The 72,089-nt window shown below is 31.6% G+C and overlaps 6 protein-coding genes, 1 long non-coding RNA gene and 1 pseudogene across 10 annotated transcripts; 5 read left to right on the forward strand and 3 right to left on the reverse strand.

The window, feature by feature from the left end:
- Window positions 1–13,082: 13,082 nt before the first annotated feature.
- LOC107931656 (pectinesterase inhibitor 10-like) lies at window positions 13,083–13,628 on the reverse strand. Its single transcript, XM_016863592.1, has 2 exons — window positions 13,398–13,628; window positions 13,083–13,331 (listed from the first exon to the last, which is right to left on the reverse strand). Exons 1-2 carry the CDS (start codon window positions 13,626–13,628, stop codon window positions 13,083–13,085), a joined length of 480 nt encoding a protein of 159 aa, XP_016719081.1.
- A 1,561-nt stretch (window positions 13,629–15,189) lies between these two features.
- LOC107931625 (exosome complex component RRP43) lies at window positions 15,190–20,782 on the forward strand. Its single transcript, XM_016863565.2, has 9 exons — window positions 15,190–15,426; window positions 16,907–17,080; window positions 17,168–17,217; window positions 17,311–17,380; window positions 17,481–17,586; window positions 18,044–18,110; window positions 18,287–18,362; window positions 19,300–19,589; window positions 20,472–20,782. The coding sequence occupies exons 2-9, from the start codon at window positions 16,921–16,923 to the stop codon at window positions 20,553–20,555; spliced, it is 903 nt and encodes a 300-aa protein (XP_016719054.1). The 5' UTR covers window positions 15,190–15,426; window positions 16,907–16,920; the 3' UTR covers window positions 20,556–20,782.
- A 3,344-nt stretch (window positions 20,783–24,126) lies between these two features.
- Window positions 24,127–24,852, reverse strand: LOC121209602 (uncharacterized). The gene is made up of 2 exons (XR_005904732.1): window positions 24,468–24,852; window positions 24,127–24,280 (listed from the first exon to the last, which is right to left on the reverse strand). It is a non-coding gene; the product is annotated as an uncharacterized lncRNA (long non-coding RNA).
- Window positions 24,853–29,764: 4,912 nt separating this feature from the next.
- On the forward strand, window positions 29,765–30,769 carry LOC107931641 (ethylene-responsive transcription factor ERF109). The gene has a single exon (XM_016863581.2). It carries the CDS (start codon window positions 29,828–29,830, stop codon window positions 30,392–30,394), a length of 567 nt encoding a protein of 188 aa, XP_016719070.1. The 5' UTR covers window positions 29,765–29,827; the 3' UTR covers window positions 30,395–30,769.
- Window positions 30,770–33,406: 2,637 nt separating this feature from the next.
- Window positions 33,407–33,993, forward strand: LOC107931664 (calmodulin-like protein 30; annotated as a pseudogene).
- A 69-nt stretch (window positions 33,994–34,062) lies between these two features.
- LOC107931665 (cell number regulator 1) lies at window positions 34,063–36,618 on the reverse strand. Its single transcript, XM_016863596.2, has 3 exons — window positions 36,255–36,618; window positions 35,952–36,161; window positions 34,063–34,243 (listed from the first exon to the last, which is right to left on the reverse strand). The coding sequence occupies exons 1-3, from the start codon at window positions 36,490–36,492 to the stop codon at window positions 34,170–34,172; spliced, it is 522 nt and encodes a 173-aa protein (XP_016719085.1). The 5' UTR covers window positions 36,493–36,618; the 3' UTR covers window positions 34,063–34,169.
- Window positions 36,619–44,622: 8,004 nt separating this feature from the next.
- Window positions 44,623–49,352, forward strand: LOC107931623 (uncharacterized). 2 transcript variants are annotated; one of them, XM_016863563.2, is made up of 12 exons: window positions 44,623–45,071; window positions 45,200–45,301; window positions 46,202–46,282; window positions 46,361–46,470; window positions 46,581–46,716; window positions 46,873–46,971; window positions 47,355–47,442; window positions 47,535–47,917; window positions 47,997–48,155; window positions 48,272–48,469; window positions 48,566–48,892; window positions 49,053–49,352. In XM_016863563.2, exons 1-12 carry the CDS (start codon window positions 44,817–44,819, stop codon window positions 49,143–49,145), a joined length of 2,031 nt encoding a protein of 676 aa, XP_016719052.1. In that variant the 5' UTR covers window positions 44,623–44,816; the 3' UTR covers window positions 49,146–49,352. The 2 variants fall into 2 exon arrangements, with proteins under 2 accessions (XP_016719052.1, XP_016719053.1); XM_016863564.2 differs by having other exon boundaries at window positions 47,535–47,896.
- Window positions 49,353–53,461: 4,109 nt separating this feature from the next.
- Window positions 53,462–57,148, forward strand: LOC107931626 (nodulation protein H). Of its 3 annotated transcripts, XR_001693277.2 has the most exons (7): window positions 53,469–53,628; window positions 54,029–54,267; window positions 54,376–54,634; window positions 55,349–55,528; window positions 55,647–55,802; window positions 55,930–56,221; window positions 56,843–57,148. XR_001693277.2 is itself a non-coding variant. In XM_016863566.2 (6 exons), exons 1-6 carry the CDS (start codon window positions 53,599–53,601, stop codon window positions 56,095–56,097), a joined length of 1,032 nt encoding a protein of 343 aa, XP_016719055.1. In that variant the 5' UTR covers window positions 53,462–53,598; the 3' UTR covers window positions 56,098–56,522. The 3 variants fall into 3 exon arrangements, 2 of the variants coding, with proteins under 2 accessions (XP_016719055.1, XP_040936517.1); XM_016863566.2 differs by lacking the exon at window positions 56,843–57,148 and having other exon boundaries at window positions 53,462–53,628; window positions 55,930–56,522; XM_041080583.1 differs by lacking the exon at window positions 56,843–57,148 and having other exon boundaries at window positions 55,940–56,355.
- Window positions 57,149–72,089: the final 14,941 nt, after the last annotated feature.

Raw genomic sequence — 72,089 nt, forward strand, 5'->3', positions numbered from 1 at the left:
CCCCACAGTGTTATAAAGGTGATTTTATCCATGTCCCCAGGATGCATCTTTATCTAATTGTACCCTGAAAAGCCATCCATAAAGGAGAACAACGAATATCCCGCTGTATTGTCCACCAAAGTGTCGATGTGCAGTAAGGGAAAGTTGTCTTTTAGGCTAGCTTTATTCAGATCTCTATAGTCAACACACATTCGTACCTTCCCATCCTTCTTAGGGACAGGCACAATGTTGGCCACCCATTTTGAATACTTAACCTCTTGTAGGAATCCAGCATCAAACTGCTTTTTGACTTCATCTTTTATTTTCAGCACAATATCAGGCCTCATCCTTCGCAATTTTTGTTGGACTGGCTTGCAATCTTGTCTTATGGGGAGGCGATGTACTACGATATCAGTATTCAAACCCGGCATATCCTCATATGACCATGCAAAGATATCTTTGAATTCCCGTAGTAGCTCAACAAGGCCTTGTCTCGTTTCCTTAGAAATATTTGTACCAATTTTCACCTCTTTCCCTTCCCCCAAGGCTACATTCTCTATTGCCTCTTTCTCACGGGGTAGGATTTGTTTCTCCTCTTGTTTCACCATTTTCAATAGATTTGGAGACATATCGCAATCCTTATCATCTTCAAAATCCTGAAGTTCTTCTAAACACATGTCTTACTCAAAAGAGAATCTAGGATTTGTAATATCAGTGCTCATGTCATTGATATCTAGGGACCTACGGGGTACGAAAGAATGTACAAAGAATAAATAAATTTTTGAAACGTTTTTTTTATGTTATGAATGAAATGAAAGAATATAAAGGTTAAAAGAATATTGAATGGTATAGAATATTCATTTGAATTGATAACAAAAGTTACATTTTATTAAAATGTAAATATCTGAACATGACCCTATTTTACAAATGAAATCTTACTACTCCTAGGCTTTAGAGCAATAAGAGTGTTCTGGAAATTACTCTGAAGAATTTTTAAAAACTATAGGAAGTTCCTCTGAAACCCAATTATTCAAAGAGCTTCCCAGTTCGTAAGGGCGAATGCCCTCAAGGTTTCCTCGTTCAAACTCTTCATTATACACAGCATTGATGTAACAACCTCCTTCTTCAAGCAACCCTCCTTTAGGGTGAATTATCCCTCCGAATACAAAGGTTTGGGTTATATGGGGGAATGTCATCAATTCCCACTCTACTTCTTTTTAACTTAAACGCGCCCTTCTCCTTTCTTGACGCTTCTCCATTTCCCTCCTCCTTTGCTTTTGATCTGGCCTGAAACCCAAACCAAAATGGTCTCTCTTCTCCTTTAACTCTGGAATTTGAATCCCTCCTTGAAGATATCTTCCCAATCCTTTTCCTGGCAAGGCTCCTCTTCCCATTATCATTTGCAAACCCATCCTTGTAGTTCTGGATATCTTGGGCACCGGCACCTCATTCCCCTCTGAAATGAATGTTGCGTTGACGAATTCTAATGAATGGAAAGAGTATTCAATTGCCTCCTCGTTTGCTTCTGCATAGGGTGTACTACTGGTAACTGTCGCTATAATGTCCTCCTCCGCATTTATAGTGACCAACTGTCCATCAGCTACTAACTTCAATTTTTGGTGTAGAGATGAGGGCACCGCTCCTGCTGAATGTATCCAAGGCCTCCCCAACAGGAAATTGTAAGAGGGCTTGATGTCCATCATTAAAAAGTCCACCTCATACATGTTTGGCCCAATCATCAAAGGAATGTCGATTCTTCCCATAACCTTCCTTTTCGTGCCATCAAATGCTCTCACTACATTATGACATGTTTTTCATGTGAGAACTATCTACGGGCAATCTGTTCAATGTCGATAATGGCAAGACATATAAAGCTGATCCATTATCAATAAGCACACTTGGCAGTGTATACCCCTTACAACGAGTGGTGATGTGTAAAGCTTTAGCTGATCCCATGCCACCAGGTGGGATTTCATCATCATTGAAATAGATGAAATTGTCAGCACTTATGTTACTAACAAATTGATCCAACTTGTTGACGGATATATCATTAGTAACATAAGTCTCATTGAGCACCTTCATTAATGCTTCTCGATGTGCCTCTGAACTTAGAAGCAAAGCCAACACTGATATACGAGCTGGTTGTTTGCGCAATTGTTCAACCACGCTGTACTCACTGTGTTTTAAGAATTTTAAAAATTATCTGGCTTCTTCTTCCTTCACTGGCTCATTAACCAGTGTCTCGGTCCCTTTTCCTTTGTCTAAAGCTTTTACTTTTGCAGGCTCAACTTTGATGCCTTCTGCATCGTAGCGCTTCCCACTACGTGTGTAAGAACCCTCACATTGATCTTCCTTAGAAGCACTAGCTACATCCTCCTTCTCCGACATTGACACATGGCAGTTATAATTCAAAGGTACCCTCTTGTTATCCTTATAAGGAAAGGAAATAGGTTTATGAATGATGACTTTCGGTACCGTTGGTGTTTCAACTTTATTACTTCCTGGTAAAGAAATAATAATCCTCGGCCGATTTTGATTCTTCGGTGCACCTTCTAATGTGTATATATGTCCCTCATTTGAGCTAGCTTCATAAAATTCTAGCTCTTTGTTGTCCATAAGGCTTTGTACCAAGGCCTTAAACTCGTCGCATTCCTGGATCTCGTGCCCCTCTTCAGCATGGAACTCACAGTAGTCTCTTGCTCTTTTATTCCTCTCTTTAGAGATTATCATCTCTCTTTTCACCATTTCTTCCCAAATCATTTTCATCGGCGTTCTCATCTCAGAAACGCCCTCTTTAATCCTTCTCATACTCGTATCCCCAACTACATTTACCCCTTGATCACCATGATTTGGCAACTGGTTCTCTATACTAGGGGTGTCGTCAAATTTTACGACCCCCATCTTTTTTAGTCTTTCCACTGCCTTCTTAAAACCAGTGCAATTTTCAATTGAATGCCCCGATATCCCCACATTGTACTCACATTTGGCGTTTGCATCATACCATTTGGGATATGGGGATTGTAACGGTTTTAAATGAAAAGGGGCTATTGCATGCGCATTGAATAAACTTTGATAAAGCTCCCGATACGTCACTGGATAGGCGTAAATGAAACCTTTTTAGAATTTTGTCTCAAACTAGATCCCTGCTTTTGAGAATCTTGTTGCCCAACTGTAGTTACTCTGGGCTGACTAACCGTAACCACTTTTGAATTATAGCTACTCGTATTATTCACCTCATTATCCTTCCTTCTTGAGGCTGATCTTTTAGTAGCTTCCCCCTCTATCTTGCTGCCTCTTATGGAGTTCTCAATCATTTCTCCCGCTATAACTATATCGGCAAAACTCTTGGTGGTACTTCCAATCATGTGGGTAATGAATGGGGCCTTTAAAGTGTTTATGAACAGCATGGTAGTTTCTTTCTCCAAGAGCGGTGGTTGAACTTGCATGGCAACCTCCCTCCACCTCTGTGCATATTGCCTAAAGCTCTCATTAGGCTTCTTTTCCATATTTTCTAAAGTGATTCTATCAGGAGTCATGTCAGTCACATGATTATATTGCCGCATAAAGGCTTGCGCTAAGTCTCTCCAAGAACCGATCCTTGCGCGACTCAATTGATTCACCTAGCCGCTGCCCCAACCAAACTATCCTGAAAACAATGGATCAATAATTGATCATTGTTTACATAACCAGTCATCTCTCTGCAGAACATGGTGATATAGGTTTCTGGGTAAGTAGTACCATTGTATTTCTTGAATTCCGGCATTTTGAACTTATGGGGAAACACCAAATCTGGGACCAAACTCAAGTCTTTAGCATCAATTCCCTGACGATTATCAGCGTTTTCTAGTACCTTAAATTTCTTCTCTAACCATCTGCAACGTTCCTCTAATTGCCTGGATGATTCGAGTCTCATCTCTTCCCTCTCAACTACATCTAGATCAGGTATAACTGGATTGGCAGGGTTGTCTCCAAGGTTGAATCTCGAACCAGTTTGAAAGTTCATGGGTATTCCAGCATCGACTTGTCTCTGTTAAGGCCTTATTGTGACGGACGGCCCTCGGGGATATGCCTCAAGTTGAGTCTGCACATGAGGCGGAGTAAAACCAGGAGGATAACCCTCGTTATCCTCCTCAGGGGTAATCATAGGGGCCTTTCCTTTATCCGTTGTCCCCCTCAACAGCTGAGCTATCTCAGCCATCATATTCCTTTGAGCTTCCAACATTTAATCCTTCATCTCCTGTTGGATATTTGCTAATTGCTCCTGCAATTGCTCCTGCATTTCTTTCTGAATCTGCTCAAGTCTTTGATCTATATTCTTTGACTTAGCGCGTGTACAGTAAGGATGTGTTGCTTCTAGATTTTCTTTCTCTTACTCTCTTTCTCTCTATTAATTTTAGCTAATTAGGGTCTTTCTATAAATTTGGATGCATATGATGAGATGAGATGCAAACGCATGAATGTAAAAAGATGTCAATTCTGATTCAATTTCTTTTAGAAAATGCTATTTAAGAAACAAAAATCTTTACACAAAACAGATTACAAGTACACATTTTCCCTCAGGCCCAAAGTTTTAACCCTATTCAATAACAAAGCTAACTCTAGACCTCTATCTGACACTAACTAATACTTTGTACTTAACACATTAGCTTGCGCCGCCAGGTCTTGCAAATGATCAGCAACCTCTCAAATCTGTGCTATAGCTTCTACCATAAGGTAGTCCCTATCTCTGACTTGATCTTGAAAATGGTGAAGCTCTCCCTTCCAATGTTCTTTTCTTGCCTCGAGCTGCTCAATCTGTAGCTCACAGTCCTGTAGTGCTGCTTCCAACCCTCTAATATTGTGTTTCATTTCCTCGATCTTATCCATGCTTGCCTTTAACTCGACCACAGAGTTACGACTTCGGTGATGATGAAGGGATCGTCCCAGCTCAGTTACCTTAGTTTTTAATCCTTGATTCTCCTTTTCTAGGGCCTGATTACGCGACTGCATCTCTTGGAACTTCTTCTCCTAATACTCGAATTTGGCTCTTTCTTCTTGAACCTCTTGTTGCCACTGCTCTGAAGACTTCCCCAATCCAGCTCTCTTTAATGATTGTTGTGTCTTCTTATATTGTGTCTTCAAATCATCTCAGTCTTCCTCAATCTTCCTCTTTTCTTTCCTTACTTTTTCGACCTCGATTTTCTGAACATCGACGTCTAAACTTAGGTACATCTTCTCCTCCTCGAGCCTCTCTATCTTTCTTCCAAGCTCCAAACTCTTCCTTTCGAACTCTTACTTTATGACCTCTAACTCTAATGGAATCACTCGTAAATTCTCCTCCATTGATCGAGCAGCCTCCAAACTCGGTCTAAGGATGTTATCATTGACTCTCTTACTAAACCACCCTTTGTATTCAAAAGTTGTCGTCGGTCCTTTAGTCAGAATCTTCACACAGCAAACCTTCTTCCAAGCCTCGGAGATTTCTCGCATCTTCTTCTTATAATGATCCCCTTTATATGAGAAGTCACTCTGAGCTAACCCTTGTGTTGCTGGTATAAACTGCTCTGTCTTATATTGCCTTAGGACAAGTAATGGTGCATAACCAACAACCCTCCAAATTCCAGGAAGAGATACCCAGTCAAAGTTCCCACAACGATAAAGAATTTCGCTAGGAGTCATCCAAGGGGCTTTCCACATAACATCTTCTTCTCAGAGGTTCTGAAACATTTCTATCCATCTTTCCTCTGTAATGTCATCCCTCCTCGGTGTAGCTGCTGCTTCCTTTAGTGTAGAATAATCCTTAAAGAACACTCGGCAAGAAACCTTATCAACCCTCCAAAAATGACTATGGAACCAAACTAACATCAACTGTGCACATCTAATGAATCTACCTTCCCCAGCTCTCCGACATGCACTCAAGGATCTAAACGTCTCGGCTAGGATTACAGGCACAGGTGTGTTCTGTTTACTAGTTCGATCGAATAAATCTGCAACTGCCTCATCTATGTGCCCCATAGCTTTTGGGAAAATCATCAATCCATACATACTTAAGGCCAAGACATCAACCCTCTTCTTCACATCTGGGTGTGCCAATATCAAATCCCTCAAACCTGCCCACGGAATGCATTTGCTATCACCCTTTTGTTGGATTCGAGCTGCGGCCCACTGTTCACTCACCCCCTGTAATCATCATTAATTTCTTCACAAAAGTCGGGGGATTAGCAACCCTAACATAAGCTTTCTTACCTTGAATTTTTGGGCAGCGAAGCAAGGTCATATACTCCTCCAAAGTAGGGACTAAGTCTACCTCTCCAAATGTGAAATAACTATAGGCAGGGTTCCAAAACTGTACCATAGCTCGGAAGTTTATCTACCTTGATGTCTAGCAAATAGGAAAGATCTCCATAATTCTGATAAAAACGCTGTTTAGCCTCGTCATCCCATTGGGCCCAAATGTCTCTCAACTCCTGAAACTCATTCTGTGTCAAATTAATACGAGTGAAGTCCCATAACTCTGAGGTATACCCCTCGGTAATTATATCTCCTTTCTCTAACTGGGTTTTCTCTGACCAGGTACAAACAGAGGCATTATCCTTCACTTTATCAAGATATTTGTTCCTCATTACAAAACTTTCTAATCTAGAAATCGAACCGTGAATCGACACCTTTAAATGTTAAGTGACATGCAATGATAGCAAAATAAAGTAAGTCAGTATCATATGAAAGTATAACACACAAGCACTTATAAGGATAGCTTACTAAAGGTTATCACTCTACTCCCTTGGGTAAGCACTTAAAGCTCACTATATGCGTTTTAGTTCTAAAGCAAGGGTACTTGAACCAGCAGATTCCTCGGTCCTCACCCGTTATGGGCTCATATAGACCAAGTTCAATTTAGGGGAACACATTTCCCTATGGCCATGCGGAGATGAAAATCTCACGAAGACATAGGTACAGTATCCTGGAAGCAATCCACTAGCTCATATGGAGGTGAAAACCTCACGAAAGCGTAGCTTCTCACTCCCACTTGGGGGTACGACCACAGCGGTCATGCAAATGCAATGTGTGGAAACAAGATAACAAACATATGCAGCAAACATATGTAAAAAGATCAATATATGTAAAATTTTCCAAACTTCCGACATTAAGACAGAAAATAATCAATTTCTTGGCTTGACTCTCTTATTGGTCCCCATTGGAGTCGCCAAGCTATTGAAACCTCCTTTTAAATGGGTATTTTGAAAACGGGAGTCGCCACAAACCTTTTAAAGTGTGATTGGATCACCTTATAAAACATTTTGGTTTACAAAATTATGAGAAAACGAGCTCGGGAGTCAGTTACGTACGAGGAAGGGTTAGCACCCTCGTAACGCCCAAAATTGGTACCAAATTGAATAGTTTTGTCTTAATGTCAAAAGCTTGAAAGAATTTAGCAATAAGATCTCTTTTAAAATCGTAACAATTTGAGTTGAAAATTGAAATTCTTTTGTCCCAAAAGAATGCGAACATCACATCCAGCATGATTGGACGCGATGTTCTTAAACTTTCGTAACTAAAAATCATCTCGTAATTTGCAAAGTCTATTAAAAAGGATACTTTAGATATTTAGACAAACGGAAAATTGCAACCCAGCATGTTAGGGCACTATTTCCCGAATTCCTAAATACAAAAGACATTGCCTTGTTTTTAAGATTCCTTTGGATTAGATGAAATAGAATTTTTTTTTTAAATGTTGATGCATTTAACCTATTACAAAAGATCAATATTGGATTAATTAAACTACATACTTTAACATTTCATACAAATATAATGTGGAAAATGGTAAATACGACATAAATCACAATATGCTTTAACATTTCATGCATACATAATCATAAATGACATGAATAATACACATTATCATTTCATACAAAAGTACAAAGCAGCAAGAATAATGAATATTAAACATATATAATAATATTTCATGCGAATATATTCTTAAAATAATAACATAAAATGATCAATTTGTACGTGAATACATAATAATAAATAAATAACATGATAAATAACAAATAATTTATAAGATGAAATTAGCGTGTTAAAACAATACCTAATAAAAGAAGGATAAAAAAAACAAAATGAAAACAATAAAAAAATATTAAGCAATATATAAGTAATAAAAAATTTTAAAAATATATATTATTTAATAGTAGCTTGATATATTTATAAAAAAAAGATGTTAAATTAGAACAAAATTTTGTAGTAAATTTTAAATATAGACATTAAATATATATATAATAACAATATATGTATTAGTTTATAATAAGTTACAAATTTAAATTTTTGATACTAATAAAAAATAAATAATGAAATAATATATAATAAAAGGAAGATAATATAGGTAATAATATATAATAATATATGATATGTAATAAAAAATATAAATAAAATATAATGAAATATAATAATATGATAACTGTCATATAAATAAGGATAATATATATATACTATTATTTAATAATAATTAAAAAAATTAAAATTTTACACAATTAATGAATAATAAAATAATACATAATTTATAATAAAATAAAAATAAAAATGCAAGGAATAATATATATAGTAAAACATATAATGTATAATAAAATTTATAAATAATATATATATATTAAAATAATATAATGAATAATATATAAATAAAAAGTAATATATATATATTATTTTATATAACTAATATTTATAAAAATAAATAATATATAAGGTATTTAATAAATAAATTATGCAAAAATATTTAAAAGGATTAAAATTAAATAAAACTAGGGTTCTAGGGCTAATTTTAAAATAAAAAAAATTAGGCCTAATTGGAATGCATTCAAAACTACAAGGGACTCACTGGGCAATTTGCCCTAATCCCATAAAACGACTTCCTTCCCAGAATAGGCTTTAATAGCCATTAGGACTAGATTGAATTAATCGTAGAAGACTGGGGTCAATTTAAAATAAAAACAAAATGAAATTGTAAAGATTAAAAATACGGAAGGACTAATTGGGCAATTAGCCCATTTAAACGAAAACACGCGAATCTCATCCGGTTCTCAGGTCAACACGCGGATCCTGGGTTTAAACGGTGCCGTTTTGGTACTTATCAGATTAAGCAAAAACGACACCATTTCTATTATGCTATTTAAGTCAGTTTTTTGGGCTAAAATTCATTTTAGAAACTGTTTTTTTTTTAAAACTTTGAAACTCTCTGAAATGAGAGAGGAAAGGGCAGTCCGGGCTCCGGTCTCCAATTGTTGGGCAGCACACCCACGCGCCACACGCGCCACCGTATGCGGTGGTCAGAAGGTTAAAAACCTTCGTCTTTCCAGGCGAAACACAGGTAACCTCTTCCCTCTTTTAAATACTGATGTTTTTTTTTAAAGAAACAATTCATACATGTAGAACAACAGGAAGTAAATAAAAAATGTAATTGAATCACCTTTTCCACAATGAAACTGTTCGTCTCCCTTGTGTATATGTGTATATCTGTTTATATATATAAAATCTGTGTTCTTTTTATTGAATCTGTGTGTATATTCAAAAAAAACCGTAGTATTATAAAAGATCAAAAAAAGGGGTTTTTATAACCCTCTGTTACATTTTAGGAAAGAATCATTTGATTTCTTTCCTTGTTTGTTTCTTTGGTTATGTGGTTTCTTCTCCTTTTGCAGGTACCAGCGAGGAAGCTAGTAATAAACGGGCACTGACGACGGCACACCAGAGTTGATTCAGGCGTCGATCATGGAGTGATACGGAGCCTGGAATCACGGCACTTATGGTGGGTCACTGCGAGACGAACGGGCGCGTCTGTTGGGGTGCTTGCAGCGCCTAGGGTTTCTGAAACCCTAGGCCTTTCTGTCTCCTATTAACGAATTGGGCCACTTGGGCCCTATGTATTTTGGGCAGCACTTGGGTACTTGGGCTTGAGCGTAACCGGGTACTGGGTAATGTAGGCTGATTGGGTCTTGGGTCATTAGTTGGGCTATTGGGTTTTGGGTTTTGTTAATGGACTGTAAATGGACTTTATTTTAATAAATTTTTGTTTTTTTATTTTTATTATATTTATTTATTTTTACGGGCCCGGGTAAATTTGGGCTATTACAAAATATGCATATTTTGAAAGTTAAATTTACATGAGTTTGACTAGTATGATAATGTTGTATAATTTTGATATGAATTGTGGTATAAAATTCTTAAGAGGTATTGAATGAATGAATGAATATTTGCTAAGTTTGAATGGCATAATGAATGATATTTGATTTAAGAACTATTAGTAAATGTTTGGGCATGAAATAGATATGTTTGGCATGTGAAAATAGCTTAAAAATGGTCAAAAAATCATGTTTTCACGCGGCCAAGTCACATGGGCGTGTGCCCAGGCCGTGTGAAAAAGTCAGAATTTGCCCATGGCCTGGCCACACAGCCATGTTTCAGGCCACACGGGCGTATGCCCCTATTTCCAAGGAAAAATTTCTAAAGTTGCCAGTTTAGTCCCGAATCACTTCTAAAACATATATTGGGCCCCGTAGGCCCATATTAGGGACTTTATGATGAAATTTGATGAATATTGATTTGGAATGTAAAGTGTATGATTGGGTTTTGTATAAATGTTAGTGTATAAGTCCAGTAATATCTCGTAGCCCTATTCCGGTGACGGCGTGGGGTTAGAGGGTGTTACAAATATATTATATTAAATTATTATAATATAAAATTCTAAATTTAAATTTAAATTTTTAAAAGAAATTTGAGTTATTAGGTTTACTTTGTATTATTTTGCATCTGCAACATTTGTTCTAATATGTGCCATATATTATATGCTTCAATGGTGCTATTGAAATATATGAAGTTGTAATGTGCAAAAAGAAGTGCATACTTCCTTCACCATTGCGACACAATAACAACTTGTCATATTCAGAAGATTAACATTTTATTGAACCAAATATTTGGGTCATATTGATATTGTTGAACGATTTAAGTTCATAAATGGAGATCAATTCATTTAGAGGAACATATTTAGAAGATCAAGTTGGATCATATCATGTGTATTGAATACATTGGATCAAGGAAGTTGGAATGACTCAAAGCATTGAATACATACCAGTAACAGGTCCATTTTACTTGGTCGCTAATATTATATTATATTTAACTATTTTAGCTACTGAATAGAAGGGATTGTGATTATGTTAGAAAATTTCAAAAACCTTATATAATTGGGATAAATATAGCCTTTGAGATGCAGAAGTAATGATCCTTCATTGGGGTGTGTTAGAATTAGAACCGTTTTTTGTATTTTCTTCAAGGATAGTGGATTCATCTGGTTGAGCTATGCTCCGCACACGTAGGAAAATCAAACTATGTAAAAAAAATTGTCTCTTGTTTACATTGTATCAATCGCAGTTTTTTAGAAGTGTTCACTTCTGCAGCAAGCTCTTCTCATACTTTGTTTCTTGTAGATTTAGCAACTTGTAGACGTAGCAATTGTTTCAGATCAACAGGTACCATGAAATGGAAAGAATGTGGAATTATAAGTTCAAATTATAAAAATTTATGAAACGTCAAAAAAGTTCAAGAACAATGCTAAAAATATAACGTCAAAACTTCGTTAGCGACTATTGGTGAAGGATGGGATAAGACCTCTTCAAGTGACTCAACATCAAAAGGGGATTCTTTCTTAGTCTCAAAGCTTTCTCATTTGCTAGGTCTAGGAGAAGAAGATCTTGAAGAACTCTTTGAGGCTCCAATAGAAGATGATTTGGGTCCTCCTCCGTCAGATTTCGATTGTGATGGAGAGGGATTGTTGGAAGATGGTGTCGACAACTTGTTGGAAGAGGACTTGGGGGAGGAAGCCGAGGAAGAAGATGGCGACTTTGTGGGGGAAGAAGCCTTGGAATGGGAAGCAAATGCGCCAACAATATCTATGAAAACAAGTGCAACAACAGGAAGATCTTGGCGGGCCATCTTTCTCTCTTTTTTTCTTGATAGTTTCTTATATCTGTTTTAACTTTTATTTGACGAAGTATTGATGTATGTCAATAGAAACGGAATTAAGATAAGTGAGAAATAAGAAAAGGTTATAGATATGAAGAACGAAAATATCTTTGCTTTTATTGGAACTCCAAAAGTGTTGATTTGCATCCACAAGAGTGAGATTCCAAAGTGATTAACAACAGCCGAAAATAAAATTGAAGCTAAAGAAAACTAAAGAGTAAAATATTCTAACGTACAACTAATTAACCTAACATGGTCGCAATGAAAAGAAAGAAACAAAGATGCAATACTAAATCTTGAAAACAAATTTACCCAGGCAACTAAATTTTAGTAGCTTAATATTAATTTTGTTTTTTATTTTATGCATTAATACTCTTTTCCGATGCTAATTGTTAATAAATATTTTTATTCACATTCAAAAATTTTAATTACTTATATACATTTTGAGGGATTTCATTCACTATGAGTAAATAAATCTTTTATTTTGGGCTCAAGAGTAATAATAAATCAATTAGCCTATAAATAAAGTTGTAAATGAACTGATCTTGAATAAAAAAAGCTCTGTTTATATTCATTTGTTTAATTTTAAGCTTATTCATGTTTAGTTTGTGTTCGTTAAGGATTTCAAATTTTTGTTCATATTTGTTTATTTAAAATTATATGTGTTCATGTTTGTTTGTCTAATATTCACGAATATATTCATCTAATTTAATCGAACATGTTCACGAACAATGTTAATAAATAATAAACAAATAATAAATACATACACATATATTGTTTAGATATAAAATAGTCAAATATAAATATAAATAATTATATTATAAATAAAAAATACAAACCAAGATAATTTTATTAATGTATACTAATGGAACAATAAATGAGTTTTAAGATAATTTTTTAATATATATACTAATGAAATTTTTATAAAAAAATATCATTAATAAACAAACGAGTCATAAACTAGTCAATAACACACCTATGTTCATATTCGTTTGTTTATTAAATGAACATAAAAAATTTAGTTATACTTGTTTATTTAGCTTAATAAACAAACATAAATACGTTGTATAAACGATACACGAATAGTTCATCGAAAGTTGAACTTATGCATGTGATGCTTAGAAGAAGAAGAATTCGGTAACAACTACAACACCGGCGATGCCAGTGAAGGCTTTGATTTTTATAGAATTAGAAGGTTCTGGTGCAGGACTATCGTTACTAAATTTTGGGCTTTCATTATCAACGAACTCATCGTTGCTTTTAGGGCTAGAAGTAGGGGAGTCAGAAACTTCACCATCGGTAGTCGGTGAAGGAGGGGATAACACATCTTCTGGGGACTCAGCATCAGAAGAGGATCCTTTCTTAGCCTTGGGGTATTCGTTTTAGTTGGGGCTAGGAGAAGAGGAGCTTAAGGAACTCTTTGGGGCTCTAACAGGAGATGACTTGGGTGCTCCTCCACTAGATTTAGATGGTGATGAAGAGGGGCTCCTAGAGGATGATGTCGGTGAGTTGGCAGGAGAGGAAGCTGAGGAAGAAAAAGAAGAAGATGGTGACTTTGCAGGTGAAGAAGCCTTGGAAGGGGATAACGAAGGTGATGAATCGGCGACAAACGCCCCAACAATAGCCATGAAAATAAGTGCAGCAACAATATCTTGGCGGGCCATCTTTCTCTTTTGCTTCTCGATAGTTTATGATATATGTATTAACTTTTTTATTAAAATATTGAGATATAATAATATATATATATATGGTAGTGATTGTAGTGGTTTTCTTGTGGACGGGATTAAACCTTTAAAATCTCAAAAAAAAAGAAAAAAATAATTAAGTTAACTTTTATTTTTAGGGAAATTTTTTAGAAATAAAAAGCTAATTTAGTAGTTAATGTTTTGTACATACTAATATTTTTTCCTTTTAAAAAGTCCACTAAACCAAATATACTAGTAACCATATTGTAACTTATAACAAAGCCTTTCAATGGTTAGAGTTCAACATTTTGTGTTCAAGAGTTATGAGATATAAATTCTAAGCTATTCTTCAATTAAGTAATACTACATATAATGTATTGCTTTCAACGACACATTTGAAATTATAATATGATAATAAAGGTATAATTAAATCATATTATATTATATTAGGGTTAAAATTTGGTACATTGGTGGTGTATTTTTTTTATTCGGTAAGTAACCCTAAAAATTTGTCATGGATCTCATTTTTAAAATTATTTATTTTTCTATTATATTACTATGTCCCTTCCCTATATGATACTTGTCAATCCCTAACTTTACTTGTAGAGTCTAAACATTATACTGGTAGTGTATCAAATATTTTCCAACCATATTTCATTATATTATAAATTTTTAAATTTAACTTTAAAATATATATATAAATTAAAAACAAAAGTTAATATTATGTTAAAAGAAAATTTAGCTATTGGATTGACATTGTAGTATTTTGTATCTGCCATGTCTGGTCTAATATTTGCCATAGGTACGATTAAATGGAAAGAAGCAGGAATTCCAAGGTCATATTATGATAAATTGTGAAGTTGCAATTCTGATTTCATGAGCCAAGTAGTTTGTGCGGCCGATCATCTCTTTGATTATGTGCAAATAGGTCACTTGAAGATTGTGTTAAGGGTTGGGTTGCCTTTTGAAGCCCAATGTTCCGGGGTTGGGTTGCCTTTTGAAGCCCAATGTTCCGCCTATTATTTGGAATGAAAAATTAATGTGCTTGGCTCACATATTAATGTTGCAATTATGATCTGGCTCGTTTTTTCTAATTCTTTTATATATTATGTAATTTATGCTATATAATAAGTAAAATATTATAATATTAGTTATAAATGTTTTTTTAACAAAAAATTTTATAAAAATTTAAAATAATTTTGAAAGTCTAAAAGGGTTTATGCTTTAGATTTTTATAAAATTGTGCTTGTTTAGGTAAAATTTGATATGCATATTTTGAGTTAAGCCAATCCTAAATAACTTTATATAATTTTGATATCATGCATAAATTTAACTTGACTTTTAAATGCTTTTACACTCGTAATTCTGTCTCGTGTAGCTATAAAAAACTCCTCATTACCTTATTAAAAATAAACTTATGAACAACACTAAAAATATGAAGAAAAAAAAACACACTAAAATTGCAACATGTTAAATTCCAAAAATAAAATATAAAATTAGAATAGAACACTTAAAAACACATAGAAACAAAGTGTAAGGATATCGAGGCCTAAAATGAGCCTATGATAGAGGACTCATCATACATAAACTTGGGGAGTGATAGTAGTGATATTTAAGAACAACAATTTTCTAAATAGAAAAATTTCCACTATTATCATCTGCATGGTGTAGTTGATACATAAACAATCACTATATCATTTGTTACTACTTAACGCTTAAAGGCATCTCCTTTACCCTTCTTCATCTCCAGCCTTCGTCTGCTTCTCCTTGACCCGAGGTACGTATGCCCGACCCGTTAATTTAACGGATAGAAAATCCTATTCTCTTTCTATTGCTTTAGATTAATGGGTTTCGTTTCATGATCTTGATGGTGCTCCAGGTTTTTTTTTTTTGTGCGTTAGTTCATTTTGCGTTTGTTATGAAGGAGAGATAGGAATTGTGTGTGTTTTTTCCGGTTTTATTTATTTTTTGGGATTAATATTTTTTTCATTTCACGATTTGAGTTTGAATGGATTTGGTCAAATATTGAATTGAATAAGATCAGACGATTGATTGTTTCATGGGTCGAATTTGGTTGTTGATTTGAATATTTTATTTTGAAAGATAGGGTTTTTTTGGGGGGTTTTCCTTAAAGGAAAAAGGGAAACAGAAATGGGATGGTGTAGCATTCGCTAGGGAATTAGGATTTTCTGGGCTGTTTTTAATTCATAAGGTAGCAAAGGAAATTGATTTTCCCCCCTTTTTTTTATAAGCTGTAACACTCCTAGTTCCATGAGGACTTCCATGGATCCCATCATTGGGCTTATACCTTTAGAACCGGCTTTTTTTATTGGCCAAAGAAAAAAAATGAAAACTAGCTCAATTAACAAGAACTGGATTGAAGGGTTTGTAGTTTACCATATATCATAGAATCCTCCCTGAATTTGGGAATGGAAGATTGTTATTCAGTGTGTTTAAGAGAGGTCTATTCTTCCGTTCTTTAGGATTGATCCCATTGGCTCTTTTTGTTCTAATCATGTTATGATAATTTTTTTTTTTTGAAGTAAGATGGTTCTATGTCTTGTCTTGTTAATGTCTTGTACCAAGTAGAAGATCAATTTAAAGTCCCATTTTTCTTTGGCTTTTTATTGGGTGTTTTCATCATTTTTCTCTGTCTTTGTATGGTGGGTTATTTCTCGTTTCTAATTTGTTTATTGTTTTCATTATTATCGCATGAGTTTATGTTTCAAATATTGATTCTGAGCATTGAAAATTTTCCGATTATGCTGATTTATTGATGAATTAGAATTGTTAATGTAGGAAGTTCTGCTAAAATTTATAAAATATTGATGCTGTTTGTACAACTAAAACACATATTCAATGGAAAAAGCAGCATGGAAACCCTTTTGCCCCTGTACATTAAATCAAAGAGCAAACTAGGCCTTTCAGTCAAAAATTTTCATCTAAAGTGGCTGACAGAATAACCAAACAATTATATTTGACGCGTTACATGTACCTTATTTTGATGTATAGGAACTATTTTTTAATAGTAGAAATGAATGAAAATTTTAACACAAGGACCAATTTGCTCTTTGATTTAAAGTACAAGGACTAATTTGCTCATTTTTTGAGAAGAAAAGGCAAAAAGCAATCAGACTTCTAGTAGAAGGGCTTCCATGGTACTATTACCTTGAAAACAACATTTTAAAATGAATGAAATTTAATTTCTGATAATGGATGGGTATAACTGTGTTTTTCCCCCCTTTTTCGATAAAAAGAAAATAGATTGGCGATGGGATTATCAAATGCGAGCGGTGACTTGTCAACTGAAGTTGAGGTAGATGCTTTCAGGTGCCTCTTTCCCCTTCGTTTCTATGAGAAACATCTTTTAGAGTCTATACGTCCTGATGCTCGTCCGCTTGGAAGAGCAAGAGAAACCACCATTGCCCTTGGTTAGTAAAAGAAAAAAGATATAACTATGAAACTTTTATGTGACATAATATTTCTTCATACTTGGATCTGATTCCTTTAATATCCAGGGGCTGTTGCATCTGCTAATGGTTCAGCACTTGCAAAAATTGGTTCAACTGTAAGTTTGTCACTTTCTCTGAATACATATACTGCTTTGCTTTGGCAAGCAATTAAGCTTGGAGTTTAATAATTAATTCCTTGCATGGCATAGACTATGTTGGCTGCTATCAAAATGGAGGTCATGACCCCTTCATTGGAAACACCGGATGAGGGTTGTATAGGTTTGTTGCCGTTAGCTGCATGCTTTCCTGTTTCTCTTTCTCTTCTTAAAACGTATCTCTTATCTCTCGTATTTTATCATAATTTCTTTTTCATTTTCAGCTATTGATTTCCACATGCCTCCAATTTGTTCTCCAATTGTTAGGCCTGGCAGACCGGCTGAGGCAGCACCAGTCGTGGCAAAGCAGTTGTCAGACACTATTTTAAGGCATGCCAATTTAGTTCCTTGATTGTTTATTGATGTGAGATGCACTCTATTAAGCCTGTTAATTTACTTGTAGTTGTGACGTGTGCTGTTTATCTGTGCTGTAATTCTTCAGAATGCAAAGTCTGCAATTTGAATTCTTCAGAATGCAAAGTCTGCAATTTGTTATCTCATCTTTGTGTGGATTCAATCATTATCTTCCTCTTCGCCTCTGTATTTGCTTATGATTATTGATGTGGTTAACTGGGTATTTTAGCCTTGATATTGAAACTTTGAGTTCTCCCTCTTGCTTCTTACTACTTGCTGAAGCACACTGCTCAGTTATTTTATCTAAATTTGTTGGTGGTTTCGTTTCTTTTGAATCTCTTTACACTTATAAATGTTCTGTTTCAAAGCTGTTCCACTTTGAATCCTTTTCTTTCTGTTAGGTTCTCAAACAACTTGTCATGTGTAATTACAGCTCTGGCATGATCAATTTGAAAGAACTGTCCTTGGTTAGTGGAAAAGCTGCTTGGATGGCATATTTGGTACGTGATTGTGCTTTTAAAATGTCTTAATTATCCGTCTTAGGACTTTCAAATTGTGTAAGAGTTCGAGCATAAGCCATCTAGTGTTCATGCAAGTTGATATGGAAATTCAAGTAATACCATAGTGCCTTTGTTCTCCTTGAATATGGAAGTAACACAGTATTCTGTTTTTTCAGGACATATACTGTTTGGATGCTGATGGTGCTCTTTTTGACACTGCATTACTCTCAGCTGTTGCTGCCTTTTCTCACTGTAAGTGTTTCTCTCATTTTCATCAAATATTATAACATCAATTCACCATGCCACTAAATATGATAATACTTGCTAAAAACAACCAACCTCTTCCATGAGAAAGAAGATTCACAATGAGAGGGAAAAGAAAATTTGCGATGGTAAAATTGCTTTGATCTTTTTAAGAGAAAAATGTATGACCGCCTGAGGAATTCCTCCGGTTTAAATTAAATTAAAAGTAGCATGTCATTTGTTTATCAAGAGTGAGTCATAATAGGTTGACAAAAGACACTTGGAACATGATGCTCCTTTTCCTTCTGTTATCTTTAAGAAATTTATGATAAACCACTAAAAGCTATATCCACTTGATGCATTAACATACAATTGATTTTATTTCAGGCTTGGCATTCTGATTTTCATGCTTCTTTTAAGTGTGTGTCTGACGATCTTGGGGTTTTGCATGAATTACTTCCTTTAGTTTTAACATAGGAAACGCATTTTCATGCACCAGCAAAAATTATCACTGCTCTATCTTGGCAATACAATGATCAGAATTTGCTTTAGGAACATGGTTTCATCTAATCCATGATTAAAGCTTTTCCTTGGGTAAACCAAAAAATTACTAAATCTCATATTAGATGAGTGATTAGTATGCATCATTGGTAGTATAAATCTTGACCAAGCTTATTGGTTATAGGGCATACGTCAATGGTAAACCCTGTTGCAAAATATCCGCAATTTATACTTTCATGATATAAGATAAAAAGCAAGGTCAGCCATATGTTATGGCTGTAATCTATTTACCTTTTAATTTTGCCTAGCTTGCTTTCCCATGCAAAGCCTCTTTATATTATCTGGTATTGATATTCCCTCTGCAGCTACACTATTGATTTAATAGATTTTGTTTTGGAGTGTCTAATCTAACTGTTTTTATTTTACAAAAAAAAAAATATTCCAGTGGAAATCCCGGTGGTATCTCTCAACGATGATGGAAAGATCGTTTTATCAGAGGAACAAGGACTATCTGACAGGGAACCAGTCAATAAGGAGAAGAGAAAAATTAATCTGAGCAGCATTCCGTTTTCGTTGACATGTGTACTTCATAAGAACTACATTTTGGCAGATCCTACTGCCGAGGAAGAATCTATTATGGACACGATTTTAACCGTGGTTTTAGATTCATCTAGTCAACTCGTCTCACTTCATAAACCAGGTGGAACAGTTCTAGCGTATACATCAGCTATCCAGGTCAGTTGAATCTTGATTTCCCTTTTTAGGTTTTAATGATGCTTTAGTAGCATAATACATTTTAGTGCTCTTATCATGGTGTCTTTTTCACCGTTAACTTTTGAAGCCACCTTGACTCCAAGATTAGGCCTGAAGGTCATTTTCTTGTCCAAAAGGAAATAGTTTACAGAAATATAGGTTGTCATGTTCAATGTTCAAACTTTTTGGTGCTTTGAAGTCTTTTTTTTTATGATGTGTTTGCCATACAAATTGTTGTAAAATTAGGGTTAATGTAATTTTTGTCACTTAAACTTGACAACTAGGTCCAACTTAGTACTCTTTAACTTTTTTTATTAGTCTCAGAACTCGGTAGCTTTTCCTAATTAGTCATTGAACTTTGATTCCATTAAGGTGTGATGACTTGACATTCTAATATTGACCATGTAAGCTTTTCCCAATTATATATATTTTAAGTGATTATGTGGCACAATCTCAGAGCATTATGTCATCACACTTTTAACGAAATTCAAGTGGTTAATTTAATTTTTTACCCCTAAAATTTGCAATTAAGTCCACTTTAGTATCTAAACTTTTTTTTATCCACATTAGTCTTGGAACTTGGCAGCTTTTTCCAATTTGGTCCCTAAATTGGTTCCATTAAGGTGTGAGCATAACACTCTTAAGATTATGCCACTTCTTCAAACAATCTCCAAGTGTCTCGTTATCACACTTTATGAAAATCAACTTGCAATGACCAAAATGGAAAAAGTTGCAAAGTTCCAAAACTAACACGGGCCAAACTAATTGCAAAGTTCGGGAGCTAAAAATTATATTAACCCTTATACTTATACTGAACTAATGGACCGAAAGCTTGATATGAAAATAACTTTTCCATGGATGCAGGACTGCATTGCATTAACACGGCAAAGGGTGAAGGAACTCCAAAAGATTCTAGAGGAAGCCATTTCTGGTATGGAGGTTGACTAATCTTGCACCTATTAATTTAATGTTAATAATTTATCTTTTTTAAATTATTTTTCGTTTGTTCTATTGCGTTTGTTTAGTGACATTATTAGTTCAGGGACTGGTTTTTGGAGGTTGTAATGAACCAATTCTAGTATGCTTAAAAGGGGCAAATTTTGTTTATTGCCTTTTGGTATGTTCTATAGAATTTCTTAATGTTGAAAATATATGCTAAGTAAGTCCCTTTTTTAGAGGAACTGAATCAAATTAGTCCATTTACTATTAAATAGATTGATTTTTGTCTTGAATTATTAAAAAGGATCAAATAATGTCAAATTGTAATAAAGTTAACATTTAGTGTTTGAAAAATTACATGAAAAATTAATTTTTATTCGTTTCTAGTTCAACTCTAAATAAAGGATTTTATTTGCAAAACCACTAAAATTTACAAAATATTAACTTTGTCAAAGACTTTTTTAAAAGAAAAATGTTTTTGTTGAAATTTCACCTTATTCTTGTTAATTGTATAGGGATTAAATTGATTCAGAGGAATTAATTTGATCCAATCTTTATAATAGAGTGGCCTACCAGGTAGTTTCGCCATTTCTTAATTGTTCTAGAGTAACTAGAATGCTTGATTACAAAATTGATCTCAAACTATACCACTTGTTCCACTTAGGTGCTCAAAGTGTGTGGTTTTTTTTTTCTTTTTGGTCAAAAGGAGGCAGATAAATTATTCAATTTCGTCTTATTTTAGTGTACAATGAGAGGGAATTATTTTTAAGATGCTGAAAATAAAAATAGGTTTCTAAAGAAAAATATGGTAATTATTTGAGGGTTAATTTTACATTTATTTTTAAATTTAAATTAATAAATATATGATATTTTATATACAAAATTAAATGTATATGTATTATAGCCGATATTTGCATCCAAATAATTAATCTTTGGATGAGAAACCAATCAAGTAGACCAACATTTCTTTTTTAAAATCTTCATTCTAAATCTATGAGCAATTGTTAGATTTTTTATTTATTTATTTTGTTTTTAGCTTTGGATAAGACCGGATCGTATCACCTACAAAATTCAAATTAATTAAATTTATTTTTTTATATTTATATAATTAATTATTCATTAAAATATTCTTAAATATAAATCCAATTTTATTACCTTTTTTTTTCAGTTTTTGGACGATTATGTCCATTTTTATTTTGTCTACGCTTGCCTTAAAAGTTGACAAATTTTTTTTTTTAATTTAGTCTTTATATTTGTGATGATATAGTATTTTGTGATTGTATAAATCATTGTTTAAAAAATACAAAATTTATATAAATTTGAGAAAAGTTAATGTCACAGAAAAATTATATAAGTTTAGGATTAAATTAAAAAAAATGTTAGATTAAGTTTAAAGATTAATTTGAGACTGATAAATATTTCTTTTAAATAAATCATTTTATTTGAGTCCCACCACATACATTAATAATAATTAAATAATATAATATAATATAAAACTTTTAGATGTAGTCGTTAGGTATCCGAATCCCCATGCATATTTAATACGAGACTATTATCTAATAAATTTAGGGATAATATAACTTTTAGTACTTGAACTTGGGAATGGCTCACTTTAGTATTTATATCTTTTTTGTTTTATTTTGATCTTAAACTTAGATTTTGTCAAGATTTGATAACGTAATCAGTATTATTGGAACAAGATTGGATTGGACAGTTTGATAATTTATCGATATAATGATCCAAACAAAATAGTTGAATCGATTAACTAATAAATTGCTTGAAATTGGTAAAAATTGAAAATTGGGATAAAAGTCGACAGTTGAACATATTGAACAAGTGTAATAATTTTTTTATTTTTAAATATTTTTTTAGATTTTTATGAATTTTTAATTTTTATTTAATTATTCTTGGTCCGATTGTCAATTAGATCAAAGCGATTAAATTGAGAATCAGTGGTATGATTTATTCAATCATTGATTCGGTTATTAAAACATTAAACATGACATTCTAATATTGTACCATATCATCATTTTAAAATGTATACAATTTTTATAATTTTCAAGTTCAAATATCAAAATGGACCTGTTTTCCAAGTTTAAGTGTCAAAATGAATCCAAAAAAAATCACAGAAACTAAAGTGAACCTAATTTTACGGACCAAAAATTATATTATCCTTTAAGTATATATAAAATAAATATAAATCAAAAAATAATATAATAAAATCTATAAATATAATGCTAAGGTTAAACCTCAACAAGTTCGAATATTATTTTCGGCAAAAACATTTTCTTCTAACTCTATTAAAAATTCGAATGCTTGAAGAAGCAATAGTTTCAACAAGCAGAAGCACTTCGTCGGGTGCCTATTGATTAACCATTAAAAAGAACTAACATAATGATTTATCTACCCCTCCAACTTTACAAAAAATTTATTTTAGCCTTCAATTTAATTTTTTCTCTTTTTTAACCCTTGAACTTATGTTGTTTATCAAATCACTCCAAAATAAATGAAAAATTTTAATATCTATTAACTTTACTGATGTGACATCTACGTATATGTCATATCAATAATTAATTATTTTTTAAAATTAAAAAGTATATCTTTTATATTTTTAAAATTTTTAATAGTGGGTTTTTTAATTTTTTGAATTGAAAAATAATTAATTGTTGATGTGGCACCCACATGAATGCCACATTTTCAAAATTAACAAACGTTGCCATCTATTTTTTGGTGATTTGACATACAATGCAAGTTCAATAGTTAAAAGACAAAAAAAACTAATTAAAGGGTTAAAGTCGCTTTGTAAAGTTTGAGAACCAAATAAGTTATTATGTCAAAAGAATTAAAAATTTCACAATCGATGATGTTTGGACCTATATATTAAATGAGGCACAAGTATAGGTTGGCTACATCAACAATAATTCACATAAATTATCTCAAAAACTCGAGTTAATTGAAAACATCTATTGTCATGGATTGAGTGAAAAGAATCTCAATTGTGTTTTAAACTAAACCAACTTAGACGAGCCACTTGAATATAAACACCTCTAGACCCAACTAGAGGTGATCATGGGCCGGGCCAGGCCTAAACAAAATTTTAGGCTCATTTTCTATGCTCAAGCTCAGGCCCTGCCCAAAATGTGAGTCGGAAAAGTTGTCCAAGTCTGACCCAAAATATAATTACTAAGCCTGAACCTGGCCCGGCCCAGCCCGACTTATATTAAATTTTTTTAAGCTTTATTCTATCTTTTGATAGAAGCTCCAAGAATTTCCTAAGCAATTACTTTACTTTAAGTGTTTGTTAGGGTGTCATTTCCCCACCCTCCCCTCCCCTCCCCTCCCCCCATAATTATACTTTAACAATCAAATCCCAGAAAGAACTATAGTTTTATATGTAAGGAACAAGACTGTAAAAGTGATTATTTGATATCGACATTTATAGAGATGAAATAAATAAAAAAACTTGGGCTTATAGATCTTTCCTCCTAAAAATAAACTTATTTTAGTGGAGATTGGATTTAACTGAAATTAGTTTATCCCTTTTCAGCTACTTCAATAAATTATATTATTGCATTAAAGCTAAAAAAAAAATTATATTATCATTTTTATAAGCCAAAAAAAACGATACTTAAATCAATAAAAAGAGAAAAATATAAATAAAAAACAAAAATATTACCGAAGAGACACTAAAAAACTAGATCTAATCCCGCTGGAAGCTCATGTGTCTTTTTTATCTACGATCCAAACAAAGAATAATTACAAAAATGAACTAAAGAAAAAGAAGAAGAAAAAGAAAGAAATACTAGAATCTTCACAAGCATTTTCGATGGTAAAGAAGAAGATCATAACAATATCACTCAAAAAAATTAAATAAAAAATAAAAAGAATAATAAAGGAAAAGAAAGGAAAATTTAGACTTACGCAAGTAATAAATGAGTGAATCAAAGAAGCTTTTATAACATGATTTTTATCAGAAAAAAAGAAGAGAAAAATAATTGGATCAAAGAGCGAATATAATTTATTCACATTTGCATAGATTTAATAAGTTTAGATATATCCTTCATTCAAAGAAAATGAGAGAATGTGGTGACTGGTGACCAAACATTTTCTCGATGACCAAACAAAAAGAAAGTGAAAATGATATTTCTTATCTGAGTCAGTTGAGGAAATTAGGTCGGTGCCAGCGACAGAGGAAGTAGGTAGGAGGTAGAGATGAAGGTAGAGGTGGTGAGTCAGGGATTTTGAATCTTGATTTTAGAATTGGGAATAAGGGGAGGAGGGCACGAAAGTGAAGCACTAAAGCTGAAACTAAAAAAGTAATGTTAAAACTTAAAAATGATTAAAAAATATTTAGTATATAAATCGGGCTCGGCCGGCTGGGGTCGGGCCAAAAAGTCTTATCTGAAGTCTGATCTATTTTCTAAATGGACATCGTTTTTTGTTTAAACTCATATTTTGGGCTTATATTTTTACCAGAACCCTCTCATTTTTCAGACGGACCTTTAGGCCAGGTCGAGTGGCCCAACCTATGAACACTTGTAGTCATAGGTTAGGTTGATAGTATCAATTAGGGGTGTGCAAAATTCGGGTAAAACCGAAAAAATTTGGTTAACTGACCGAATTCGGTTAATCGGTCGGTTAACCAAATTAATTCGGTCGGGGATCGGTTAATAATTTTTTAAGTTTTCGGTTAACGGTTAATTCGGTTCGAAACCGGTCGGTTAACCGAATTTTTTCGATTTAACCAAAAAATTAATAAATAAAATTATAATATATAAATAACCCACTATTCACTCAAACCCAATCCAACATAAACCCAAATACCCAATCTAATATATATTAACTCAAGTACCCAGCCCAACCCAACCCAATTACCCAACCCAATCATAAAAATTACAAATAATTTAATAAATAAAAATAAAAATCTAAAACTAAAAATAAAAATAAAAAACATATAATTTTATACAAATAATTCGGTTAATTCGGGTAATTCGGTTAATTTGATTAATTCGGTTAATTTTATACTTATTTTAACCAAAAATTAAAAAACATATAATTTTCAGTTAATTCGGTTAACTGATTGAATTAACCGAAAAAATTTCGATTCGGTTAATTTTTTTAAAAAATTTCGATTCGATTAACGATTAAAATTTTTGAAGAATCGATTAATTCGATTAATGTTATTTCAGGTTGGTGGTTAACTGCCTGAACACCCTTAATATCAATTGTATCAATTGTATTAGATTAAAGCTGTTTGGTTTAAAGACAACGGCTGTACTGTCATGTCTTTTTGTGCAGGCTTAAAAGGTGAAGAAATTGTTTTAGTGGCTGCCATTTTGTTCACACACGCAGTACACTGTACTCTTGATATAAACTATATAATATGGATAATATAAAAAGTCATTATACAGAGACGTATAGAATTTGACCAAGTCAAATTTGTGAGAACTTAACAGCGCAGCTCTGGCTATTGCATGAAAATTTCCGAGTACCAATGCTGTCAACAATGACAATTGCTATGAAACCTTAAAGACAAAAAGGTGACGAGCTATTTAGCATATCATCCATGCGTTATCCACCACCACCAATTAATGGGAAAATATCCAATTGAATTTACATTTATTATAAGACAAAACATTAATTACTAAGGCTTCGTTTGGATGGACGATTGACTGTGGTGCGGTGCGTTTAGCTTACTTTTTATCTCACGCTACAGTATTACTACAGTATTTAATCTCACCGCTACTACTATTTTTACACTAACCGCAGCTAAACGCACCGCCTATCCAAACTCACCCTAAATTAACTTTTTGTTTCTCAACAAAACAAAAACATTAATTTTTCTTTTTTAGATTTCAAAGGTTTAATCCCGCTCACAAGAAAAGCTCTACCATTACAAACACACATGCACCCCCCTGTACACAAAGAAAAGTTAACACGTATATAAGAAACTATCAAAAAGCAAAAGATAAAGATGGCCTACCAAGACATTGTTGTTGTTGCACTTGTTTTTATGGCTGTTGCAACCCCTTCCAAGGCTTCTTCACCTGCAAATTCACCATCTTCTTCTTATTCCTCGGCTTTCTCCTCCAATTCCTCTTCCGCCAAGTCACCAACACCATCCTTATGACCATCCAAATCCGATAGGGGAGCACGCAAGTCATTTCCTATTGGAGCCCCAAATAGTTCTTTTAAGCTCCTCTTCTCCTAGCTTCAAGGTTAAGAAAGGATCCTCTTCTGACGTTGAGTCTCCCAACTGCCGATGATGAAGTTTCTGACTCCCCTTCTCCTAGCCCTAAAAGAAATGATGATGTCGTTGATAGTGGAAGCCCAAAATCCAATAATGACTGTCTTGTACCAGAACTTTTTAATTTCGTATCAATCAAAGCCATAACTGGCATTGTCGGTGTTGTAGTTGTTACCGAATTCTTCCTCGTCTAAAGCCTCACATGTATAAGTTCACAAAAGGCCTTGAGATGGTGGGTAAAAATTTATTTTTTTACCCAAATAATCCCTATATTTTATGAGATACAAGGAGGAAAACTATATACCCTATATTTTATGAGATACAAGGAGAAAAAATATATACGGGTACCATTACAATGCCAGCACCAAAATAAATATTTTTTAAAACCCCTCAGCAATCATCAAATAAAGGTTTCCCATGTGATTGACTTGGGCACCGACCAGACCACTAATACTATTCATTTCACATCATTTTTCCCATAATTATTTTTAAACCTAGTAGATTCTTACAAATATTAAGGTTTTTTAGGTTAGTTTAGTAAAACAGCCCAAGTTCTCATGTTCAGTCTCTACAACTTTATCTTAGTGAAATTCTACAAGTATCTGTATGATGACCTTTTTTTTCTAATTTAGTTCATTTTCTTGAATTTAATCATTTTATTTCTCTCTTTGAAACATGTATTTTTTTATTCTTCTTTCAGTTTTGTAGCTTATGCTTTAATATCTTTTTGATAGAAAACGCAATATTATTTTCCCCGTTTAACAAATTATATTATATATACAACAAAGTACATAAATTATATATATGGTAAGTGCCAATTTTTTATCTTATTTTAATTCTATAATCATATTTACAATTAAAAACATCTTTAAAAGGTAAATGGTTCTATCTTAATTTCTTTAAACCAATACATACATATTTCATTGGGTTTTTTTTTCATTATTTTTTATATATTTATTTTTATATTAACAAGAATCATTCATATTTTTCATATATTCATGCAATTAAAAATGTATCAGAAGATAATTATAAAAATACATATCTTAATCTTATCCGAATTCTTTTATTATTGTTTAGTTTATTGTTTAATATTTTTATTTTGTTCAACAAAATATTCCATGCTTTTCTAGGATTATTTTAAAAATATATATTTAAAAATTAATTATTATAAATATATATTTTCAAAAATGTTATTTATCCAGTATAATATCACTCATTTCATTAAATTTTGACAAAATCTAAGTTGAGGTATAAAAAAATAAAAAAATTATAAGTACCAAAATAAATTTAACTACTAAATTCAGGGACTAAAAATTATATTATCCATATTATAGTTTATATCAATAGTACTGTGCACGGGGCCAGCGGCACAGCATGAACAAAATGGCAGCCACTAAAACACTGTGTGGTCACCTTTAAACCTGCAGACAAAGACATCACAGTACAGCCGTAATCGTAAACCAAACAGCTTCTACATCTCCGTGTAGGGTTCAAAAATTTGATAAAGTAATTATTCTTTTGAAAAAAGAGTTAACGTTTTGGTCTATTTGTAAATCTAAATTTGTGTTCTTTTCAAATCAACCTTAAATAATTCTTAAAAAATAATAATAATAAAAATAAACTCTTTTTATTTTTTAATAATAAATTTTAAAAAATTATATAAATTTCTTATTTAAATTACTCAAATATTCCCAACAAGAGTTTTTCTCAAATAAAAAAATTATTATTTAAAACTTGAGAAAATTTTTTTAAAGATATATTTGGTTGATTTAAATAAGAATTATATATGGTTTTTTTAATTTTATCGTTTATAAAAAATGAAAAGGGTTTATTTTTGTTATTATCGTATTTTTAAGGACTATTTAAATTTAATTTTAAAAGAAAATAGACCTAGCATGCAAATAGACCAAAAGTTTAAAAATATTTAATGGATGACGTCGGCCTTAATGACATCATCCTTTCTCATCCAATCTAAAAGGGTAATTACTTCATTAGGTCCCTGAACATTTTGTATAATTACACTTCAATTCGGTGTTGATGGCGGCATCCCAAATTTAAAAAAAAAAAATGATTAGCCCATTATGAACTGTGGTTTCACCAATGACAATAGCGGCACCAAGGTTCACTATTCAAAAAAAATTATTTACCTACAAGATTTTGAAAGTGAGTCATTTGTTTAATTAATAAAAGCTTTTGGGTCAATTTAAAAAAAAAAAGCCGATGATTTGCTATTTGCTTTTCATACTTTGTTTTGTCACTGAGATTTCAAGGCTCATTGGCTGCACTCTGAAACTCTCGTGTTTATATTTTTGGATATATTTTATAGAAGGTCCCTATACTATGAATGATTTTCAATTTAATCCTCATTTCTAATTTGTATGTTCAGTCCTAGATCAATCTTTTCCCATTAAATTTATCATATAAGTTGGTAGTCCTTATTTTTTAAAAAACATTTGACGAAGCGACACATATACATGGGCATTTTTATACAGATTTGAGAGTAAGTATAGGAAAAAGACTAAATTCATCAAAATTGTATACATTGAGCTTTTATAGGAATTTTCAAAAGCACATATTTTTCTTATAAAATTAATTAATTACAAAAATGACACAATTAAAAAAATTTATATGAAATTGATCTTTTTTTACAATGACTTTTGATATCACCATTCTCATTGGAAGTACCACCCTTCCTCATTCCTCAATGCTTGTCTGTTTAAAAATAGTTTCGTAACAAAATTTTGATTTTGCACCTAATATCTTCGTACAGATTCCGGAAAGAAAAGTTCAACTGCGTGGGCGGCGCAAAAGAAAAAAAATCCATTTGTCATGTGGCATCGGTTTTGACTCTACCTGGACTCCACGCAATACAAAATCCTTAATAAACGAAGTAACGTAGGCGAGTCCAAGTTTTGAAGAACGACAGCTGTCAATTCTGTTTCCGTCTCCCCCTATATATATGTATGTAGTCATTCACTTCTTGTTCTTCCACAAATCTACAACAGCCAACTCTTACTCTCTCAAAAAACACATCATGGAAAATTACAATACACCCTTGCCTTTCACTCGTGAAAAGGAGTACGAAATCATGGTCTCCACCCTCGTTCATGTCATCAACGGCACTCAACCTCACACCGCAGTGTTTGATGACAACGACCGCATTCATTACTTTAATCCCACCTGTACTCCTTTGAGGGTCAACGGTTGTGATGTTTTCCCGCGTAGCCAACAACAATTACCCACTGTGCCAGCGCCAACAAAGGAGAGGAATTACAGGGGAGTACGACGGAGGCCGTGGGGGAAATGGGCGGCGGAGATTCGGAACCCGAAGTTAGCTGTTCGGGTTTGGTTGGGGACGTTCGGGACGGCGGAAGCTGCTGCTAGAGCTTATGACAGGGCGGCTGTTAAGTTCCGGGGAGATAAAGCAAAGACCAATTTCCCATTATCAGATTACAAAACAGAGCTACAAGAAGTAGAAGAAGAAAAGAAGAGTAATGAAGATAAAGGGCGATCTAGTAAAGAAAATGAGGATGAAAATGGAGGAGAAGCATGGGAAATATTCTCAGAGGGAGAGCTTAGGGAGTTAATGAAGATGGATTAAGGGAAATATTTTCAGAAGCCGCAGGTATGGTACAAGAAATGCCACGTGTAAAACAGATATGTGTTGCTCACTGGAATTCATACAACAAGTACACGTGTCCTCTGTCTTCCCTGAAAGAGTAGTCTACTTGTGACATGGCAATGATTTTCCGAGTTGTAGCAGATAAAACTTTATTGTTTTCATCTTGCCTTATATTTAATTTGGTATGATACGATTTTTAGAGGGAGACAAAGTTAAAAAGTTAAAGTTACTGTGGATTAAGCTGTGAGATTATCATAGCTAAAAATGATGGTAATATATTGTACGTAAATATTGTACCATGTGTCACTCAAGTCTAGGTGAAAATAATGACATTCATAATTATTGTTCTCTTAATTATGAGGTTAATAATAATATTAAATGATTATTTTTATAATTAATTAATAAAATTAATAATAAATAAGAGATAAAATTAACAAGAATATCAAGCTTATAAGTATTCATAAAATTTCTAAGGCAACCTCTACAAATTGATAATAAAAAATCTTTTTCTAACTAATATAATAACACCTTTAGTCATCAATACTTACATATTCTATCAATTTGATCCTAATTCTAAATAATTCAATAAATTTAACCCTTCACATTTCCAAAATTCTATTATTTTGATCCAAAACTTTCAACTTTTAAAACAGATGCATTCAAGATCTATAAATTTGTAAGCCCTCCCCCCAAAATAAGAACGATAAAACAAATAGTAAGAGGCTCTATATTAGTATTAAAATAACCCAATAAAAAATATATTTTTTTTGTAATTATAGTACTCAAACTCAAAATTTTAGATATTAATTTTTTTATCACTTAACCCAATAAGTATATGATTTGTAAGCAATGCAAGGGACATCTCAAGAAAACAAAAACACCCTTTTATATTGCGTGCACTAAAATATACTCATACAATGCACGAGCTATATGTGTATCAATTAAAATATATTTAATTATTTTGCAATTTATAGATGTGGGTTTCTAAATGTTCTTTTAACATAAATTACATTGGTAACCATCCAACTAATAATAAATTAAAAATAAATTAATTTTTTAAGTAGCATACTTGAATTTAAAATTAAAAATTAAAAATTTTGTTAGAGATCGACCCATATAAAAAATGAACAATAAAATAAAAAAATTGAACACACAAATATATACGTGGAAAACCCTCAATTAAGAGGGTAAAAAATCACGAACAAAAGAGACTTTACTAATGAGAAAGTAATCTGAAGAGTACAAGATGGATATAATAAAAAACAAACCCTAAACTCGAATACAAAGGCCTTCGACTAAAACACAATATCATTGCTTCAAAAAATATATTATTCAAGATAAATCATTATGATTATCAGACAAAATCTTCAAGTCCATGTAAAATAGCAAGCTTGATCCCCAAGCAAAAGGATAAGGATACAATATTGAGAAGACATTGTCGATCCTTCCTTCACTTCCTCTCCAAAACTGATCAGCATTGTTTAGGATAAGATATAAAATGTTCTAAGACTCATTTGCTTATAAAGAAAACAATCATGGAGGACCAACTAAAAAAAGCCAATAACATACATCAACAGGATGTCCTGAAATTATGTCTAGATTTTTCTCCAAAGAGTTGTCTCAGACACCTATTTGAACAAGTGAGTGAACAAATAGTCCAAAAAGTTGTTTAAACAAGAATTGAAATATTAGCACCGAACAACAATGATCCAACACTAATATTTTATACTTTGAGTTTAACTTTACTTATAATATGTTAAATTTTATTTTATTTTTTATAAGTTGAATAATTTATATCGTATCAAAATTAAATATATAATATTATAATGAAAATATTAGAAAAAAAGTTAATTTTATATACAAAATATTACTAAAATGAAAAGTATATCAAGTTACTAAATATTAATTGATATTTATAAAAAAATCAAAATAATAATTATATAGATTAGCTTAAATAAGTTTGCATCAGTCATTTACCGATATAAATAAGTTTGAATAAAATTCAAGATGATATTTCTTGTTAACCCTAAACACTTCAAATGTCTTTTAAGAGTATTTTATTTCATCTAATAATTAATTTTTTTACCGTGGGTATAAACTATTATTCGTACTCATTATCATGGGCGGAGATTAAAGCCAGGCATATGGTTGTTAACGGTATTAATGGCATGACTATAACATTTGGTATCTTTCTTCATTCCAAACAATATGCAAGTCTGTACTAAAAAACCTATAAAATAAAATATGCAAACAATGTCCTGTACCACACAACATAGTCCACTGTTTCCTTGAATCGATTATCTTTTTGTTCGATCTCTTTTCTTTTCTAATTATTATCTACAAATCCTCAATCAAAAGAATAAAGTCTCTCTAGGTTCCCCTCTCTTTACCTAATATTCACAGTTGAGAATCTTGCATCTATCATCTTGTATATTAAATCCATCAAAGCCTTCTGGAAAGTGGAAACCTTGTCTGAAAAGAACCTTAAAAGAACTGGTTTTGATTCTCATTAATTTCTCAGTTTTAAGTACTCTTCCTTTGTACTAAATACTAATGGTATATTCATGTTCTTTATCTTCCCTGTTACTCAGTTTCCTTTAGGTGTAATTAACACGTATGTTCAACAGGTTTAGATGAGTGTCGGATATGCTTGATATTTTATATATTTGCAATATTATACCTTTGTATTTCATATTCATACTCAAACAGTTAAAGAATGGAATTGGAATCTTGCATGGTAGTGCTAATGATATTCAACTTGTAGTTAAGTAACAAGTCTTTTCTATTACGCCATTGCCATGGCTTCCGCGTAGAATAACAACTTGTATGGATGGAAATCAAAAGTTTGGAATAAAAACATGAAACCCAAATTGGCACACTCCTTTTTATTATTTTAGATCCAGAAATTCCATTTAAAGTAATATTCTACTTGATCTTGCAATTCGATTCCTTGTTATAGGCAATGCTACATATAAAGAGAGTCGCCTGACATAGATCACATCGTATAACCAAACACAGTTTCAGTTTACAATCCATTATGTCAAAGTTGAGTTTCATCGAGTTCAAATATGGATCATTGAAAAGACCAACTGATCAGTTGAACAGCATCAACAAAACAAGACAAAGCTCCTGGAACATGTCTTCTTACCAACCAAACATGGAGGAAATGAAATGGGTGTTCAACAAATTCGACACCAACAAAGATGGCAAAATCTCCAAACAAGAGTACAAGTCGGCTATGAAAATAATGGGGAAAGGAATTACAGACACAGAAATGGTGAAAGCATTTACTACCGTCGACACTGATGGTGATGGATTCATCGACTACAAGGAATTCATTCACATGATGCATAACATGGAAGAAGGGTTCAATAACAATGATATCAAAACATCATTTCGAGTGTATGATTTGAACGGTGATGGGAAAATAAGTGCAGAAGAATTAATGGCGGTGATGAAGAAGATAGGGGAGAGATGTACGTAAAATGATCAAAGGTGTGGATGTTGATGGGGATGGTTTGATTGATATCAATGAGTTTATGATCATGATGACTCGTACCATGAAACCCTTTCAATGATCCATCTGGTGTTATTTTAATCTGGTGTTATTTTAAGTATTCTAGATTTGTAATAAGTAGTATTTGCAGTTTTTAGAATAAAAAGCAGGTATCAAATAGCATAAAATTTGAACATGAAATGGTTCATAGTACAGATAGAAAACTGAGTTGAAGACGTTGCAGAGGTTTTTGTATAATCATCTGGCCATACGTCCTACCACGGGAGCAACTGTAATTCCTCTGCCGTGTCGATCCATGTTTGCTTGCCAACCTTTGTACCCACAATTTTATTATCAGTAAATGTAAAAAAAAAAAAAAAAAAACCCTTCAAATTTCATGTGCCACCAGTTTTCTACAATAATATGCATCACATCCGAATATAAGAAAAACCTTCAAAAATAATGAGCATATCCATGCTCAACGGGTACTCTCTCTCAATGTTACATAATTTTGATTAATATAATAATAAATTAAGACTTTAATGGTTATACATTTGATCAATTTCATCATGATTGTCAAAAATTATCTGAAAGAAATGTATAAAAAATTCTAAAAAATTCAAAAGAATATATAAAATAACTTAGACTTAAATTCGTTATTATACTAAATAAACTATGTAAAATTGATGGAAAAACATTAATGATATGATTAATTGTTCTAAATTGATAGGAATTAAATTGTCTTGATCTTTATTAAATGGAACAATTTACTCAATATCAAAATTGAGAGGGAGCAAAGAAGTTATTTTCCCTGTTCAGCACACAGCACGGACACGTCGTAAACATGGTACAACACAACCTAGTCACTATCACAAGAATATGAATTTTTTTTATAATATGAATAATGATAAGAGAAAATAATAAAGATATTTTTTATTTAGGTTAAAATGTAAACTTAGTCCCTGTACTTTGAAAATTTTGAGATTTAGTCTATATACTTAAAAAGTTAAACTTTTTTTATTTAAAAATTCCAGCCCAATCATTAAAATCGCAAGTATTTTTTTTTGTCAAAATTTGTCAAATTAATATTTTGATTAGACTATCTCATGTGACATAGCATATGATTGAGGATAAATAAACATATTAAGTTGACAAATTTTAACAAAAGTTACCAAGGATAATAATGATTGGAATAAAATTTTTAATTTAAAAAAATGAGAGATTGAATTTTTAACTTTTAAAGTAAAGTAATTAAATATTAAATTCTATAGAAATATAACTACTAACAACAGGTTTCAACTTTTTTTATTAATTATATGATAAAAGTGTAAAATTAATACTTATCAATTAAACATTTACATGTAAGCAAGAATTATTTATAAGGGGTTGGGATATTTTTATAAAATATATATTCTTGAAGTAGGCTCTACTCATTTAACAATGTATTTTTAAATTCGAGATAATATTGATTATTAAAATTTAAAAAAAAATAAAATAAGTTAAATGTTGAATTTGTATTAGATATTATAATTATTTAAGTTTATTTTTACCTAATTAATATTTTTAGTTATCATTTATACTTGGATATTACAATAATTAAGCTTTATTTTTAGCAACTTAATATATAGATACTACTTTATATTAGTTTACCAAATTAAACTAAAATTGTTATTAAATTTATTATAAAAAATATAAATTAAATTAAAAAATTTTGAAAAACTTGAGGGGCCAAATACAAAATTTTTACTTTTTTAAACATTAATTATGATATCAAAATATAGAATTTAAAATTTTAAAAAGAAATTTTACAAAATTTAGGAGTACCCAACTCTTGCCAGTCCTAAATTTGCTTCTGAGTTTAAGCATTGTAAAAGTGAATATGACAAGAGAAAGATGTATTATTAATAAGATATAAAGATTAAAAGAGAAAAGCAATATGGACTATAAAAATAAATATGATTAGAACAAGTAATTATGAACATCAAATACTTATCATATAAAAAAGAGAAGGGGAACAAAAACAAACCCCAGCCAACTTACCAATCCCCATATCAAAGCCACGGTTCTTGAGCTCCCTATACTCTTGACAAAGTGAGCAAGTCTCACAGCAAAAATGAACCAAGCAATCAGCACAAGGAGCTTCTTCCAAATCATATTGACCTCTCAATCTCGACCTATAAACACATGAATACAAGCAAGATAATCCCGTAAGAGCCAGCAATCCATAAACTGCACCACTTGCTGCACATGCTGCAATTCACAAAAATATTCAACACCAAAATCAGTTTTTTTAATCTTTCAGGTTCATAAAATGATCTTAAATGGGTGTTTTCAGAAACATACAGATAGACCCTTTGTTAACAATCTCGGCAATTTGTCCAAAAGTAACACAAGGACAAAAAGCAGTGATCAAACAATTGGCAGGGTCATCACAACAATGGCAAAGGCCAGTTGACCATGATGAAGCACTTGCTGCTGATCCACGGAAAGGAGAGATATGGGAAGGAGGTGGTAAATTCATGGGAGCTGTTGGGTACCCTGCTGGTGGATATTTTGGATTGCCATGAGATGAAGTATACATATTATTTCCTATTTTTGTTGAACTAAGTTGAATGATTTGTGGTTAGCTTGGAGTTTGTGGTGAGGGAAAATGGAAACTTGTAGTTGAAAAAGAACACATGGGGTTTGCTCAGATTTTAAAGCTTAAACCTCATTTCCAAGAAAGTGCTGGCTCCGGATTTCGAAATTAAAGGGCTTGAAAATGAGTGCCCCAATGCATAGTAAGTTGTAACCTTCCCCAGGAAGACTTCCCTTGTGGAAAAAGAAATATATTACATGGGGGCAAAATCTAGGTTGGTTAATTATTTCTTATCAAATCTAATTTTCTTCAATGATATTCGAAGTAAAGTTTTTTTAATTATAATGATTCTAAGGTTTGAATTAGTAAAGGTGTTTATCATATTTTTATGGTTATGAAATCCATCTGTGTAACACCCCCTACCTGTATCTATTGCCGGAATAGGTACGAGGCATTACCGGAGTTTATTGAACATTTTCAAATAATTCTGAGTCATTTATTATTCATATTTTGAAAATAATCATAACGTCTCTCTATTGGACCCTTGAAGCCCTAAACATACATTAAAAACCAACCGGAATTAAATCGGGATCATAAAAATTTTCGCAAAATCTTAAATATTTTCATCTAAGTACTTATCATTTCAATGCTTCTTATAATTAAACATGTTACCATTCAATCAATAGCTTGACACTTGCCTAAGCGTCAAACAACATCATTGTTAGTATACTTGCACATATTTCATATAAATTCAACATTGATATACTTATTTTCCTTACATGTCATGCTTGAGTTTAATAATTGTTTTTGCTTACATAATTTCCTTGTATCAACAGATCAAAGATAATCATATATATACATGTCATGAAACATATCATTCTCTTACCGTTTCTTCATAAGTATATATCAATCATTTCATTATATCAATATTTCATGCTCCATCATTTCCATTTATTTTATGTATATTTGTTCCGGTAAAGTTTATATCAAACTTAACATAAATTATATTCCATGTACTTATTCTTATTTTGTTTATCTATCTTCATAATTATTTCATACAACTATTTTGTACATACATTTCTATATGACCAGTTCTTGTAAACATTTCACACAAACATTTCATATAACCATTCGTCATCTGATACATATTACCTGAATATCAGTTGTTCAATAGATGTCATCGCGTCTCCCATCCACGGCCTTATTTATCTTTGACATGATGCCATAGTGTCTTTCAACTATGGTCTTACTCATTTTCTGCCAGGTTGCCATGGTATCTTTCAACCATGGTCTTGTTCATTTCATGTTACATTGCCATGGTATCTTTCAACCATGGTCTTATTCATTCCCGTCATGTTGCCATGGTATCTTTCAACCATGGTCTTACACATTTTATATCCTGTTGCCATAGTATCTTTCAACCATGGTCTTACACATTTCATATCATGTTGCCATGGTATCTTTCAACAATGGTCTTACACATTTTATATCCTGTTGCCATGGTATCTTTCAACCATGGTCTTTCACATTTTATACACATTTTATATCCTGTTGCCATGGTATCTTTCAACCATGGTCTTACACATTTTATATCATGTTGCCATGGTGTCTTTCAACCATGGTCTTACACATTTCATTTCAGAAAGCACACTCCCGCGAACCTCATCCTTACAGCGGGATTATCAGTCCAAGCTAAATCCCCTGCAATGACAATTACTCTAATGAGCTTGGATCTGAATTACCAGTCCAGGCTAAATTCAGACCCTAATTCGGATTACCCATCCGGGCTAAATCCATTTTACACGTATTCTTCGGGAGGGCTATATCAGAATAGAATCACCCGTCTGGGCTAGATCCTTTTTACCGTCAATTCCTTTTCCAATGATACATCGAATTCCATTCCATTCAACCGGGATTTATTTTCAATTTATATCGAGTATTATCAATATTTCATCAATTATCATGAATTGAACATTCAAATCATATTTTCATCACATAACCACATATTTCAAGTATTTAAAAATACAATTCAAGTTACACAAACTTACCTCATTGCTTGTTTGTATTTATAATTTCATTAATCCGATATCTTTTCTTTTCCACGATCAAGTCTCGTATTTGAGTCGTCCGGATCTTTATAAATAAATTTGATCATCATTTTCATTCATTTCATATTCTAATGCATTTAATTAATGCTCTAGGCAAAATTACCATTTTGCCCCTAAACTTTTAATTAATGACAATTTCATCCTTAGGGTTAGGAAAATAAAATTCTTGCAATTTAATCCTTATTTCCAGCTATTATTCTCATACATATTGATAACAGTCCATGAATTCTATAAAATATCAGAATTTTTCATAATTTCAACTCTTTTCAATTTAATCCCTAAAACATGTTTTCCCCCGATCTTGAACTAAATTAATAATTTCATTCAATTTTATAATTTAAATAATAAAATAATCCATTTCATGCAATTTGGTCATTTCTGAAATTTTTACAAAATTGCCCATAAAGTTTTACTTTTATTCAATTTAGTCTCTGAGCCTAAAATATGCAAATTAGCCATGCTAGATGAATATTCATACATATTTTTCCTCCTCCTCCTCTCCATTCCACATCCTTAATGTATATACACACTTGTAAGTAACATTATCTATAATTTTTATTATTTACTTTTATGAATATTCAAGCTGTCTATCTGCGTCATAATCACTAAATTATTTATATCTGGAGATATAGAACTTCAAATTAAGATCCGCTAATTTTACCTGAAACTAGACTCATATATATTCTTTCCATAAAATTTTCAGAATTTTTGGTTCAGCCAATAAGTACAGTTTATTCTTTAAAGTCACCCTTATTCTGCTGTCTGACAGTTGTGACCCTTCTTCACTAAAAATTAATTATCTTCTCATACAGAATTCGAATGATGTTCTAGTTTATTTCTATTGAAAATAGACTCATTCAGGATTATAAATATACAAATTTAAGTCCATAATTATTATTATCCAATTTTTTATGATTTTACAAAGTCAGAACAGGGGAACCCGAGATCATTCTGACCTTGTCTCACAAAATTCATCATATCTCATGATTTACAATTCCATTGCTTACAGCATTTCTTCTATAAGAAACTAGACTCAATAATATTTAATTTCATATTTTATTCATACTATAATTAGATTTATACAATTTTTTATGATTTTTCAAAGTTAGACTACTGCTGCTGTCCAAAACTATTTTAGTGCAAGATATTAATTACCATGTTATAACACTCTTATTTTCTTTTTCTACACCATTTCTCATCATTTTCTCTTATTTTCTCTTCACTAACATATCAAGAATATAGGACCTTATGTAAGAAAATTCTACTATTACATTATTTCCATACTTTGTCAATAATAACAAACTTAAAAACATATTGAAATCTTGATGTACTTACTTTGTTCTATTGATACTAATCTTTAACTTGATTTTCTCTCTCCTCCCGCTTCTATTTCTTGAATCCAACTTGATATTCTAACTCCTCATGGTCTCCTTAACATTTTTCTCTCTTAGTAGCTATGGAAATTCTTTTGATTTCTAGGTGAAAATGGTAAATTTTTGGTGGAAGGACCAATATTGTAAAGAAAGAAAACTTCTTTTCTTCTTCCTCTTTCTCACGTTGGTTTGCATGGGAAAGAAAAGATGATGATTCTTCATCTTTTTTTCCTTATATATACTAAATAAAATAATAATAAAATAATAAAATATCATTTAAAAATCAATTTAAAGTATTAATAAATTAATATTTATTTATTTAATTTATCTAAAATATCTCCAATATCATCATTGTCTCTAGATTTCTCTCTCTTAAAATTGACCATTTTGCCCTTAGTGATCTTTTAAAATTCCATTCTTGAGTCATCACTTAATTTGGTAAAATTACAATTTAGTCCCTCATAATTCTTCACCTATTCAATTTGGTCCTAATTCATCAATTTTCCTTGGTTTCTAGATCATTCCACCCTTAAAATATTTGCACTATTAGTCCTTAAACTTTTCATATTTACATTTTAATCCCTCAAATTTTGAGAATTTATCTTGGGCCACAAAACTTTTCTCACTTTTACAATTTAGTCCTTTCTTAAATCAGTATATCATAATATACTTCCTAGTGACATAACTCAATTTTTTCTCTTCTTGTCACTTTATTTCCTTATTTTACTATATTAAGGATAATATCTTACTGTAGAAATTTTCAGGGTGTTACAATCTGTGGGTCATGTTTGTGTAGCAATTTAAATAGGTGCATGTGTAGTTACCTGAATTTGAGATTTTATTGTATATAAAAAAAAGAGAATATGATATTAGTAAATTACATCAAATATTATTAAACTATTAGTAAGTTTATATTTTGGTCACTCATCTTCAAAAATTACAAAATGGTCATTGAATTTTTTGAAAATTTTCATTTAAATCATTGGACGGTTAAAATTGTTGTTTATACCTTCGCTGTTCATTCTGCTTGCACCAATCGAAAGCTCTCATTTCCCTTTATAGTTAAAAAAACTTTAAATATCATGAATTTACGAACCAAAATCCAAACAGTTTTCTTCTCAAATCTTCGGCACTAATTATCAGATCGACTTGGATTTAAGGTATGCTTTTTTATTCATTGATGGGTACTGATCCACTACACTGATTGTCGAATCGTTAATTGGAGATTGCTAGCTGGACTTTAAAAAAAAAAACTTAACAGCTAAATGACTTAAATAAAAACTTTTGAATAATTAGTAACTATTTTGTAACTTTTTAAAATTAAATGAACAAAGCATAAACACAATAATAATTTAGTGACCCTAGGTGTAATTTTTCCCTATCATATTTAAGGTGCTTTGGGGATCTACAGTTGCAATAATTTAGACATTTTAACCCCTAGGAAGAAATAAATTTATATGAAAATGTTAGCATTGGTCACTGAATCTAACCCTCTAGAACTTTATTTGGAATTTCTTTTTTCTTTGAGAATAGCAACTTCTCGATATTCAATGATATCTAATTTTTTTATGTTACTATGAATTTTTGTTCTTTAATAATTTGTTTGTGTATGAGTATGGAATATCATTGCCCTATAAATATATACAAAAACTAATATAAAAATATATAAAAAGGATAAACATATGGTATATTTTTCAAAATTATGTTAAAAGAAATAAATAAAAATAAATAAATATTTTTATTAATAGATAAATAGCTATTCATCTACTTAATATTTTTCACTCTTTACATAAAAATATCCTATAAAGTGGTTTTTATTATTATCAAAATACTTAGAAAATTAAATCAAGTGAAAATATTAATTTTCAAGCAATAATTAAATACTTTCGAATATATGTAATTGTCTTAGACCAGTGTTGGTCAAGTTGATCATAGTTGACCAAACATTAATCGGATTTTAAATTTTTTAAGGTAAATTGGTAGGCTTTATTGAGAAAGAAAGATACAGAAACAATCATAATATGTCCCAACAAATATATTGAGAAATCAAAGAAAAACAAGTTCTTTTCTCTTTTTTACTCTAAGGACATTTCCATGCCAGTAAAGAAATCTTAGAACATTAAGGGAAAATGATGATCGGGCTCAAGTTTAAGAAAAACAAACTTTTATTCGAGAAAAAGAAGAGACTTTAACTTCTCGAAACACCTATAACTAGAAATTTATCTGAAACGATGAAAGTATTATTGCTTTACCTTTGCCATCTCTTGAATCACCATAAAGGTTCCTTCAATCCACCAAATATGTTAAGAATTGTTTTAGTTGTTTGCAAAACCTTTTTTAATTATTACAATTTTCTAGAATCTCTATATATTGAATTTTTTTAATGATCTAAAGTCGTAAGTTTTTTTTTTCATTTTTTCTGTTTTTTAAAAAAAAAATTATCTTTTTTCTATAATATATATTTTTGTAATTTTCTAATTTTTTTTTAAGGTTAAAAGTCATTTTATTAATAAAATCAAACCAAGAAAATTACCAAATCAAAAGATGACAGGGTAGAGATAAACCAATTAACTCCAAACCGACAGGTTTATCTCATACGCTCGACGTACGCCCAATCTTTGCAGTCGCCATATTCACACTATTAGCACTTAGAAATACACGTACACTGAACCACAGAGAGACGAGCAGCGTCAGAATTACACAGTTATACCATCCCGACTCCGGCGCAGACCAATGCCCATCTCCTCCAACAGCAGTCGAACAAGAGGAACCAGCAACCTCAAACACATGTCTAGCAGTTTGCCAACTGTGCAAAAAAGAGGTGGCCAACCAACAATTTGATCCGCACCAGCAACAGCGCCCTTCCAAACGTGCAAATTCTGATGAAACCAGCAGCTCCATAATCTATAATCTATATATATATATATAGACGCCACTTTGGAAATATTTTTGAGCCTACTAAAATACTCTTTATTTTCTAACATATTAATAAATTAATTTTAAAAAAATTATAATTTAATTTAAAATTATTAGTTAAAAAATTATGATAATTTTAAGATGGAGTTATTACTTACATAGAACTCTAAATATAAAATATAGAAAAAATTTGTGATAATTATAATTATAATTAATTTATAATTCTTAATAAAAAATTTTGATGTAAAAAGGTTGTGTTAATTTTATTTTTTTAAATTATATTTATTGATGTAAAATAGAATTACTCGAATAGAATGTTAAGTATCTTTGTGGGGTTGAATCCAAATAATACAACGAACACAAACGAAAATTAGTGACTGAATCGAAAAAATTTTTAGGGCCAAAATTAAATTTTATATTTTTACGATAATAAAAATATAATTTTATAATTTATATTTATACATTGTACTATTTTTTAATTTTTAAAATATTTGTATGTTATATAAAATTTTAATTTTTAATAATATTATTTGCATCATATAAAAATTGAAATATGTTAATACCAAGATTCAAGTTAAGATTAGAGGAGGGGCAACATATTTTAACTTTTTAGCCCATAGATTATTGAATTTAGTCTCAAATGCTTGACTATGACTTAATAATTAAAATAATATTGGTGTAAATTTCTTATTAATCTTATGTTTCGATTAAACTGTCATTTATTTTAGATATTTTAATTAATTAAGAATTATAAAAGATATATTTAATATTTTGTAAACATTTTTTAAATTTTCACTTACTTTTCAGTGAATTGAATTTTTTTATAAATTATTAAAGTAAGACCGTAAAATGAAAGTCAATATCCTACCCAAATAATAATAATGAAAGTCAATAGTAGATGGACAATAAGAAATGGTAATAAAAAACATCTACAAATTAAGTTTTATAATTTAAAAATAAAATCTAATGTATTTTTAAGTTCTTTTTAGCCATTAATATATAAATTGACTTGCGAAAATTAAAAAAAAAATTTACAATTCACCCTCAAATTATATAAAATTTTCTTGTTTATGTACCTAATTATTTTCTTTATAAAAATGATATTTTAGTTATTAGTTTCATTTCATTTTATCCCGTACTAACCAATAAAAATATAATACGTGACATATTTTTATAATATTCCGTATACTTTAGGTAGAATCAAATAAAATATATTTCTAATTTAATAATTCTTAAAGGGCTGAATTGGAATTTTTATTTTTTTGGGTTAATATATAAAATGACTTAAGAAAATTAAAATATATATATACAATTGGCTTAAATATAAGATTAACACTTAAATTATATCACTTTTCTTATTTAGGTATTCAAAGTTTTTTTTTTATAAAAATGATACTTAAACTATTTTATCTTAAAACATGATACTAACCAATAAAAATATGACATATGCCGTGTTCTTATTAAGTGTCATGCACATTGAGTAAAATGAGACGAAATTGTCGGTACTTATATGAAAAAGTGATATAATTTGTGGGTTAATTTTGTAGTTATTTACAATTTAATTAAGTATAGAAATCCACGTTGACGTCAGTGACGTGGCAATTCAACCACAAAGGATAACACTAGTAAAACTCATCAAAATTACCTGACACGTGGCGCCTATGTAATCCCCAAATTCCATCTTTTTCCCTTTTTTCTTTTTGCCTCTTATCGCCGCCTCTACTGCTTTTCGGGGGAATTTCTCCTTTACCCATCTCAAAGGCAAAAAGACCCCAAAATAAAAACACGATTTTCTTCTTCTTTTTTATTTTTTTCCCCCGTAGAAAAAACTGAACAAAGAATTTACATTTTGCACGTTCCTTCGTCATTTTTTTCCTTTTATTTTCTTTCTCCTCTCAGAAACTTTCTCGAGAAAATTTTAGCCAAACACATGGACTCTTGGCCTGTTAACTGGGAAGCACTCGACGCTCTCATCATCGATTTCGCCAAATCAGAGAACTTGATCGAGGACTCTTCGCCACCTTCTTCTCCTTCTCTTACCTCTTCTTATCATTCGAGGTTAATCATTCGTCAGATCAGATGGTCATTAGAGGTCGGTAACATTGATGCTGCCATTGATATCCTCCGAGTTCACGCTCCTTTTGTCCTGGAAGATCACCGCCTTCTCTTTCGATTGCAGAAACTGGTTAAATCTCCTAGTCTTCTCTATTTTTCTTTTTAAATTAATAGAAATGTGCTTAGGTGGAATTAGTTCTTTTGTTTTTGGAGTTGAAATTTATATCGTTGATTGCATACTTTTTTTCCCTTTTGAAGAAATTTATTGAGTTGTTGAGGAAACGAACGAGAGACGATCGTATCTTCGCGATTGATTACTTAAGGAAGTCTCTTGCTCCTTGTGCTCTTAATGCCTATCCGGTAACGTTACCTTCCTCTTTTAGTAAATTTTCTTCTTTCCGATATTTACTGTTTGATTTTGGAATTTGAAATCGTATTAATGACAACTATTTGGACACTGGTGATACTAATTTTTTAATTGCGGAACCTTGAATTAGTATTATCATTCTTTCTTCTTCTTCTTTTTTTGAATTAATGTAATGAAAATAGTCCAAAATGTAGTTTGTAATAAAATTTATGGAAATGAATTAGTTGATTTTGGAGAAATTCTGGAGAAGTAGGAGGAATGAGTTTTCATAATAATCGGTATCTCATGTAATTGCTTAATCGGGTTTGAAAAGTTGTGATTGTGTTATTCTTTTAGATTAGGGATTGTTATTTGGTATAGGGAAATTATGGATAAAGAGGCATGGTGACTACTGTGCTGTGATTATATATTGAAAATTCCTTTCGTAAGTGACATCTACTAATCATTAAAGAGAAGCCTTTCTTCTAGTAGTTATCCTAAACTGTTTTCCTGTCACCTTATAAGTTTATGTTTTACTGAATGAATCGAGTTTTGGAGGCTTAAGTCTCCTAAACCTTTAGACAATGGACTTACGAGTGTCTATGTTATTGACCATACGGAATGTGCATATGTTTGTAAAAAATTACTATATACTTGGTGCTCCTAGACTTGGTTGGTGTGTCACTGACCTAAAAAATGTTGGTTTTTGCTATCCTATGGGATAAAGAGATCCAAATCTGGTCATTTTGTTACTATTCAACTTCCGTAACTTCTCTTTGGGTGATTAACCACTGCTTGTAGTATCATTTTTTGGAATAGATGTAATGCTTCTAAAAATACCTAGAAAACAATTAATTCAGCTCAGGTATATTCTGTTAAAATGAGGTTGCTGATAGATTTCTGCATCTGTATAGGAAGCGTATGAGGAATTCAAGCATGTTCTTCTTGCCTTTATTTATGACAAAGATGATCAAACTTCCCCTGTAGCAAATGAGGTGAGTTGGAATTAGGTCTTCTAAACAACTTTTTGTATGATTTCTGAATAAGAGGAATCTTGTGATTTATGTGTACAGTGGGCTGAGAAGAGGAGGTATGAGATTGCTGGATTAGTGTCTTCTGTTTTAAGAGCTCATTTCCATGCATACAATCCCATCTTTTCAATGGCATTGAGATATCTGATGAGGTATTTCTATGACTTCCGATAGATTCAATTTCATGGAGTACTTCCGTTGTGATTTGTGCTCATTTGTATTGATTCTGATTAATTTGCAATGATTTCCCTGCTTCTTTCAGCATACATAAAGGATTTTGCTTGAGACAAGGACTTGTATTACCCATTTCAAATCTTACTGAGAGATTGTTGCTGGAGGAACGTGACTTCCCTGCATTACCTCCAGAGAGTTTGTATGAGGCACAAGTGTTTGATGAGGTGTGGATTTTTCCTAGCCATTGTGTTTTTAGATGTTTCTTGGAGTTAAAATGAGTCATATATTAGTCTGGGTTGATGCATGAATTTGCAGTGCTATGTGTTTATTTGTTAGATCATATGAATGCCTCAGAGTTATGTGTTGATTTTGAAATTCAGGTGGATATACAAGCCCTTGCACATGCTGTAGAGCTTACAAGACAAGGAGCTATTGATAGCTTGAGATTTGCTAAGGGTGATCTGTTTCAGGCATTTCAGGTTGTTGAAACATTTACCTATCTAATGTCTCCCTCCCCCAAATACCTTATTTTTGAAAGCTGAGGATTTTTCGTTGTCTCTACTTCAATTAATACTGTTTCCCTTTAATTCAGATATGAATGTCAAAATATTTCATGGGATAAAAGTTTGAAAATGCACTTAAAAATTTGGTTTTAACTTCAAATATGAAGATGGAAAAATGTGCCTCACTTTTAGTCATTGTCTATTTAATATCTTCAGATTGACACTGGAATGATGGTGTCTCCGTAATATTCCAAATGCTAAAGATCTCTCACATGCATCACTTAACTTTCTGGTCCAGGCCTAGAGTCCCTAATTCGTGTTTTTGGGTTTTGGTTGATACATCATGACTTTTCTTGCAGAATGAAATATGTCGAATGAGATTGGATGATGCCATGCTTGATGAACTTGTTCGTGAGTATTGTGTTTACAGGGGAATTGTGGAACCTGGTATGATCTTTCACCCAGTGAAACTCTTAACATCAAATTCCTTTTACTATTTCTGTCTTTATTCGTATGTTGATCAACTTGTTCTTTCCTAGGAATGCAAACCTCATCTGAACCTTTGAAAGTTAATCCACCAGAGTCTGGGTGTTGTTCATCACTAGACTCTTCCATTGATGTGGATCATAGCACTGCTAAGCATTCAAATAGTGAAACTTCTGCTCTCACTGATCTGAGTAGCATGCAAGGAATTGATGTTGAATTACGCTTTGCTTCTGAGCCCACCAACAATCTCGAAGATTGTAGTCCCAGCGGGTCACATCAGTCTGAAATTTCAAGTCTCTTGAGAAACAGAAGCAAGGGGGCTGGTGAAAGAAGTAAGCGTAAGCGATGGAGGGGAAGACATGATGATCTAGATTTTATTTCTGGTGTTCATTTTAATCGAGACGGAAAACAAGAGGTTAGCGCTACTATATCAAAGGTACAACAGTTATATTTTGGACTTCTTGTTTATATTTTTATGATGATTGATAGATAATAGCATAATATTTATTATGCAGGGAGTGGAATGTACCAGTGCGGAAGATAAATATGAAATTGTTCTGCAGATGAAGGAACTAGCTAGCAGAGGAATGGCTGCTGAGGTTGTGGAGGAAATTAGTACATTGGATCCTGACTTCTTTGTGCAAAATCCTGTTTTGCTGTTCCAACTCAAACAGGTTAGTTGAGTTCATTCTGGCAATGGCTTTGTTAATTAAAAATTCTGGGTAAAATTTCTGTCTAAATTGTCCATAAAACGCAGAGAATGTTAGCTTGACCGTTCTGTTTGTTTTAGGTTGAATTTCTGAAACTGGTTGGATTGGGTGATCATTCTGGTGCTCTAAGGGTAGCATGCTCCCATTTAGGCCCCTTAGCCGCTCGTGACCCCAATTTACTGAAGCCTTTGAAGGAGACTTTATTATCACTACTTCGTCCAAATGAAGAAGCACTTGTGACAGGCTTGCCTTTACATGCTCTTGCAACTTCACTTCAGGTACGTTAAAATTTGAAGCTCTCCCAATCCATATACAAATATTTTCATGTTCTGTATTTTTGCAACGTAAGTATTCGGTTTTCTATCTTGGTTTAGGTTGCTTTCGGGAAGAGGCTCGGTATTGAGGAGCCTCAGCTGATGAGGATAATGAGAGCAACGCTTAACACACACTCTGAATGGTTCAAACTTCAGATGTGTAAAGACCGGTTTGAAAGCCTTCTGAGAATCGATTCTTTGAAGGAAAATAATACTCCCGTGTTAACTTCCTTGGCCACATCAAAGTCAAATATCGATAGTTGCACCCTCGGATCTTCACAAGCTACTATCTCTTCAACTACTGGTGTATCAGATGACAGCAGCAGTCCAAATCAAGCATCATCACAAGATGCTATTTGTGATGAGAATGCAATACTTAAAGTAATGGTAAGTTAACAATATCCCTATGCATCTAATTCGCTCGAAATTTAACATGCATGTTTTAGGTAAATAAAGCATGAAATCTAACAAATATTAAAGTCGTTCACAGTAAGATGGTAAACAATAAATAGTATGCTGATATTATGGGAGTTTTGGGTATATGCAGGAATTTCTGGCATTGCCAAGGGCTGATGCAATCCATCTTCTTGCACAATACAACGGAAATGCTGAGACAGTAATACAGCAAATATTTGCATAGATATTTTTGCATGTAATTTAAAACAGAGTAATAGTAAGATATCTGATCATTTTTTGAGAAATAATTTTGTTTTATTTAATTGATATATCGGTTGTATATAAATAATACAAATTAAAAGCTGATCAAGTGCATTTAGTTTGCGGGGAAAAAAAGGGTTCATCTTGTGATTGGATTCGGAAAAGTAATTTTAGATCTTTTTGGAATAAATTTGTGATCATTAAACAATATTTTGGTTTATAACATCCAAACCAAAAAGCCAAATCGAATGTCAAGACAATCAAACTAAATTAAATTCTGTTGGATTCATCAATTCAAAATCTGTTTTTAAAATGTTATAATTTTATTTTCTGTTTATTATTATGAACACAAAATATTATTTCTCATTCATTTGCTCGGTACAATTTTTGTGAGGCCTATGGTTCTGGGCTGTGAAGCGATGGTCTTTTAGTATTTAAAACACCCAATTATATTGATAAATGTAACGAAGAGTGAATTGGAGAGGCCTAGATTAGCATTAAAGAAAGCCTATACATCTGTACGAGAAGGGCCTGAAGGCTTATTATACTTGGTACTTAATTTATTTATATATTCTTAGAGAATCTTTTATATAAAATATATTTTTAAAAGTGTATAATTATAAATATATGGTTTAAGTAATTACGAAACAAAATCAATTCACTACTAAAAATTTGAATAAAAAAATCAGATTATACTCGAACAATTTACTAGGTATAAATAAATTGAATATCTACAAATGCTAAATATATACGACTTCAGCCTTTGTTAAAATTGCTATAGTTGATATAGCTTTGTTTCCTCCAAAGGAAAAATTAGAAGTACACATGATGCTGGATTTTATATAAATTAGAAAATCACAACCCAAAAAATTGTCAAAATAAGTGAGATTAAAACGTTTTCTTTCTAAGATAGTGGAAAATGCTTTCACAATTACAAGTGCTCACACCAAAATTTCGCTTCTTCTTTTGATCATAAAATTGACCTCAAAATGAAACTGTGATATCATATATGGAATTAAAGAAGTAAGAAATTATTGTACTATGTCCAAAAACAATAATGGTACTATTTTTTTTCTTTTTTTAAGCAAAAATTTTAAGAAAAAAAATGATGTCTACAAATCCAACTTGTCTCACTTTTTTTGTGCACAGAAAATAGAAGTACTACATTTCACCGACACAAACAAACAACCATCAAACAATTTTTTTTCTTTTCATTTTTAATTTATTTTAACATCAAACTACTAAAAAAACATGTCTCATTGGCTATAAATTTCAGTACAATTTTCCACAGTCATACCAAAATAATGCTTTAATTAAACCTACTTAACTAAATCCGGTTTTATCTTAAACAATCTTATTAATAACCCCAAAGCTAAAAGCCGAAACCCAACCATGGCCTAAAACCAAAAAAGAAAGAAAAAACAGGCATCCATTATAGATTATGTTTATATTTTATTTCTGGTCCCTAATTAATAATGATTTTCCCCTCAAAAAATATGTATATATAAATTTTAAAAAGTTTAGGATGCCACATACAGCGTGGGGTTCACGTATGTAGACATCTAATAATATCTAACCTTTACCAATGTAATATATAATATACAGTGTTTCGTGAGTATTATGGATTCTTGTCGAAACTTCAATTCCAAGCAAAAAAGGGTTGAAAAGCACATTGAAAAGGATAGGTTGTGAAAACAGACCACGCAAATTTTTTTGGTTACCCTATAGTTAAGAGTATTAGTTTTTATTAAACAGAACACGAATTCGAGTTGGATTAATGTTAAAATTTAGATTCGAATTTAAAAAATAAATTTAAATTTTGCCTAAACTCGATTTAAGTTAAAAATGTTAAATTTGATATTGACTCAATTCACTCATATTAAAAAAAATTATATTATTTTTATATAAAAATAAATTTAAAAATATAATACATCAAATACATTAAAATAAATGTTTCTCAATAAATTAAAAATAATTAAAAAAATTTGGTACTTAAATAACACTAAGATAATTGTAATATAGCAAGCATAACAATAAAACAAAGATATATAATACTCAAATAATAACAACAAAATAGTAAAAATACAACAAGATGACAACAAAACAGCAGCAAGGAAAATTTTTTTAAGTAGATTTGAGCCGTGCCGGGCAAAAAAACTTATTCAAAACTTGATCCGTTTAAAATAAGTCTTATTTTTTGTCTAAGTTCATTTTTTAAGTTTATATTTTTATCTAAATCCTCTCACTTTCTAGATGTGCCTTTGGGTTTGGACAAATGACCTGACTTATGATTAGGTTTAGTACTTATTCATTAATGATAGAGATATATTGATATGTACTAAAATCGAACCTAAATAAATTTTATGAGTAAATATTTGTTGACCATTAAACTAAACTTGAATTTTGCATAGTGGCTTGATGGAGCTGGCTATAAAGACTTATGGGATTTAATTTATTATACTTTTTCAAGTCAATAATTATTGTTTTCTTTCAAAACCCTTTTACTTTTCTACATATTCGGCCAAGTATCACTTTATGTTCTGAGTGTTGTATGTTGATTTGTTCATGAATTTAAGTTGTCCTCTGATTTTTGGGGAGTTAGGTAATTTAATTATAAAACATATTAGTATAAAATTATATATTTTTAATATTTTATTATTTAAATAGTAAAATAAGTTTTTTTTGAGTAAATTTAGATCAAATTCGAGTTTAAATATGATTTTTTTAAAATAAATTAAGTTACGACTTGATTTAATCTAATTCATGAATATCTCAAAATAATTTTTATTATTTAAATTTTTGTTGATATTATTAATCGTTCATCTTATCTTCATTTAAATAAATATAATAAAATAAGAATAAAAATAAAAAATTGAAATCATGAGCATTTTATCAAAAACTCTTTTAGTTTTATGGAAAAGCTGAAGAACAACTCATTATTGTTAATAATGGCCATTCCATTCCATGCGTGACAACATGGATGCCAATACCCATATATATATATAAAGGCTTTTGCCATTTGACATAGCTGGATTAGATAGCTTTATTACCCTGGATTGTTGCCAATGATTTTGATGAACTTGTTGGTGGTTCCTTTGTTAGTTATAATGTCACTTAAAACACTTGCTTTTAACATTTTCTCATGTATAATTTTATATTCATTTAAAAAACCCAATTAAATATGACGATTGAATGTTAATTTAATTGGTTTAGATATTATTGTCAATGCATAAAGACGTGGTTTAAGTACATTGAATTACATTATTCTTCTATCTATAAATTGATGATTTAAATTTCTTATTTATGTTCTAAAACTTTAAAAATATAGTCTTTGCTAGCAATAAGATAAGGATAAATCCAAGATTAATGTCACTTTTTAAAAAAATAAAAAATAAATTATGAGTTCAAACTTCATAATCACTCATTTATTTTATTAAGGCTTATAAATGTATATATTTGTTTAAGTCAAAATGAAAAAATATATCTTTTGTTAACTCAATAATATAATAAACAGAAGGATGACCTAAGTTTTAATATCCAACTTGCAAATTTTAAGAGAAAATGGGTTGAGATATCAATTTTAGTGAGTGCCGTTTATCTATCATTATTTAAGTAGTAATGCCAATCCATCTTAAATTATTATTGATTAAATTCCAGTTTTAATCCTTTTTTATTATGTTTACAGATTGAATTTAGTCCTTATATTTTAATTTGACATAATTGTTTATCGGCTATTTTGATTAAAATATCGACGTGGATTCCCCCCTTAAACGTACCCTTTTAAACATAAAAAATCCATCTTGGTATAATGATTTAAAATGAGTATTTTTAAGGGAAAAAAAAACCATGTTAGCATGTTAACCAGTAGGGGTGAAGTCTGAAAAATTTATTAGGAGGGCCAGATGAAAATTTAATTTTTTATAGTTTATATCTTTATAATTTGTAAATGATTAAATCAAATTTTTATAATTTTAAGCAGGCTAAAGTGTAATTTTATCTTTACTAATTTAAAAATTTTAAAAAAATTTAAGGGTCTAAAAATTAATTTTACATTTTAAGAGGGCCAGGGCCAATGCCAGCCCGCTGCCCCTGTTAACCAGAATAGTTAATGATGTTAGTTATTTAAACTAACTAATAATATTATAAAAATAAAATGACTAAATTATGTCAAATTAAAATATACATACTAAATATTAAATTTAATTATAATAGAGGGACTAAAACTAAAATTTAAGGAATTATTATTACATTTTGAACTATGTGAGGAGATAATTTAAAAAAAGATAGGAAACACCATTTAAGAAGAGGTCTATTAATTGACTAATTAGTTGCTTGTAACAAGGACTCACATAAAATAATAAGCAAAGACATATGAACACACGCACACATATACTCTTTTTTCTTCTCTAATTGCTTCAAGTTCTGCAAAAACAACAATGGCTGAGTATATCTGTGTATTTAACAAGGTACCCTTGATTTTCACTTCATTTTAAAATTTTTTTTTTCCATGTTGGTTTAGTAATCTGGTTTCTGTTTTTGTGAAAAAAGGTGGGTTTTTTTTTTTGTAATGCTTAAAAAAGACTCAATCTTTTTTTTTTGTTAAATGGCACTGGGATGTGTTGGTTGCTGTTAAAAGCTCAAATTTTTTTTTTGAAGAAAATGTTAATATTTCAATATATTGATGGATTTGAACTTTAAAAGGTTAATGCTTTATTTTCCTCTTTGTATGTTTGGATCTGGGTTTTCTTTTCACTTGTTTTTTATGCTCTTATTTAACTGTTAATTACTAAATTAGCTACTGTTTTAACTTTACTCTTTTGGTTTTTGTGATAATTTGGGTTATTTTTGCTCTCTTTTTCAATGCAGGATACGCTACTTATAAAGCCATCTAAGAAATCTCCATTGTTCTTAAGGACAATAGTTTTATTATTTGCCATGGTATGTGGTATATATATCTGTACAGTCTGTATTAAGCAGATAAGTACTACTGTAACCAAGATGAATATTCAAGTTATTCAGAGTCCATCTCCAGATGCTAACATCATTACACAATTGGAACCCCGAATTCCCACCTTGCATTATCCTAAACCCGAAACCTTTAGCAGGTGAGCTAAAAAAACCCCTTTTGTTTTGAATCTATTTTCTGTGTTTTGGTTTTGGGGTTTGGCCAAATTTGTTCAAGTTTTACACTTTTGGTGTTGGTTGTTTGGTAGGGGTGAATGCTCGAAGAATCCGGTACGGTTCTTTGTCATATTGTCAATGCAAAGGTCGGGGAGTGGATGGTTCGAGACTTTGTTAAATAGTCATGTCAATGTAAGTTCAAATGGGGAGATATTCTCTTTACTGGAGAGGAGAAAAAATATTTCTAATATTGTACAAACTTTGGAGAAAGTTTACAATTTAGATTGGTTCACTAGTGCTTCCAAGAATGAGTGCTCTGCTGCTGTTGGCTTCAAGTGGATGTTGAATCAGGTAAAACAATGTAGTTTAATTTTCGATTATGATAGTGAAATTTTGTGGTTAGGATCGTATTTGGAACCGTAGTGACTGTTATTAGTTTAACTCTAGTGTTCATTCTTGGCTCAAATGTCATATTAGCTGTTGTAAACTGCCTTAGAACCTTGAAATTTGATTCATGTAGATGGTACCTTCATATTTTTCTTATTTTTAATGGATATGTTACTCGGACTCAGGTCTGAATGTGAGATACGGTCATTTTGAGCAAAATGAAGAGTCAGAGCATCAATCATTGTTTGTCTTGGCCAAGTTATTTTATGATCATGCGAGAAAGTTATAGCTCGTTATCAAGTTGCCATAATTGTATTAGAAAGGATCAAATCTAATAATCTATGTTGTATCAGCATGATGTTTGCGCACTTGGCAGTTTTCTAGGATACTTTTGTGATGCTGTTTGGTCAGTCTTGTACATTTTCTCCGATCAATTAAAAAGTTCGATGAATTCCCTTCCTAGAAGTTGTTAGGGGATTTCAAGTAAAATCTTTAGGTTAAGGTGCCCTTTTCGGATTTGCTTGCTTTGTATCAATTGAGAAAACTGATTTTCGTGTCTTCATATTCGATATGGTGATTAGCTGTAGTGCGACCAAGCAAGAGATGGCACAAATTATTTGCATTTCAGTATCTGGTTGATGGTCAATAGCTAACTGCTTGATGTATTTTCTTATGCAGGGATTGGTTGAGCACCATAAAGAAATTGTAGAATACTTCAACCATCGAGGTGTTTCTGTGATTTTTCTCTTCCGAAGAAATTTGCTTCGAAGGATGGTTTCTGTGCTTGCAAATTCATACGATCGCTATGCTAAGCTATTAAATGGAACCCACAAGTCTCATGTTCATTCACAGCAAGAGGTCTCTGTCTGAACCCCACTGTTTCTCATTCTCCATGCTCTCGATCAGACTTGTTCATTCACAATTTCGCCTTTCCTTTGTCGAAAATCTTTAACTTATTGCTAGGCTCTTAATGTAGGCCACTGCTCTTTCGAGTTACAAGCCAATAATCAATTCTGCATCATTAATAAGTGATCTGAAAGAAATAGGATCGGCTGCTGTCAAGGCTTTAGAATACTTCAACAGCACCCGTCACTTGGTTTTGTACTACGAGGATCTTATCATGAACCGTATGGTAAGGGTATTGGTAACCTTTCCCCGAATCTTTATCATATTTCATTCATTAACTGAGTATCTATCTAAATGGTATCTCTATGAAAAGCATTCTTTAACTCGTGTATTGGCTCTCATGCTTGTCGCAGAAACTAAAAGATGTTCAAGAGTTTCTAGGGATTCCACAGATGGAATTAACAAGTCGGCAGGTTAAGATACACAAAGGGCCATTATCGGATTTTGTGAAGAACTGGGATGATGTGAACAAGACACTAACCGGAACGGAGTACGAAAGTTTCCTCCGTGCTGACTACTAAGAACGAAAGGTGTGGATGCTGTCTTCAGCTAATTTTTATAGCAGAAGCTGACCGGATGGGCATTCAGCGTGTTTCCTATGGCTGCCTTGAATGAAGGCATGACGTTTCGAGTTTGAACATTCCGGTAAGAATGAGGTGATCAATACCACCGCATTGAGCACTGTACCATTTATTTGGTTGGTTTGAATTTTGTTTGATCATATATACAGCTTGTATATGTCAGCTAATTAAGAAAATAATAGGTGAATCAATTGTTCATATGCATAAATAGCTATTTTAAATTTAAGTTTAAGTTTGTCCCTCGGTGGGTGGTTGCACACACCAAGTCCATTAAGATTTTAGAGACCTATGAAAATGGGTTGAGGTTGGTTTTCGATTTTTCTTACTCAACTTTAATATGGCACGTTATGTATTATGTTTGATTATTTTATTATTATTTTTTTAATTACTTTAATTTTAACTGTACAAATGAATGAAATTTTTAACAGAAAAGATTGATTTCTTCTTTGATTTAATGTATAATGATTAATTTATTCATTTATTAAGAAAAAAGAACAATACAATCTCTATAGAGATTTTTATGATATTTTAACCTTGTTTCAATGTAGTTTCTTACAAAAAGATTTAAGGTCAATTTACAAAAAAATTGATAAGTGCTAGGAAAAGTTTTAGACTGCACTTTTTGAATGCAAGGATAAACACACCCTTAATAATATTTTTCCTAATCATCGTCATATTCTTGCAGTGAATCATACATCGTCTCCATAGCAGTGAGTTCTGACCATATTTGGGCGTCATTAATCTCCTCCAAAGCACCTTGGGTTCGGACTTCGGTGGCATATTTCCATATCCATTCGGCCGACATGGCTTTGTTGCGGGCCACAAGATCAGCCGCCCCAAGGCCACCATGTTTTTTTTTTTTTTTTTTTTTTTTTTTTTTCTTTTCTGTTAGTGCAATCCTTTTCCCATCGTACTAGTGTCTCATCTGGATAGTGTAGTCTTAGCTATGTTTTATAATATTTACATATAAAATAAAAAATACTTAATGATAGATTTGGTCACGAATATTTACATATTTTGTCAAAATAGTCCTAATTATATTTTTGAGTTTTTTTCAATTTTTTTTAATAGATTTGATGAAAGTGCCGTTAAAAAAATTAATGGGACGATGTCGAATTTTATATGTGAAATATTTTTCATGAGATGTAATTTATTACTTAGATAACCCAATAAAATAATTACATGTGAAAAATAATAAAATAAATAATTCAAGAAGTTAAAAAATAACTCTTAATTTAAAAAAAAAACCTAATTATCTAAAAAATGATTTCAAAATGAATGTACACCTTCAATATTTTCGATTTGATTTATTAATTATCTTTTTGAAACCTCTCAGTAAACAAACCTATGCGTTCATTTTAAAACTTTTTTTTAGATAATTACATTTATTTTCTTTAAATTAAGAGTAATTTTTTAATTTCATGTATGATTTTTTTAATTTTTTATTTTTCACATATAATTATCTTATTGGGTTACTGAAGTAATAAATTACATCTCATTAAAAATATTCTACATCATCCTCGTTAATTTTTTTAATGTTAATTTCATCAAATTTATTAGAAAAAGTAATTTGAAAAAAAATACAAAGGTTGATGGCCAAAAAAAGCTAAAAATACAATTAGAGCCATTTTGACAAAACATGTAAACGTTAGTGGCCAAATTTATCATTAAGTTAATAAAAAATAGTTAGTACAAATTTAAACTTAAAATTGAAAAAAAAAAGTAATAACTTCTGTAAAAGAAAAATACGATCTCTTTAAAAATAAGTGAACATTTTTCTTTCTCTTTACAAAAAATGAGTGATAATAGTGATTAAATATTACTAATTAAATTAGTTAAACATAAAACCGAACATAGCATAGTTGTTTTATATGTAGACAACAAAGGTAAAATTGAATTTACCAAACAAACTACTGCCCCAAATTAAAAAAAAAAACCTTTTATTCTCGGGAGTCATGCGAAAAAAATATTATAAAAGAATTATAAATTTTTGGGAAAATTAAAAATTAGACCCTCAAATTAAATTAAATTAAAGCTTTTGTTCGAAATTTTGTTATTGGTATAAACTAAAAAATTTGGAATTTTTTTTTGGTGTATCGCATAATCCCTCTCAAATATTAAAATTCATCATTGTATAAGTTTTTTTTTTCTAAACCAATTGCAAATAATTTCGAATTTTTATTAGTTAATGCACAAACAACATAAACTTGCTCTCTTTTTATTTTTTTAATTTTGTCTTATACTATATATAAATAAAAAATAATAATGAATTATGCCACCCATTTAGTTGGAACTTGGAAGTTAATAGAATTGGTGGAGCAGAGAAGTTGTAAGCTCGCACAACAGCCCTCTAATTTGTATACTAATTTATGTATGCACATGAGCATGCTCATGTGCCTTTCAGGTATGTTTTGGTAATAATTGTTTATTCATAATCCACTAGGGAATAGGGGTCGCAAATCAACGCCATTAGCTTCTAAATAGGTTGTGGCCTCAAATTCACCTTTCACCACCATATCATGAAAGGTCAAGGATGGAGCTTCCAGTTTCAATCCTTTTCTTTTAAAGATAATTGTTGATGAAGACTTTTTCCAGGCCTGCTAATTGGATTCTTTACATATAATAAAATTTTCTTCTCAAAGTGGATGGGTTAAGGTAATCGACCCAAACAAATGCAATTTGTGTACTCCTCTCTTTAGTTTATATCTCGACTTTGAATATTTATCCAAAAAAATATGAAATTTTATATTTTGGTCAAGTTTTTGCATTTTAAAACTAAACTTGCAGAACAGCAGAAGAAAGATTCATATCAATATCCACCCATACTATACTTACTTTAATTCCTGTTTTAGTGGAAGCAAAACACCATTTAATGTGGTTTCCTAGTCGCTAGGAACCTTTGCATTAGAACAGGCAGACAAAGAGACAATAATATTCTTTGGGTTAATGTCTTTGGTAATCAGGTTTTTAACTTAATTTTGGAAGAAGCTAATCAAATATATAATCATGAACCCCAATCATTAAGTTTAATAATACTACAATTAACTGAATTCGAGAAATTAATTTCAGTTAAATATCCAAGATAGGTCTTGTTGATTTTATGCATGGTTTCCCTTAGACAACCTTCAAAATTCCGATGGAAATGATATTTGAGTGTTAAGGGAGTCTCTAGACCTTTATTATTTGAGTTGTTTGAGAACTTTTTTTTATATTTAAGATATTGACAATTTATTAAATGGTGTTTATGGGTTGAATGAGATGTAGCCCTTCAATGAATATCATATCACTTTGAAAAATATAGTTTGGAGATTAGATCGAATGGAATCACCTTATTTGATCGCTTAGATTGTAGATATTAGATTGAGTTGGAACACTGAGTGCTTAGCTGTCAAGAGTGCATGTTTATCTAGCACTTTATTATTATATTGTATTCAACTTATTCTATTATTGTTTAATAGGGATTGATATATAATTGAGAGACTTGCATATGTTATTGTACTTAGAGAACTAAACACTTATTTTGTCTTTATGATGAACTTCATTGTATGAGTGTATAGTATTAATTTTTCTTTTTTGTTTTATAGTTTTACTTTTGAATTCACAGGACTAATTTAGTGGTGAAAATTGTCATGAGTTTGTGATAGATTAGAATAAATTGTTATAAGTGTTTAAAATAGTAGATATTTTTTTACCGAACTAGATTCCATAGGAAACCGAATTGCATAAATAACTTTTATGTTTTTTTGTTTATTGACTATTTTTCTCACAGCTAGGCTCCCACCCATTTAGCCGAAAGTTTGCAATTACAATAAACAATGGGGTTAAACAAAAGAAACCATAGGACAGATGTACTAAAAGTGTTCAATTGCATGACAACCTTAAGTATAAAATACATATTATTTTATATAAGCATTTTCAAGTGGAGAGGTCATGTGAATCCCTTTCCTTTTCGGAGCATTTTGGTAGTTGGGACGACGGATTACAAACCAATATGTTATTGCTGAGTCAATTCTAATTTAATCTGCAGTTGTACTGGTTGCAAGTTATTTATTTTGTTGGTATATTTTAATTTAATTATAATGATTACATTTATACATTTTTTTTAAAGAGATTTTGAGATATTTTTGATAAACATAAGCAAAACCATTTTTTAAGATTTTTAGTATGATTTACTTGTTAGAAGATTAAAATTTGATAAATTTTTAATAAATTAATATTTTCATATCAGATCATCAAAAACAAAAATTAAATGTAGATGCATATTTGAATCTATTGATATCTTGAAATCTCCAAGTTTGAGGATCATAAATTTAATATATATTTTTTTCAGATTAACTTAAAATTTTAATCAACCTATCATCAATTAAAAATTAATTATTAAAGTATCTATGTATCTTTAATTCGTACTTTATTTAATAATTGAAGTCTTATAAACTTTAATAAAATTAAATTACTTTTAATTTAAGCTAAACTTTTTTATCTTTTAGTTTATTTCCACTTCCTCTCTATTAGGTGTGTATATTCGCTGCATCTCCTCAAGTGTAGGGGGATCCATAGTCGGATATTGGGGACCACACCGTGCAAAGCCGTACAAATAGTTTCAGGCAAAATCAGGTAATTGTGTGGTGGGTGGGGTGACTGTAAGTGGGACTGGGAGACACACGTGAGAGGGTCTAAGGATGGCTCGCTAAAGTTTGAATTAGAAGATTTTAGGCTGATTACTAGTCAGACGATAAGTTCTATATGTTTGCAGCTGGCTCCACTGTTAAATTATAGTGGAATATTACATTAATGTAATTAAACTATATAAAAACTATACTGTCTCTCACTCATGGCCCTCTTTAATACTGTACTATCTAATTTTTTAAACTCACCTAGTAGAGCATAATCCAATATAGTGGGCAGACCTCAAATTTGATTTGATTTGTCTCAAAGAAAGAAGCTCCCACTCCATACAACTTCAAATTGTATAAAAATATCATTGAAGGGTCAACTTTTGTTTGCAATTAAAAACCTGTAAAAAGTAAAAAAACAGAGCAAAACTGATGCTGAGAAGAGATTGTCATTACCTACTGAGTACATGAAGCATCTGCCTCGCAATCGACGGGGTCACCCTGTAAACTTGGCCGTCATAGATATGCAGGGGAGGCAGTGGAACTTTGGTTTACACCATTAGAAGGAAAAGTTATCCCAAACCGGTCCTTTCTGCCGGTTGGCTTGATTTTGTTAAAGTCAAATGTCTCAGACCAGGAGACCACATCATGTTTAAGGTAGAACCCAATGCCTTCTACACCATTGGAGTTAAAAGAAGAATCAGACTTCTTGGTGCAGAAGTTTGGACTGCTGTGTTTTAAATACAAAATGTCCTCATTTAGTTTCACTTCTTGCATGTCTCTTGATTTTACTTTATATATATGTTTGTGAGTTATTGTGTCGTATATGTATGTCTATGTGTATAATGTATATATTTCTTCATGGTTGTATTTTGTAATTTGCTAATGCAAATTTGAGCTTCGTTGGTTTTTTGCCCAAGATCGAAATCAGATGATTCAATATACCTTCAATGTTCATACTTTTCAAACCCACAGCTCCTGGCTACAATCCTGGCGTTGGTCATGCTTATCGAAGCCAAAATCTGAACCAAATGCATAGACATGCATGCAATAATTTGTTCTAACTGTACGAAGAAGTTAGAAAATCATCAAAATCAGTTACTTCCTTGTACTTGCCCCTAGTATAATGCTTTCTTTTTTGGGTTGTAAAATTCTTTCCCAAGAAAGTAGGGGTATCAGTGGTGGGATATTAATAAATACATGCGTAATGAAGCACACGAGCTCAGCTCAGTGAAGGCTTTGAAGATTTTCAGTTGGTTTAGGTACTTTTTTAGCACCGACTAAACTCAATACCAATAAACTCTGTATATATGTAGCTTCTCTTCATTTGAAGATATTACAGCTAAGCTAATATCAATAAAATTTTGGCATTGTAAAACAGTGGTACTCACTTGCATTGTTGTGCCTTTTGCTCTAACCTAACTTTGTACCTTACCCCCAACAAAAACTACTTTCAAGAAGGCACTAACTAAAATAAAACTAAACATTTCAAGGAATCTTCGACCGACCCCAAATATTTTTGTCTATAATCAAGATAGTACTATATTATATACAAAATGCGGCAACTTGGCAACTACACTCCACATGCTAGGGAGATGTGTTGTCTCTTTAGTTTGTTTTATACACCCGCGCGTGCGCACAGATTAATGGAATACTCTTTAAAGTTTTTTTTTTCTCAGCAAAAATTTTAAAGTTTAACCTTTTTTGCTTTTAACTGTAAGGGAAACTTGAGTTATGATTCAGCTAAAAGCCATTGAAAGCTGTTTGGCTGATGAGAAAAAACACTAAAGATAGAAAATAAACAAAAATAAAATAAAATCAAACTGACATTTCTATTGTTGCTTTTCTGGAAGAGTCATCAACATGCTTATATACACTCTCACAAGTGTAGCTATCACACTCATGCAGTTACATGCACACATAACAGCACATAACAAACCCTAACCACATCTGGGGTAACAACCTGACTGTTGTAACAGCTGGCAACAATACTACTATGTATACTAACATTCTCATGAAAAAGTAACCCTTTGTCTCCAGAACATCCGTTTCTCAAACTTCATCATTTCTATTTTCAACATATATACATAATAGCATAACTATTAATACAGAAAAGATTTAATTCATCTTGTTTATATCATTTTGAATAAATCTAGACATATGAATGGACGACCTAATTTGAGCGAAAGTTGATTAAAGCACATCAAATGAATCATTAGAATGAACTAGTTAAAACCCACACATGACATACGCATGCAGTGGGATGAAAACTCACACATCGTTATTATGCATTGTAAAACTTGAATCTAGATACTTAAGGTTTGAAGACCTCCGCCTTAACCAACAAGCCATCCGCCTTAACCAATTAAAATGAAGGGTTTGGGATTTTATAATTAATGTAAATTCTGCCCTGAACATTTTTTTAAACATGTGCATACTATACGTATTAATGCATGTGAAGTATATCCCACCCGTACGTATATAACAGTTATTACTAGGAATCAAAAGAATATATGCATGGAAGATTCCTTCTGCTCCATCTAATTTAATTATTTCTAACAATTACTGAAGTTACCTTTTATAGCCTAGCATGTCATGGGAGGGAATCAAATGAATATTGTTTCCTTGTTATGGCTTTGCAAAGAGCTAAAAGGTTACTAGCAGTCTTTCAAGGGGTTGCCAGAGATGGGGACTTCCCCAGATTCAGGAGCCATCCATTATGAATAAAAAAAAATAAGCCCTTTTGAAAGATTCTTAAAATATAATATTCTTCTCTAAGTGGAGGGGTTTTAACTTTGAATTGATGCTCATCATTTGCTTTGTTTTGAGTTTATGACTTGTTCAACCAAGACAAATACAAGAATATTAAGAAATGGAAAGTGGAGGTGACCCTCTCTATGGTGCCCTTCTCTTTTTGATTAATTAAAGCATATCCTAATCCATTTAACAGAAACATACATTAACTATAACCATATTAATAGCTAGGTATAACCATGGATCATCACATGCACCAATGGAATCACAAAGAGAGTATCTATTTCTTTCACAAGTATGCATACTACATGTCCTTTTCAATTAAGAAACAAGCTTCCAACTCATTGTAGAAAGGAAACCTTCTATAAAATATTGAAGGGTCAAGTTGTTGCATTAAAAAACTAGCAAAGAAAGGCAAGGGCAAGATTGATATCAATATCATATTGTAGTTGATATTAGGTTATATTTTCGGCTGTCATGTAAACCATGCATTTCCTTAACATTTTTATCAACATAGTGCTATTACACTTTTGCATAAATTATTATATATCTTTTATCTATATAACTATGATCATCAATGTCTTTCTATGCAATTTGGGACATAACTTAGCTATCTTAATTTAAACAGAGATGGCTTTACAGTTCGTAAAGATATTAAGCAAAACTGATACTGGGAAGAGATTGTCATTACCTACCAAGTACATGAAGCATCTGCCTCGCATTCGACGTGGTCATGCAGTAAACTTGGCCGTCATGGATGCGCAAGGGAGGCAGTGGCACTTTGGTTACACCATTCGAAGGAACGGTCATCCGAAACCGGTCCTTTCGGCCGGATGGCATGATTTCGTAAAAGGAAAGTATCTCAAGCCCGGAGATCAGATCATATTTAAGCTAGAGGCCAATGATGCTGATGCTCTCTACACCATTGGAGTTAAAAGAAGAATCAGACTTCTTGGTACAGAAGTTTGGACTGCAGTATGTTAAATACAAAATGAAGCTCTTGTATCCCTTCCCGGGATCAAATGATTTAAAGTTGGAACTTTTAGGCCTACAGCTCCCGGTCACAGTACTGGAGTTGGCTATTCCTTCAAAATTAAGAAAAAAAAGTTTCGTAGTAAGTGCTTGATTACCATGCTATGCGTACTTTATGTTTGCAAGTGTGCAATAATGTCATCAAATCGTACGAAAAAGTTATAAAATCAAAATCAGTTTCTTCCTTGTACTTGTTTTAGTCTTGTTTTACCCTATTTTTATTGTAAACTTTTTTTTCAATCTTTTGCTCAAAAAACACGTGTTTCATTTTGCGAGTTAATTTCGTTAATTTTTTAATAATATAATTAAATTAATCTATTAAATAATAGAGATTAATTTAATTTGTATGTTCACTTCATATTATTTAACTCATTAATGGTATAAGATTTTGTTAGTAATACATTGTAAAATTTTTTTAAAGAATTTATAACTATGTGACAACATCATACTCTCTAATGATATATAAAATTTACACCATGCGTGCTTTTTTGGTACTCTAAGGTATCAAAATTGGCCCAACAGGCTTTAGAAGCCCAATTTTTGTTGATCTTCGGATTGTGGAAAAAGGCACTTTGATTTTATTATTTAATTTGACATATAACTATAACTTTAATAAACATTTTAATATGTTTATTAGAAATAATAAAAAATAAAAATATGTTGAAATAAAGAAGACAAAAATTATTATAATAAAATAAGAAAGGGTAAACTACACCACAAGTCACTTAATTATTGTCCATTTTTTTAATCACCTAACTATCAATTTTTTTAATTTGGTCACTAAACTAATTAAGATTTTTTTTTGTTCATTTCCATTAAGTGTGTTTAAATATTTTAATGACATGATAGTTAAATATTAATATATTAATAAATTTAGTTTTCAACTTTTACATATTTTATGTCGATATAATGATAATAATAAGAGAAGGAAGATGAGTGGCGAGAGTTTTGCTCGATGCAAACTTAAAAGCAGTTAATCCCACAAAGCAGCCTCCGAAATCTGATTTAATAAATGAAAAATCGGAGCTTATTTACACCACTTCCAAATCTATTTTGCAAACTCATGTTGCTGAACTCACTTTGCTTTCATTTTATTTTTGCCATTTAATTTGAAGAAGTAATTTTGACAGAGACCCAAATTAAACCACAAAAATCAAAAGCAAAAGCAAAAGCAAGATTCATATCAATATCAACTTATGACACTGATATTTGGTCAAATGTCGGCTGTCTTATGAACCATCATTATGACATGCTGACCCCACTTTCCCTGTTTATTTTAACCGTCAGTCACTCAATGTATTCTTTCCCTGTTTATTTTAACCGTCAGTCACTCAATCTCTGTTAATGCTTACAGGAAGAGAGGTGCTACAAGGATAACAGTTTGAGAATCAAGAACAGTTGCAAATTAACATTAGTGACGTTTTTACTATGACTTTTAGGTATCTATTGCTGCGAAGGTTGGGGATGCATGTATTTGAGGGGCCTATTTTTACCCTCTTCTGCACCAACTCTTATAAATTAATGGAATAATTTTACTAGTAAAACTATTTTAAATAGTACAAATTAATATAAAAAACATAATTCCCATCATATTAAGAATTCAATTCTCATCGCATCATCGAATCTACCAAAGTTCACATATATATATATAACACAAGTTAATATAAAAAACATGACTCCTTCTATTACAAATTAATCAAATACTAATTAAACTGATCAAATCATTAATTCTCAATTCAATTAATTTAATAATATAAAATAATAATTATTAGAAAAACATTTTCAAAAAAAATTTGTAACAAAATTTGGACTTTCAATCTTGCTAAGAAATAAAATAATTAAAAAAGGAAACCCTAGCATAATTTTATCACTTACACGCTTTTTTTTTTCATTTTCACTCCAACTTTGAAATTTTGTCACTGTTTAAGCCTTGAGGGACTTCAAAGATTCAATTAATCTCCTTCATTTATGAAAATACAATTACCAACGTTATCTAACAACATCGTTACTAAAGAAAGCAAGTTAAAGAAAAGATTACAGACGACAAAGAACATGTAGAATTCACTGCATACTCTTACGTATTTATATACAACAAAACTCTCTGTATGATAAAAGTAGGCTCCAATAAGTGAAGTATATCCAGTTATTATTATAGGAATCAAAAGAATATATGCATGAAAGATTCCTTCAGCTCCATCTGATTTAGTTATTTAAGACCAGTTGCAGCAGGCTCCACTCTTAAACTGTAGTGGAATATTATTGCATTAATGTAACTAAGCAATAGACATTTTTGTGACATATTTTGATTGATTGAAAGGTTTAATGTGGCACATTTTTATTGACAGTTAGTAACAGAAAAAGGTGAATGAGATAATATAATGATAGTTTAAGTACTAATTTAAGATAAAAAAAAATAGTTACCAAAGTGAGAGAACAGACATAATTCAGGGTCAAAATGAGTATTATACCTAAAAAGAAAGTCCAAAACCGAGGAGAAGCATACAAACCAAGAGAGCAGCAACACCAAGCCAAACAAACATAACCACAGTCAAAAGCAGACCACACAAAACCAACAATAACATATAATGAAACAGCCATAGAGTTTGTTTAATTATTTATGATTTCTACCAGGGAACCTTCAACATGTAGCAGTCAAGCGATAATTCCAGTACCCATTAACTTTGAAACTTGAAAGCTTGCAATTACCATTAATCAAAGGAGTTTCAACAAAGGAACCATAGGACAGATGTGTTTACACTATAATTTGTCGACCAAAAGAGTTCAAAGCTTGCACAACAGCCATTGGTAGATAATACTTTAAATTATATAAGCATTTGCAAGTGGAGAAGTACAGGAGAATCCCTTAACCTTTTCGGTGCATATGGGTGGTGGGGGGAAAGTCAATCTAGGGAATTAATAGGGTTTACAAACCAACGCAGTTAGCTTCTAAAAATTTGATTAAAATAGATTGCCATCCTCACTTAAAATCAAACCATAAAGTGACCATTCAGCACTATGAAAGGTCAAGGATCCAGCTTCAGGTTTCAATTCGTACCCTTTGTTGTTGAAAAAGATAAAAAAAACCAAGTGTTGAGGAATTAAGCTAACTCATCCCCGCATTATAAATACCAGGGAATTTGAAGCAGCTAACTCACTTCATTCTTTCATAGCTGTCTCATACTTATAGTTTACATTGATTTCCTACCTATGGAATTCAGACGCATGCATACATTTGCTGTCTTTCTTCTAATTGCCTGTTATTTAGTTCTCTCAGTCGAGGGAAGATTTCTAAAATCACTGAGCAAAAATAATTCAAAGCAAGTATTGCCACCCCCTACACCAACTAAAGCCTCGGATTTTGGTGACTCAATTGAAGGTTACAAAGAGGATTTTCGACCCACTACACCAGGGAACAGCCCTGGTGTTGGACATTCTTTTGCAGACGTTGTTGAAGATATTGTTGAACAAAACCCAGCAAGCATTAGCGTGCAAGGAAATGGCAAGCGTTCAATTGCGGGGCACAGCCCTGGTGTTGGACATTCTTTTGCAGACGTTGTTGAAGATATTGTTGAACAAAACCCAGCAAGCATTAGCGTGCAAGGCAATGGCAAGCGTTCAATTGCAGGGCACAGCCCTGGAGTTGGTCATGCTTATCCAAATCGAAGCCAAAACTCTGAACCAAATGCATAAACATGCATGTAAATGCTACTCACAAGGTACAATGATTTATATATATGGTCAGTACTCACGTGGGATTTGCGTTACTCCTAAAGACATGAACTGAAAAGCAAAACTGGTGTGAAGCTTGGAACTAGCCATAGTTATTTAGTTATCTATATGTTTTATCACTGTCATGTATTGTACAAAACCCTTCGTAATGTCTTCTTTCAAATACCTTAATAAATTGCTTCTGCTATATAAAATAAAAATAATAAAAAACGCCATTGTTGCATTTTTATGAACTAAAATCATTCTCTCACAGTCTTACTACAGGTGGTCCTGCATATGATGGGGACCATCAACTAAAGCAGAAATTACTCATTTCCATTTGAGGCAAGAAGAGATCCTAAAAATTTATAGACAAAGTAACCCAAAAAAGATATGAAAGCTAATTGTTGGGAATTTAATAATATTATTAAGGAATTGAGATGGAAATGGTCCAATCTCCCATTGACATTAATGAAAAGCCAATTAAACCCTTTTGTTCTTGATTCTAATAAGGCAAAAGGGAGATATGTAAATGAATGAAAGAGAACTCGAAAGTGACTTAGTGGACATGAATGCTTAAAGCCATCGTATTCGATTGTTTTTTTTTTAGTGAAAATTTTTGGATAGAATATGTATTTTGTTTTTTATAAATTTGAAGTTTAATATACTATTATTTTAAGAATTTAATCATCCTATTTTTTGGATTTTAAAATTTAAGTCTAATTATTAATATTGTTGAAATTATTTTATTAAATTCAAGTTTATTATAACTTCATATTTTAATTACATTATTATTAAATGAGTTTTTTTATTTTAAAATGTTACATCAATAAATTTAACAAAAAATAAATAATGATATTAATAATTAAAATTGAATTTTAAAATTTTAAAAGTAAATAAACTAAAATCATGAAAATAAAAATATAGAGAATAAATTCTAAATTTATAAATTTTTTCGGGCTATAAATTAACTTTAAATAAAATGCTTTTAACTCTAATAAATCATAATGTGCATGGGGAGCCGAGACCATGATTTGTGTTCAGTAATTAATTACATTTTCATCAATAAATGATCAATAGTATGACAGGAGTTCTTTTTTCCCACTTTGTTTGATGCTTTTTCTTTTGCGTTTCTATTTCCGTTTTCATCAATATTATGACCAAAAAGATCTCTGTTGCGAAGCACGGGCAACACTAGTATAATTTAAATATTACCCTTTGCACTCCAGGAGAAGAAAAGGAGATTAAGTAAATAATCTAACAGTTGCATGGCCCATGCAAAGCACTGATTGTGTGCACGCATGTGAATAAAGATACGAGTATATAAAGAAAGCATATAATCAAATATCACGGCACAAAACAAACAACTCTTCTTTTGCTTAAGAAAAATATCACCGAATTTTTTTTTTTGGGGGGGGGTAGGGGGGGGAGGAGAGACATCATTGCTAAAGAAAGTAAGTTAAAGAGGAGACTATAGAGGACAAAGAATACGTAGAATTCAGTGCATGCTCCTACGTATTTATATACAGCAAAACTCTCTGTATGATAAAAGTAGGCTCAGATATGTGCATGGAGTATATCCTACCAGTACGAGTAACAGTTATTATTGTAGGAATCAAAAGAATACGTGCACGGAAAATCCCTTCTGCTCCATCTGATTGAGTTATTTAAGACCAGTTGCAACAGGCTCCACTATTAAACTATAGTGGAGTATGACATTAACATAATTAAGGAATAAAAAAACTATAATATCACTCATGACAGTTGTCTTTGAAACTGTACTATCTAATTTGTTTAAGTCACCTAGTAGAGTATAATCTATAGTAGCTTTTTTTCTTATAGTGGATGGATCTCAATTGTGGATGTGACATGCCTTCATTTTATTTCTTTTGATGGCGTGAGTTTTTTATAAAGAAAGAAGCTCCTACTCCATAGGGTCAAATCTTTTGCCATTTAGAAACCTTCCAAAAAGCAAAAGCAAGATTCATATCAATATCAACTTATGACACTGATATTTGGTCAAATGCCGGCTGTCCTATATGAACCATCCATTATGACATGGTGGTCCTACTTTCCCTTTTTTTGCCATTAGTGGAAGCTTAATTCAACCCCAGCCTTCTTAATTCGTCTGTATGGTGCCCCTTCACAGCTTTATAAATTATTGTTTAAGGTAGTATTGGTAGCTAAGGTTCCAAGGTGAAATTATTGGTCTTGAATTCCTTGTTGGTATCTTAAAAACTGATGTTTACTTCAATTGGTTTGGTTCAATGAATCAAATATTTGAAACCCAATGCTGGTTCAATGAATCAAATATTTGAAACCCAATAAGATTATTAATACTCGAATTAATTGAATTCAAGAAATACAGGGGTAATATAATTGTTTGAACCTTCAACATTTGGCAGTCAATTCCACCCATTTATAGTTGAAACTTGAAAGCTTGCACCTACCATTAAACAATGGAGGTTCAAGAAAAGAACCATAGGACAGATGTGTTGTTCACTATAAATTGTCGACTAAAAGAGTTCAAAGCTTGCACAACAGCCATTGGTAATATAATAATACTATTCATATAAGCATTTGCAAGTGGAGAAGTCAAGGAGAATCCCTTAACATTTTCGGTGCACTTGGGTGGTGGGGGGAAAGTCAATCTAGGGAATTAATAGGGTTTACAAACCAACGCAGTTAGCTTCTAAAAATTTGATTAAAATAGATTGCCATCCTCACTTAAAATCAAACCATAAAGTGACCATTTCAGCACTATGAAAGGTCAAGGATCCAGCTTCAAGTTTCAATTGGTACCCCTTGTTGAAAAAGATTAAAAAAAAAAAACAAAGTGTTGAGGAATTAAGCTAATTCATCCCCACATTATAAATCCTTGGGAATTGAAACCAGAGAACTCACTTCATTGTGCCTAGCTTTCTCATAACTTAGAAGGAGACATTCAAATTTATTGATTTCCTACTTATGGAATCCAAACCCATGCATACATTTGCTGTCTTTCTGTTAATTACCTGTCATTTAGTTCTCTCAGTCGAGGGAAGACTTTTAAAATCACTGAGCAGAAACGATTCAAACCAAGTATTGCCACCCCCTACACCAACTAAAACCTCAGATTTTGGTGACTCAATTGAAGGCTACAAAGAGGATTTTCGACCCACTACACCAGGGAGCAGCCCTGGTGTTGGACATTCTTTTGCAGAAGATGTTGAGGATATGCTGAAAGAAAACCATCAAGCATTAGCGTGCAGGGAAATGGCAATCGTTCAATTGCAGGGCACAGCCCTGGAGTTGGTCATGCTTATCCAAATGGAAGCCAAAATTCTGAACCAAATGCATAAATATGCATTGGTGACTGCCTCCGTCAACAATATAAATTTAAACTTGCATTCTCTAGTGAATCTTACTACTGCACTCTAACACTTATTGGTAGTAGCTATAGTTTTTTAGTCATTTATGTATTCATCACTATGCCATATATTGGACATCTTTGTAATATCTTCCTTCAACTATTTTAATAAATTGTTTCTGATATTTCAAAAAAAAAAAAAAGCCATTGTTGCATTTTTATGAACTGAAATCTTTCTTTTACAGTCCTACTTCAGTGGTCCTGCATATGATAGGAACCATCAAATAAACCATTTCCATTTGAGGAAAGAAGAGATCCTAAAGATTTATAGACTAAGTAACCCAAAAAAAAAAGTAAGAAAGCTAATGGACTGGGGTTGAAAAGGGTCCCATCTCCCATAGAAATTAAGGAAAAGCCAATTAAACCCTTTTGTTCTTGATTATAGTAAGGCAAAAGGGAGATATGTAAATCGATGA

This window comes from Gossypium hirsutum, chromosome A02 (assembly GCF_007990345.1).
Source record: "Gossypium hirsutum isolate 1008001.06 chromosome A02, Gossypium_hirsutum_v2.1, whole genome shotgun sequence".
Classification (NCBI taxonomy): Eukaryota; Viridiplantae; Streptophyta; class Magnoliopsida; order Malvales; family Malvaceae; genus Gossypium; species Gossypium hirsutum.

Excerpts from the sequence above, each read along its gene's own strand:
- LOC107931656 (XM_016863592.1), bottom strand. The coding sequence starts at position 13,628 with ATGGCCCGCCAAGATATTGTTGCTGCACTTATTTTCATGGCTATTGTT. Across the intron at positions 13,332-13,397 it reads GAGCACCCAAGTCATCTCCT|GCTAAGAAAGGATCCTCTTC; the intron begins GTTAGAGCCCCA and ends GAATACCCCAAG.
- LOC107931665 (XM_016863596.2), bottom strand. The coding sequence starts at position 36,492 with ATGTATACTTCATCTCATGGCAATCCAAAATATCCACCAGCAGGGTAC. Across the intron at positions 36,162-36,254 it reads TGTTAACAAAGGGTCTATCT|CATGTGCAGCAAGTGGTGCA; the intron begins GTATGTTTCTGA and ends TGTGAATTGCAG. Across the intron at positions 34,244-35,951 it reads TGGCTTTGATATGGGGATTG|GTTGGCAAGCAAACATGGAT; the intron begins GTAAGTTGGCTG and ends GTGGGTACAAAG.
- LOC107931623 (XM_016863563.2), top strand. The coding sequence starts at position 44,817 with ATGGACTCTTGGCCTGTTAACTGGGAAGCACTCGACGCTCTCATCATC. Across the intron at positions 46,471-46,580 it reads GCATTGAGATATCTGATGAG|CATACATAAAGGATTTTGCT; the intron begins GTATTTCTATGA and ends TGCTTCTTTCAG. Across the intron at positions 47,918-47,996 it reads TTAGCGCTACTATATCAAAG|GGAGTGGAATGTACCAGTGC; the intron begins GTACAACAGTTA and ends TTTATTATGCAG.
- LOC107931641 (XM_016863581.2), top strand. The coding sequence starts at position 29,828 with ATGGAAAATTACAATACACCCTTGCCTTTCACTCGTGAAAAGGAGTAC.
- LOC107931626 (XM_016863566.2), top strand. The coding sequence starts at position 53,599 with ATGGCTGAGTATATCTGTGTATTTAACAAG. Across the intron at positions 53,629-54,028 it reads ATATCTGTGTATTTAACAAG|GATACGCTACTTATAAAGCC; the intron begins GTACCCTTGATT and ends TTTTCAATGCAG. Across the intron at positions 54,635-55,348 it reads TCAAGTGGATGTTGAATCAG|GGATTGGTTGAGCACCATAA; the intron begins GTAAAACAATGT and ends TTTCTTATGCAG.
- LOC107931625 (XM_016863565.2), top strand. The coding sequence starts at position 16,921 with ATGGGATTATCAAATGCGAGCGGTGACTTGTCAACTGAAGTTGAGGTA. Across the intron at positions 18,363-19,299 it reads TGTTGCTGCCTTTTCTCACT|TGGAAATCCCGGTGGTATCT; the intron begins GTAAGTGTTTCT and ends AAAATATTCCAG. Across the intron at positions 19,590-20,471 it reads CGTATACATCAGCTATCCAG|GACTGCATTGCATTAACACG; the intron begins GTCAGTTGAATC and ends CCATGGATGCAG.